Source organism: Peromyscus leucopus, chromosome 22, assembly GCF_004664715.2.
Source record: "Peromyscus leucopus breed LL Stock chromosome 22, UCI_PerLeu_2.1, whole genome shotgun sequence".
Taxonomy (NCBI): domain Eukaryota; kingdom Metazoa; phylum Chordata; class Mammalia; order Rodentia; family Cricetidae; genus Peromyscus; species Peromyscus leucopus.
This window is the reverse complement of record NC_051081.1, coordinates 24,640,007-24,712,095: the sequence shown is the minus strand read 5'-3', so window position 1 is coordinate 24,712,095 and position 72,089 is coordinate 24,640,007. Positions and strand designations below refer to the sequence as shown.

The following is a 72,089-nucleotide window of genomic DNA, read 5'->3' as shown; positions in this document are numbered from 1 at the left end:
AATCCATTTCAGGGCCACATACTCTCTCTTTTAGAAGAGCCCAAGCCAATTCACAATTAATGAATTAATTGTGTGTCTGTGTGTGTTTTGTGGTGTGGCAGCCAGGACGTGTTTTGGGGTTAATTGTCAAGTCCTGGGAGAGGTAGAAATCCCCATTGGTATCATTTGTTGTCCAGTCCCTGCATAATGGGAAAATGGAGGACTTGTCTCAAGTCCTTGCTGGAGTTGTCTGTGAATCTGGATCATCTCAGCTAACTATCTCGAAATTGTTCTGAGCACTTTGTAGTCCAAAGCCGATCTTTCCGTGGTGTTAATCAGCTTAATGACTTTACCATGGTCCATGCGGAATCATCTTTGTGGGGTCCCGTCATCCTTTTGAAGATTTCAAAGTTGCTGTTAGCCGTAGTCATTGGTTCTCTGTAGATTTTTTTCTTTTTCTTTTCTTTCTTTTTTTTTTATGCCTCCTCTGTGGTTTGGAGCAACCACAGTCTGATAAATGTCTGTCTCTCAGAACCACGAACGTTCTTCCCTAGAAGAGAAAATCTTCACAGCAATTTCACCCCACCATTTGTTTTGCCAAACTTTTCCAAACTGACCTTTGCAGATGCCTTCTTGTAACACGATGGCCCTGGCAATTCTCTGAACAAGCGGCAGTAAACCCTTTGTCCCAGGTAACAGCATCATGGTAGTCACCAACGTGATGAGAAGGAGCCAGCAACTCGGAGCAGCAGCCGCTGCCTCCATGGTCCCACCGCCACTGTTTGTGGCTCAGCCTAGCAAGTCTCCTTAGCAAGCCTCCTAGGCTGGCCTCAAACTTGGGATCCTCCTGACTCTGCCTCCTTCAGTAAATCCAACCAGTGTGCCACCACAACTGGCTGAGGGTAGCTCGGGTCTGAGCTGGGGCCCACAAGGCCACAGGCAAGGGGCTTTTTCGAGAATTCGTACCATGAATGTTGGGTGCCAGATGTAGCACAAATCTTAAAAGGTCTTATTAATAAAAACAAACCTGGAGCCAGGTACTGAGGTACAGCTCAACAACCAGGTCTGTTTCGGCTGCTCCAACAAATTACTAGTAACTTAACCACTTACCACAAGTTATCATATTATAGTTCTGAGATAAGAAGTCCAAAATTAGCTCCCTTGGGGTGGAAGGTAAAGGGGTTTTCAGGTGTGTACTTTCTGGAGACCTGGGGAAAATGGTTCCTATGTTTCTCTGTCTTCTGGAGGTTAGCCTGCGGTCTGTAGCGCATGCTAGCTTCTTCCTTCAAATCCAGTGACACTGTGATCCCTCTGTCCCTTTCTCAATCACCACACTTCTCCCTTTCCTAGACTATGGCAGGGAAAAATCTATGGCTTTGAGATTGCATAGGATTAGATCAAACCCATGTATATAATTCAGGATAACTGCTCATTTCAACAAAATCCCCAACTTTTAATTTTATTATTTAAATTATGTGCGCGTGCATGTGTGTGTGTGTGTGTGTGTGTGTGTGTGTGTGTGTGTGCGTGTGTGTGTGTGTGTGTGTGTGTGTGTGTGTGTGTGTGTGTGTGTGCATTTGTGTATTGCATGGTGGTGGTGGGGAAAAGGGGTGTACACCCAGAGGTCAACCTTAGCGGTTTCTCAGTCAGTACTCACCTTGTGTTTTAAGACAGGATCTCTCACAGTCTAGGCCTCATTGATGCAGCTAGGCTGGCTGGCTGGCCAGCCCTGGGGATCCCTCTGTCTCTACCGTCCCCAAACTGGGATTACGAACATGTGCTACCACAGCTAGGATTTATATGTGGTTCTGGGATCGAACTCTGATCCTTCTGCCTGTGCAGCAAGCATTTTACTGATCAAACTGTCACGCCTGCAAAAATCCCTTCTGCCATGTCAGGGAACACGCTCTCGGGTTGTGGAGGAGGGTGACAGTCACTGCACCCCACCACAGTCACAAAGCTGATATTCTCAATGAGACGCCAAGATTATCTCCTTAGGAGCTAATGACTCTCCATAGATATTTCTTTAAACTGTTTGATTGGATATTAAATCAGTTTGTAACAAAGTTTTATAAGCAAGCAATACTTATAATAATATATTATAATATAGTGTAATATGCAGTATTATAATACTAGGAATGGCCTGATTTTTATTTATTCAAATTACAAACTTAATTTGTCATACCATAAGTTTGGCGTCATTTTCTCTATGCCTCTCCTTCAAACAAGCCTGAGTTTCCTCTACCTCACAAGAACTTTAGGAGCTTGGGATTTAGCTCAGTGGTAGAATGCTTGTATACAAAGCCCAAGAGCCTGGGTTTAGTCCCAAATATAGAAGAAAACAAAGCAAGACAAAACAAACAAACAAGAAAACAACCACAACAACGGAAAAATCTACAAAATAGATTTTACTCTTCCTATCCTTTGTAGCTACACAATGGTTCATCTCCCTTCATAGCTGGAGTTCTCAATAAAGAAAAGAAATATATCAGCCTGTGCTACCTGAAGTTTTTTTTTCACATTTTCTTTACCACTCAGAAGCCAAAGGCTTAATTTCTTTTTTTTTCTTTTTTCTTCTGTGACGTCACAGCTCTTTTCTCCATTGATCAATATCTTGACGGTGTTTAAATCCCCTGCGGTCTGAATCAACGTTTGCAATTTCATCCAAGACTCTTCGTCAGAAGTCCCTGCATCCTGTCTGGACCAGGTACTTACTGACCCATGAGCGTATCTTGCTTATCACCGACACTGGATGTGTATGGGTTTTCCCCTTGCTGAAATGCTTCTTTCTCACCACCAAAGTGCTCCCATGCATCTACATCCCATCAGCCCTCTGATAGGCACCTCTATTTATGGCTTCCCATCCTCTAACCACGTTACCATCCCCTGAGAAACTCTGCTCAGCAAAGAACTTCCACCATGGCAAATTATCACAAGTTACTCATCTCCTTGCTCCTTCTGCTGGGTCCTCGGCAATGTTGATGGTTTCTATAGGTGACAGTGATGTCCACACCACACCCACAACAACCTCTCCATTCACCGACCAGATCCCTTCCCTTCTTGTCTGCACATGTGAGGTAAGAGTATAGGGAACTGCTTAGCAACCTGGGATCCATTTGGTTGGGGCTATGCACACACCCATATTCTAATAATGCCTTAAGCACCACTACTTGCACGTACTATACATACATACCTCTGAATATGGATGGTATGGGGGCAGATCTGGCTTGGGGTACAAGGGAAACTTGTCTTTAAGTAAACTCTCAAGGAAAGTCCTCTGTGAGCTATGAGTATGAGTAATAGGGTGTACATATTAAAACTAGGTGTCTTAAGGAAAGAGACAGTGACAGTGAGCAAATGTTGATGTAATACAAGCTGACAGTCAAAATAGAGACCCACTTGATTACACCCCTAGTACTCAAACTCCTCCTTTCTTGTGTACCCTATAAAACAAAGCCCCAAACAATAATGGGAGCCTGGCGTATCTTTATTCATGTGGTCCACTGTTGTCTTGCAGTGTATTCTGTTCCGTTGCTTTATTTATTTATTTTTTTTAATAAAATCTCCTCAATGCTATGTAACCTCTGTGGGCTTTTCTTTCAGGTCAGGAACCTGGAAACACCTAGTCCAGACCCTGACCAATACCAACACACCTACTTTGCCCAGAAAAACAAAACCCTAAAAGCTCCCTTTCTTTTCTGTATTATTTTTCTCATTAGACATTTCTGTTGGTGCAGACATACACGCCAAGCTTCAACAAAATACACTCTACCTTATTCCCACCTCACCCCCCCCCCACTTATTACCCCTATGTGTAAGAGCGCTCTTTGAAAGCACGGTCTAGATACACTCTTGTTTCTTGTCATATTCTTCCCTGGATCTACTCCAGTCAAGCTCACACCCCTACATTGTTGAAACTCTTGTAGTTAAGACCACCAGTGACCTCTGCATTGCTAAGCCCCACACTGATGTCTCAGCTCCCCGTCTTGCCGGACAAGTCACTGACTTTGACGTGCTGACAATTCCCTCCTGTCTGAAATACTTTCTCCTCTTGGTTCCCAGGACTCTGCACTCTATCTCTTTGGCCACTTTGTTTGGCTTTTACTGCTCTCCTAGACACCAATAGATAATGCTTTTCCATGTCACAGCCCTTGACCTTTTCTGTCAAGGCTTACTCTCTGGCTGACATCATCCAGTCTCATGGTTGAAGTCTCATCTATATTTGGATTCTCCTGCTTCCAAGTTTCTATATTTAGCCTGAACTACTTCCTTTAACTCTATACTTGCATAGCCCATGGCTTGCTTAACTTCGTAGCTAATAGAAATCTTAGTGCACCCCATCTGAGCTCTTAATGTTGCCCACATTTCAACTCCACTTCCCACGGCCTCCCCTTTGTCCATTGATGAGATTGCCATCCATTCTCTTTTGTTATTACGATGTAAATCCTTTTGATTTTGCTTTCAGTATCTCCTCAGAAACCACACACTTCTCATCATGATACCTTCATCATGGGCTAAAGCTGTCACCTGCCTAGGAAGTCAACGAATAATAGGTGTAAGTCACACCCTGAGGTCACACCATGCACGCTGGCATTGTGGCTCTGTCAGTAAAGAATGACCTGAGCAAGTTGCTCACCTCTGTGCTTCTCCAGGTTCCTTACTGGGAAGACTTAGATAATAACAACAATGCTGCTGTTGCTGATGCTGATACTGATGTTAGTAGCTGTGAAAAGATTAAAGAAAAAAAACACATATAAAATATTACCAGCTCCTGTCAAATAGCATATGACCAATACATGCTAAGTATTACCTATAAACCTGCAAATATTTCACTGCAATGGTGAAAGGTAGTCAGCCAGATCAGAGAAGTTATAGAAATTGCTATCCTCCTAAGCATAAACCAAGCAGAACTTTAGATAGCCAAACCTAAGCCAGGTGTAGTGGGAGGTGGGGTGTGTCAGTCATCTCAGTCCTTTGGAGGCAGAGGCAAGAGGATCAAGATTTCAAGGCCATCCTCAGATACACAGTGAGTGCAGGGCCAGCCTGAAACATGAGATGCTGTCTCAAAAATACAAAATAGATAGATAGATAGATAGATAGATAGATAGATAGATAGATAGATGGATGGATGGATACCCAAACCGACACTGAATCAAGCTGGAGAACGGTTGCATCAACTCCTCTGATCTGTGCCTGTGGCTTGGTCCATCCCGTCTTGGGGCAGCTTGTATCTAGCTTATAGATGAACAGACAGACAATCCATTGCTCACGTGCCTTGATCATCATGTACCATTTACTATTATCCTGCTGTTTTCCCTGCTTTGAGAACAATTACATCTCCAAATCTCCTCCCAGATCCCAGGAACCTCGGATGGCCCTAATCCCAACACTGGTTGTGTTCCAGGCCGACCTCTCACCACCCCAACACTTTTTAAGGATTCCATATCTGCTGTACTGTCATCTCTATCAATGATAACATTTAAAACTGAACCCTGTAAGCCGGGCGGTGGTGGCGCACGCCTTTAATCCCAGCACTCAGGAGGCAGAGCCAGGCGGATCTCTGTGAGTTCGAGGCCAGCCTGGGCTACCAAGTGAGTTCCAGGAAAGGCGCAAAGCTACACAGAGAAACCCTGTCTCGAAAAACCAAAAAAAAAAAAAAAAAAAAAAACTGAACCCTGTAAGTCCAGCCTGCACCGGTCTGCACCAGGTCCTCTGCCTACAGGTTGTGGCTTCCAGTTTAGCGTTTTTTATGGGGTTCCTCAGTGTGCAAATGAGTGGGTCTCTGATTCCTGTGCCTTCTCTTGGGCTCTTTTTTTTCTGTCGGTCTGTTTCATCCAACTTCTATGCTATAGCTTTTATTTCATCTTACTATATTTTATTTTGTTATACTAAAAAATAAATGAATGAATGAAAATCTAGCCAGTAGGGTAAAGGTTAACAACCGAACTGTCATTTATACCTGCTGGGAGAGGGAAAATTAGTTTTCCCCACTGGGTATATCAACCACTCCAGGACAAGCCTCATGTTCAGGAGTAGTTGATCAACATATAATTGGAGCCCTATGGTTTATGTTTTTGGTGTGTGTGTGTGTGTGTGTGTGTGTGTGTGTGATTTTATTTGGTTACAGTTTGGTTTTTCTTTTTTCTTTTGGGTATGGCTTTGTTTTGTTTTCTTGGTTTTGGGGGGTTTTATTATTTGTATTGGGTTTTTGTTTGTTTTTTGAGAGAGAACTTAAAGTTGGGTGGGCAAGGAGGGGGAGGGGGCCTGGAAGGACTTAGTGAGGGGAAAAATATGATCAAAATATATTTAAAATTTAAAATTGTTTTAAATAATAAAATATAATTAAAAGTACAGTAAAAACGAGTCCTATAAATCCAATTAATATTTCCATAAAGACCATTTTAAATTCTCATTTTATTGACAGGAGATTATAAAAAGGCCTAGGCTTCTTGGGAAAAGTGATGATACAGAAAATTGTAAGCCACCAAAGGAGACTAGAAAAACTAATAATTACAAATTTTAGGATGAGGCCAGCCAGGCATCTTTGGGAAAAAAAAAAAAAGAAATTGAGTAATTAAATAATTTCCCTGACCACCCAAAAGTAACCTTCCCTATTTGTGACTAAACTTCAGTCCTCGAAACTTTGGGAATTTCTTTTGGCTAAATGTGAGGATTGCTAGAGAGAAACACTCTCTGTCATGTCGGGATTTTCATGGGGTTTCCTAAGGCACCTGGTGACTTGGCTGGAAAGCACTAAGAGACATCGCCCCAACAGCCAGCTCTCTCTCGGACTTGCCACTCACATAATCTAAGGCTCTCCATCACATGCAGGTTGCCGACACCAAATAAATTAGGCAGATGAAGCTCATACATCAACGCCACCTACTTGGATTCCTTTTTGGCCACCGATGCATTCCCTCTCTCTCTTTTAGTGAGCCTCATAAATCTGACCCTGACAAGGTCCTGCCCATCTCCATCCCACAGTGGGAGGTGAGATGGTAATTTGTCCCCAAGCTTTCGTTTGAATCTCTCCTTGAGTGACCATCAATGCCATGTGGAGGCCATTCATTACAGGGGCTCAGGTGTGACCATAAGGATCATATGCCAAGGGCTGCCAAACTGGTGACTCCTTCCAGAAGGACAGCATGGTTCTCCAAGCACAGTGTGCATCAGATGCTTGCACTCCGCGGTGCCTGAGCAAATTCTGGCACACGGAGAGCTGTGAAGAACAGAGCACAACCTGAGATATTCTTCGAGTATCCAGTTGTTCACAGGGATTCACATCCAAGCTAATGAATACCTGGGCTCGCCCAGGTTTTCAAGAGATTTATCCAAATCAAGAATTGAAGGCAACAAAAGAGCTGTCCAGGGTTCGACCTTGCTCTCAGAGGTGGGGATGGATGCCTATGCACTCATGTTGATTTGGATTTGATTAAGTCTTTGTCTCCAGATCCTGGCCATGAGAATCAGGAAGGCCGACCCAGTTCTCACAGATGGAGCTCATAGTCCCCATCCCTTACCCAGCAAGCCCTTCTGCCTTCTAGGACCTGTATCTCTGAGTCGGGATGGTGCCTGAATCCTTGACCTTTTCTCACCGTCCCCCCTTAAAAGGGAGGATGTTTCTTTTTCTCTTCCTATTCAGGTGCTGTTCAAGGCTGACTTAATGGCCCCTTGTCCTATGAGAGCCCCTCTATTCCTTAGTCAAGACAGGAAACGTCCAGATACTCTTACTCACATAATATGATTTGTGCTTGTAAGATACAGTAGCTGTGGGCAGTTGTTTCATAGAGAGGCCTCTCTAACTCACCCACTCTAAAGACCTTGGAAGGTGTAGTGACCTTATCATGCCCTGGCAGCTTATTTCTGCTGTTCACAAAACAGCGTTAAACCCCCTTTATGGGCCCATAACAAAATAGCCTATTGAAAGAGCCTAATGGTTCCTCACAGTCTTGAATGCATATCACCTCACTGCTACTACAGGCCATGTATGTGTTTAGAGGTTTCATACCAAGCCCTCATGCTTTTCATTAGGGTCCAATCCTTGGAACAGTAATGGTCTGACCACAGGATCATGGCCTGCAAAAGAGAGTCTTCAAATATTATTGGTGGAGATGATAAATAATAACAATGACAACGGCCGTCAATCATGTTAGACACCTGCTGTGCATCCTGCCTTCGCATCCATTGTGTCTCTGTGTGTGCTGTGTTTTTACATTCTTCTAGCACCCTAAGAAGGATCCTACTCTTATCCCCGCTTCACAGAGCAGGAACCAGAGGTTTGAAATCTTCCCTTCTAATAAAGCTTTGTATTTTTCAGGATCTCAGAGCCTAGAGCTCAACCTCTCAGCTTTTTAAAGCTACCCTTCCCTTGAACAATCCGTCTAGTCCCATGAACTTGACTGTCACTATGAAATTAGTATCTCTATGTTGACATCACTGTTGTCAGTAATGGACCATTACTGTTCCAAGGATTGGACCCTAATGAAAAGCATGAGGGCTTGGTATGAAACCTCTAAACACATACACTGCCTGTAGTAGCAGTGAGGTGACATGCATTCAAGACTGGAAGGAACCATTTACACTCTTTCAATAGGCTATTTTGTTATGGGCCCATAAAGGGGGTTTAACACCGTTTGTGAACAGCAGAAATTTCTAGTCTGAACCCTCTCCACTCCCTCTGCTTGGGAACAAACCCAGGGCCTTGCACACACCGAGAAAACATTCTTCCATGAAGCAACACCCCCAACCAGGCTGCTTCTCTCAGTCTCAAATTCACACATCCAACTGCCTTTTCCACCGGGCTTGCTAAGTGCCATCTCAAAGTCAACATGTCCAAAACGTGTTTCTCCTTCTTCCAAGTACTTCTCTCCTCCAGCCTTCCCCTCTGAGCTCACAGCAAACTGTTTGGGAACTCACACGGGAGAAGCTGCATGACTCTTGATTTCTGGCCTTCATCACCTGCACTCACAGAGATTCTGTGAGTTTGACCTCCATCCATTCCTCTCCGTTTTAGCTGATGCTTCCTTGGCTCACATGCTAATGGTACCTACCTTGACTAGACAGCTGCCCCATGACTGGTTTCCCTGCCTGATACTTGTCATCCCTAGCCCCCAACCAACTTCACACAGCAGTCTGAGTGACATTTAAAAACACGAATCCATTCATGCCCTTTCCCTGCCTAAAGCTCCTTAAAGATTTTCTTTTGATTCAAGTCCAGGCTCCATGTATGGTTGAACTTGCCTGATACTGCAATGTCATCTCATACTTTAGCTCCTCTTCATTCATCCATCCCTCGTTAACTGTTCTCTAGCCACAGCTCTCTGCTTTCAGTTCCTTGGTGCCCTGGGCTCCCTCTCTTTACAAGACTCTCTCCCTGGCCTCTAGGAACTCTGTACATAGTATTCAGCAAATGAAGACAGTAGGTTGTCTTTTTATTTTAATGTAAATAACAACAGGAAAAGTGTGTCTCTAATCAGTTGCCTTGCCATTTGTATCTATGACATCTACATTAGATGCTCTTGCTATAGTAGACCCAGGGAAGAGAAGGGAGTGAGAAGGATATGATGATCATGTGAGGTAGACATTTATAGTCCAGTTGTTCAGAATTATGTATCTAGGAGGCTGCCTGCTTTGGGGTACACAGGTAGAGAATAGCGAGTTTCTCTTAAGCAGGCTGCCCCATGTACATTCTCCAGGTCCTGGTGTCTGTGCATAGATACAACCTCGAGAGAAGGTTTGTGTGTCCGAGAGAATGGGTAGACATTTGGAAAGCCTGGCTCTTTTGTCCATCCGGGCAGCATCACAGATGGCTGTGAATTGGAGGCAGTGGACATCTTAGCTATATCCAATTCTGTTTTGGTTGTCAAATATGGCCCAAGAGAACAGACTCGAACTCTCGTATCTGCACCCACAGATAAGGTGGTGAATGTACTTAGGTATGGCAATTAATGAGCCTCCATCTGCTAGCACATCACACTTTGAGTGGGACTTAACATGGTTATGGGTTTCTTCGAACATCTCCCCCCCCCCCCCACCATATGTGCTTAAAGGATCCAAAAAGGAAACAGCTTAATCCAGGAATGTGAAGAAGAATGGTGACATTCTGTGGTGTGTCAGCAAGATGAGAAACTATCAGCCACCATCTATTTCAGGGTTTTTGTGGTATTTTGTGGTTTCAGGCATCTAGTCCGTGACAAAATGGCACTGTCAGGATGACTTACCACACGTGTGGGATACAGAAGAGCACCGTAGTGTGGGTGCTGCTTCTAAAATAGACCTTTGGGTTTGCCCTGAACTTAGTTGACACAGAAGAAAATATGTCTTCTCTTCCAAGGGCCTGAGATGGTGTTGATACCACATGGCTTATCCACTTCAGAGTGGAAACTTCTGTCTCTGGACTAGATTTTCCTCTTGTACTTTGTATATCTGTGACATCACTTGTCCAAGCTGTCCCTCTTCATCACCTCTTACATTTCTGTTCTCCTTCTCCACCAACCTAAAGCTTCCTGAGGGTATGCATAGACCGTGTTTCCTTCATCCTGGCAGAATCCAGTGAGACCTAGCACCAAGACTTACTTTGGAAGTGCTTAATATATCTTGAGTTAAAATAAAATTGCTTCCAGAGAAAAACTTAGAGAAGATACCTCAAGTATTTTTAGAAACGACATATTGTAGATCAACAACATAATTGACTACATCCTTACATTAAGTATTGAAAAAAAATGTGTGATATTACCAGGAAAAAGAAAGCCTCCTTTTATTATTGGTTGAGTGAGGTGGGCTTAATCCAAGTGTTCAAAAATAAGAAAGGATGGTACTTGGAAATCTTGACACTATCACAAAAAGGTGAAAATCTCTTAGAATATTTATGGCCAATAATGTTAGCTGTGCGTTGATATATCAATAAATCATTGTTGTAGCTCTGGGATACATGGAGGTAGTTTGTGTGTGTGTGTGTGTGTGTGTGTGTGTGTGTGTGTGTGTGTGTGTGTGTGTGTACCTTTTTATAAGGAAATGTCTGTGTAAAGAACTTCTTACTCTAACAATAAATATGATCAATGTCATATGGCACCCAGATATTATGGCAAATGTGTTTTTGTTTTCTAAATATTTAAACACGGCCAACATATCAGTTGGAGCGTTTAACTGCTGTGGGAATACTTCACAGTAGCAAAGAAGGACTCTAGAGGCATAGAGGGGATTATTCTCTCTACCCTAAGGAGTGGGAAATGCAAGGTGAGAGAAAGAGACATTGAAGAAGAATCATCTGGCAACAGTGTCCGTGGTAACCACAGGAAAGGTGGATCCTGAAATCTTGGGGACAAGGAGGGCACTGTCACGCCAATCCAGAGGTAGTGCTAGAGGCATGGGCATTGCTAGTGGGACAGACACAGAAGGATGTATATAAATGACACTGCAAAGGAAAATGCTTCGCCACTTGGAAAATTCTGAAATGCCGCATTTAAGTGGCTTCCATGAATTGTCAGCAGGGGAGAAAGAGAGCTTGGGGGAGGCAGCTGCAGCATGGGGAAATACAAGCTTGAGGTTTGGACATGCTGAGCTCAAGACAGTGACATTCCCAGGTGGAATGCTTTCTAGATTCCTCCCTGTCACTTCAAGACCTGGCTCTGGGGTATTTGTGAGGGGTGCACTGGGGTATTTGATCTGGAGATAGCAGAGACAAATTTTAGACACGTGAACGAAGCCAAGTTTGAAAATGTCGAGGTTCTAGCTCAGCTGGTGCTGAGACATGCATGTGCTCTCTCTGGATGTGCAATCTCTCACGCTCTTGACCCTGGGCCAAGCTCAATGTCCTCATACCTTCAACATATTCTGGCTCAGACTCCTAGTTCCAGCCCTCTGCAAGCACCCAGAGTGTAAGCAGCCATTAGAGTAGTCTAACTAGATGACTTAAAGATGTGGAAAAGTACTTGTTTTACAATGTCCATAAACACTGAAATTTCCAGATGTACTAGATGGACATAAAATCGAAGAGTTATAACCTGAATGCAATGCTAATATCTCGGATACTATTTTCTTGGCAAAGTTCAATCCATCCTCGGAGAACTGACTCCAATGTCTCTCTGCGGCCCGCCTGACTCCCCCGTCCACGGGCAGCTAGCCTTTTTACAGGTCCACGTTCCTGCAATACTTTGTTTATATTTCTGCCCCAGTATTTACCTCTAGTTCTGGGCACGGGTCTTTTTCTTGCCACCAGACTGGAAACAGCGTGGAGATGGGAACCCTTTTCTCGTCTCTGTATCCCTCCCTTTCTAACGGCAGTGGTTGGGTGGGTGATAAATCATCACTGGAAATATCCAACGGAGGGATGTCGAAAACGAGGATGAAGCAAAGTACAGCTGCTATAGCAAAGCCAGTATACACATCACATGTCACTTTTCTCCGACGCCGCTAATGCAGCACCAGCAGAGGCAGCACACTCTCATTACACACTGCTGGCCCGTATTTGTAATGTGTGACATTTTTTTTATGAACTACTATCAAAGGCAATCCATCATGGAGTAACCTTTAGATTATATGCTGGGGCTTGATTTTAAACAGAGACGTAAATGAACCCCAAGGATGACGCTAGTTCCCAAGAAGGGTCTGATCAAAGAGTTCCATCCAGGGAAACCAGACAGAACACTATGTTCTTTTAAGTCACATTGCCGTGACTGAAAAGGGTTTCTGCTGTCTTTCTCCACGCGGGGACAGGGTTAGTGTGATGATGGTCACATGACTATGAAATGTGGCGGAGAATTTGTGTCTTGTAGTAAGTACATCAGGAGGTGAGGAGATGATAAAGACACACTAAAGGGCTGACAACGTTTGAGAGTCTCCAGATTTGTAGTAACTATCTTGAGAGACTTCTTTTCGATACAAAAAGACATGGGGTATCCTAAGTTAATTTCAGATACCAATTGGGCTCACAGCGAAAGGGACTCTGAATATCCGGAAAGATCTATGATCTTCTACATATTATAGAATATAAATAAAAAAAACCTTCTAAGTCCCACGATTTCTGTGTAAATCCTGGTAAGATGCCTCTGCCGGGTTTCCTGCTTCCTGTTAAAGGAAAGCTGATTGTGAGAAGAACACTAAAATTGTAATTCTTTGTCTTCCTTAATTAGACCCAGAGCTCACCACAGTTCTTGCTGAGGCTGTGAGAAAATCCAAGCAATAATTCACATTGGCAGGTCAGCAGAAACAGACACGGGGGTCTGATATGACCAAGATTTGCTTAAGGGATCTGTGAATTGAACAGCTCAGAAGAGGGAACAAGCTCTTCCACAGGAAAAAATATCCCCTGAAGACGTTGAGCACAAGCAGCAATGGAAATGAATCTCAGTGGCTTCTCATTCTACCTTTACAGATGCCATTCCATAGGAGGCAGATAAATCACCTTAATATCAATTGATGTGGGGGCACTAATTAATAAGTCCCATTAAATCACAGAGTGATGACATTTAGCATCTAATGAATGCCTCATAATCTCTTGAATCATTAATATTTCATAGCATCAGGACAGAAGGCTAGCTATCCTGGGCTGGTGCAGCATGGTTTTCTGTCTCTGACATAGCCCCAAGGGCGGAGGTGGGACAAGGGTATTGCACCTTGCCATGCAGACGATTACATGTGCATCGTTCACTCCTAGTACTTTCGTCGTGAGGATTCCTCTTTTAGAAAAATGAGAGCCTGCCTGCCGTTCTTGGAGTGAACATCTGTGACTCTAGAGAGCCCTGGAAAACACAAAGCCTCAGATGTTGACTGGTGTGGAGCCCTGGTTTGTTGTTGACCCTCGATGGCCACCAGAGAAACTTGCACAGGAGAAAATCATTACTTTGATTTATCACTGGGGGCTTGCTTTATTCAAAGGCAATAATCACTTGGCAGAGCAGGTGCCACAGCAAGGCCTTATTGATCCAGGAGGCCTTCAGTCACTCAGGCGTGGAGAGAGCCCACGAAAAAGAAGTCCATCTCAGAGCAGGCAGAAATGAAGTGGGCAGGCATTATCTCTGACCGTGGTTCTGTGGTTCCAGAGACACTGGGTGTCTCCTCGCAAAAGAACTGGAGCAGAGAGGACGCTTCCAGGCTGCCATGAGCTGGTGAGAGGGGGAAGCCCATCTACAGAGAGAGCTAGCAGCCAAGGTCTCTGAGGCTGGATCCTTCAAGGATCAAGAAACGAGGTTCGTGGCTCCAGATCAAGATTCTAAAGAGTCAAAAAACGCCCACGCTCAAGGAATTGGATGGGATTTGCTCCCGGGAGCAAAATGGAGACAGTGATCCAAATCAACTTGGACAAGAGGCAAGATCGAGCCTGATGTTGGTGGATGTCTTGTAAGGTCGTGGGAGGGACAGAGGACCGGAGGCGGTCTGCGCAGGGGTAGGTGAGGGGAGACTTGGAATCCAAGGCAGGTATATAAAGGCAGAAGGAGCCAGGGACGCAAAGGGGCAGCGGGAGTGAGGAAAGAGCGCCTGGAAGAGTTGAAGAAAAGTAAGGGGAAAAGTAGGGACCGGGGAATAAGAGGAGAAAGGACGGGAGAGAGCTAAGCGAGGACTGAGAGCAGAGGTGAAGGAAGGGAGAGGGGGGGGACAGACCGCGGGAGCTGGAAGCAGGGAGAGGGACGAGGGGCGGAAGCGGCGAGGGGGGGGACGGTGGAGTGCGGGGAGCCGGCTAAGGGGGAGGGCGCGGGGCCGGGCGGGAGGAGGCTCCCGCGGGGAGTGAGGCGGGCGGGCGGGCGGGCGGGCGGCCGTGGGAGGGGAGTGCGGGGCAGGTGGCGGGGAGGAGGGAGGGCGCGCGGCGGAGCGCCGAGGCCAAGTGCATTGTGTCTGGCGGCGGCGGCGAGCCCACCGGCGGCTGCGGCGAGCCGGGAAGCCATGGAGCCGCGGGCGCTCGTCACGGCGCTCAGCCTCGGCCTCAGCCTTTGCTCCCTGGGGCTGCTCGTCACGGCCATCTTCACCGATCACTGGTACGAGACCGACCCCCGGCGCCACAAGGAGAGCTGCGAGCGCAGCCGCGCGGGCGCCGACCCCCCGGATCAGAAGAACCGCCTGATGCCCCTGTCGCACCTGCCGCTGCGGGACTCGCCTCCCCTGGGACGACGATTGCTCCCCGGCGGCCCCGGGCGCGCAGACCCGGAGTCCTGGCGCTCGCTGCTGGGGCTCGGAGGGTTGGACGCCGAGTGTGGCCGGCCGCTGTTCGCCACCTACTCGGGCCTCTGGAGGAAGTGCTACTTCCTGGGCATCGACCGGGACATCGACACCCTCATCCTGAAAGGTGAGCGGCGGGGCGCACCCCGCGTCCCGGCGTCCGCGCCAGGAGCGCAGCCCGGGCTTCCCAGGGGCGCGCGGGTCCCCGCGGTCGCCTCTCCAGTCGCCGCGCTCCGCTGCCCCGCGCATTTTTCGCCCTTCCTGGCTGCCTTCCCTGCCTTCTTTCCCCAGCTACTCTCTCTCTCCTCTTCTCTCTCGCTGTCCTTCGCTCCTTCATCCTGCCCTTCTTTTACCCATTCCCTGGACTCTGCTTTACCCCTTACCTCTGTCTCTTTCTCTCCCCTCCGGTCCTTCTCCTCCTCCTGGGCACCTGGCTGACTTGGGATGTATGTGTGGATTTTCTTGCCGCTGTTCCCAGGGAGGGTGACAGCCACAAAGACTGATTTTTCTCAACTAGGTTCCTTTCCTCAAGTTGCGTTTTCCTTTGAGAAATGCCCTCTGGAAGAGACGAGGTGCAAACCCAGAATGGGGGGTTGAGGGGCCGGGAGGGCTTATTCATGGGCCGTGCTGGTGTTGGTTGGTACTGCAATAAATTGAGGTGGGCACCTCATCCTGGAGGGCTCATGGGGAGCGAAGCCGGTCTGGCCTCCGAACACCCCGAGTTCCGGGAGCTGTTTGGATTGGACTTTACATACCACAATTCACTGGTGAAGGCAGCTAAGACACCTGCTGTTTTCATTATTCAACCTCCCTCATGACCCCACCCTCCTCAGGGTCTGGGCAGTAGCTGAGGAGTGCCAAGGGCCAAGTCCTTGAAAGTAGTCTTGGGTACAGAGACTGCATGTCACACTCTTAAGACTGTGACACTTTGTAGGGCTGTCTGTATAGTTTCATGGTTACACATTGGGTTGTATAGCATCACTTTGCTCCTCTGGAATCTTTGCAACACCTAGCTTGTCTATATAATTAGATAGTTTAATGCTTTTTTTTTTTTTTGTAACCCCATGCATGTAAAATAAAAATCAATATGAGAATCCTCTTTTGTGGAGCTCTCTTTAATTTCTAGCTCCAACCTGAACAGAATTTTTATCTCCCGAAAGAAAAATTAATAAAACTTCTTTTCCTTGGACTCACTGCTCCCAAAAGGAAGTCAGAAGTCAGTCCATCTTTAAAATTTTAGAAGCAAATGAACAGATGTACATTGAATCACAGCGAGCCACGGAACTACGTGGAAAGGAGGGGGTTAATAATGTGCTGGCCCTCCCCCATCGTGTTGGTTGGCATAGGCTTCATTTCTCAAACATGTCAATTTCCTCCTTCCCATGGCTAGCCCAGCTGGGGACTGCCATCCAAATCTGTCTGCACATGGAAGGACTCCAGCAATTTTGGGGGGCGATTCGATACAGTAATCTTCCTTTGAGAAGTCAACCTTTCTCTTTTCTGTTCCAACTTGCATCCGAATCTGATTTCTCCTCATGAAGACACTGCATAATTAATCCTGATAGGAGCGTAGTACATGAACAAGCTGCCAAAGCTGCTTGTGAAGGCTGGGTTATGGGATGCTCATTTAGGCAAGGCAATTTTGAAAGTTAAGCTGCGGTAGTCTGTCTTTGGAAAACGGCAGCATTGCGTTTTCCATGTACTCTCTGTGCCTGGAGTATTTCATTGCATGCAATTTGGATGGAGTGTGGTGTCTGGAACAGCAGGGCCGAGACTAGCCCACAGCGGGAGAACTCCCACGGGGACGCTCCAGGATACTTGTGGAAATATGCTGGCTAGCTAAGGTATCCAGCTCCTAGCGTGTGCAAAATCAAATAAATGATCTTAGAAGTGGAAGAATGTTGTTAGAGGTCAGCGGATCCAATCTTCCAACCCACTGTTCTAACCCTTCTACAGTTTCTGACAGATGGCTGCCCAGTACAGTACCACCACAGCAGAACTCACATACTGATTAAATGAATTAGATTGTTCTGGCCATGAATGCATCTTCTAGATGAGAGGAAAAAAATGACCTCACATTCATGCTATTGATCGTTTGTTAGCTAAACCTTTGTGGTGAACACTGGGGCTATCTGGCCAGTCAGAAAATAAGGAGTCCCCACTGGGTCTGTCACTAAATCCCGGGGTATTTTCTCTCACAATTGTCCAAACTTATTTGGCCTTTGGTTTTGTTGTCTCTGTCTATGAGCTGACTGTTCTCTGGAGAATTTGCTGTATCTGAGTTGAATCATTGTTTTTATAATAACAATGTAAATTTAGGTTCCTGGGAAGCTAGTGAGCTGGTCGTGTAAGGGAATGAGGAGCTTGGAGCAAAGGGTGACACTACCATTGCGGGATCATAATTTGCTCTTGGGGCGGGGCGTGGCTGGAAGTGCCTCTGGTACTTTCAACAATATTTTGCTACTAACCCGCATTAGGCTGGCTGAGTAACTCTTGGGGGTGGGGGTGTCTCAGTTTCACCTCTGGGAAATGAAGGGACACACAAGTTTCATTAAAATTCGGATTCTGTGAATAATCCGAGGAAGGGAAACCAGATGTATTTACCTGTTTCGAGCAGATGGTTCGAGCATCCGTATTAGGTAAACACTGTTACTGTGTTTTGGCACCCGGCATCAAGTGGCTCTGGTGTGACTTTTCCTCAATGAGCACAAGACACTGGAACTTGTCTTGTCACATGGCGCTAAAACATTTCTCTAACCAGAGGCTCAAGGTCTGCTCCTGACTTTTCTCTCTGAGTGACCTGATGAGTCTTAGAATTGTTTGTGAAGTTTTAATTATTAATGAGTTGACTCAGATCGGAGACTAGGCCCAGGTCAGAATGGGGGGCGGGGTACGAACTTTCTGGTGTGCTCAGTGAACTTCTGGGACAAAAATAAGTTAGGCTTTTAACCTGGGGACACAGAGGACAGAGGTAGAATGTAGGTGAAGGGTCCAGAGAGAGCAACATAGAAAACGTTTTCTTTCCAGAAATATTAGTAAGCCCTATTCCTGGAGAGCCTATAAGTGTTTCTGAGGTATAAGAGTTAGAAACATACAATGAGAGATTAGTTTAGAGTCAGTATGTGTAGACTCTATAGTATTAATCTACCTAAGAGGAATTACGCAAACATAAAAGCATCCATCTCAATGATACAGAGCTTTGGGAGAATAATCAGATTCTGGGTTTTGTCCCCTTTTTATGATTCTAGGTCACATTTACCTAGCCTTTTCTTTAGAAGGTTTAGGTTGGACCTCCTAGCAGAACCTTCAATAAGAATGGTTGTTGTTGTTTTTTTTTTTTCCCCTTCCTTCCTTCTTTCTTTTCTTTTGGATATGAGGTCACCTATATCCCAGGCTGGCCACCGACTCACTAAGTTGCAGACGCTGACCTTGAACTTCTGCCTTGAATCTTTCTGCCTTCACCTCCCAGGTGCTGGCATTACAGATGTGCACCTGCTTTATGAAGTGCCTGGGATCAAGTCCAGGGCGTGCTAGGCAAATACTCTACTAAGGAAACTCCATTCCCAGCCTGAGATCAAGTTATTGATAAGCCTTTTAAGGACCAAGACTGTACCCCTGTGCTGATTTTCCAGGCCAAACTGTGAGCTATTCCCCAGCGGTTTAAACACTGTTTCTCAGACCTCACGTTCTCCCTGTCTGAACCAGTTTCTCTAGCACAACTGTCTTGCTCAGTTGGTAGGCTGGTCAGTCTTTTATTGCTGTGACAAAATTCCTGGTTAAGACAACTTACTGAATGGGGAATTTATTTCAACGTCTAATTTCTGACCACAGTTGGCTAGTTCTATTGTGCTTAGTGACGTGAGGAAGCAGAAACACCAGGGTGTAAAGCTATTCCCCTCACGGTGGCCAGGAAGCAGAGAGTTTACCTGGGGTAAGGGTACAGCTTTTCAAAGCACACAAGAGTATACCCCAGCTGACCTAATTCCTCTCACCTCCTGGTTTCCACTTCCTCAAAATCACACCATCAAGTCATGAATCCATCAATGACCCCATCAACTCCCCAGAAGTGCATCTCTGCACATTGCATTAAGTCCATGGATTTATTTTAAGGGGGATGGGATTCATGTTCAGATTGTAAGGCCAGGGTAACACGAAATCTTATCAAATGCCTTAAAAATAGTTTACCCTGTATTCCTTTAATTTACTTTCCAATTCAATTAAAAACACAACAAAAGCTTATTTTTGGAAGGTAATACTAGAAGATTTGGCGACCCATTGAGGGCTCTTTTGTGTCTCACTCTAAGCTATTTTTGCGTGTGTGTTTTTGTGGTTTCTGGCTTTTTGTTTTTCAAAGATCATGTTATGTATCTGGGTACTTTGTCTGTATACATGGTACACGCATTTGTCTGTGTGCCATGTGCATGCCAGTGGGAGCCAGAAGAGGCATTTAGACCCCTTGGAACTGGAGTTGCTGATGAACGTGAGCCATCATATGGGTGTTGGAACTGAACCCTGATCCTCTGGAAGAGCAACCAGTGCTCTTAAAACACTGAGCCACCTCTCAAGCTGGTCATTGCTTTTTTGGCTCCAAGAAAGCTTTCCTGGTCAAAGGACTAGCTCTGAGAATATGCAAATGAGTCACTTCGGCCTAATCAGAGGAGAAGTGTGGAACAGTTGAGCAAACCAAGTAGGCACTTGAACAGAATGGACTTAATGCTCTGGGCTTCGGGCCCCTCTGTGACACTGGAAATGTAGGAGGGTTGAAAGAGGATTTTCTGTATAAAAAAAAAATCAAAGCAAGGTTAGGCCAGTGGACTTGGCAGGGTTTATGCAAGGCCTCGGAAAACAGAAAGCGACCTAAAGACAGATTCTTCACTCATTTGGTTATCATCCGTTTATTTACTCAATAGATGGTGAAGTGTCAGGCATCGATCATGTGCACGTTGAAGACACACTGAGGGCTGAACAAAATGGACAAATCCCTGCCTTCTTAAGGAGGCATTTCAAGGAGCAGAGTTTGTATTTTCTAGTGGATTACACAGTAGCTACTCTTAGTAGGTTGTGGAAGATTGCCTGACGAGAGTGGAGAGCACTTTGGGAGAGCTGATCGCGCCAGTGAGGAAATGGCAGAAAATACAGGGCTGTGTCACAGAGCGTGGAGCCCTGTGGGGAACTCCCTGACATCCTGTCCAAGTGCCATAGTGAGCTAGAAAGGCAGATGGGAGGAGGGTCCCTCGGAAATGTGACATGAGCTTACTTTCTGTGCCTGGGAGCATTTACTTCAACAAATACATAGTGATGAGACCTGTGAATACGTTGTGTGGAACTTTGGAGAAATCAGTTTTGAACTGGAAATAGTCACTGGACTCTGTGGGAAGTTCTAGCTATCGTATTAGCTTTAGCTTAAATATTTTTTTTTCATTAAGAATTTTCACTAAGAACCATTAAAGTTACTTTTCAGATAGATGCACTTTTTACATGTAAATCAGATTTCAGTGTCACACTCTGCCCATGATAAACAAAAGGAAATTTAAAGTAGTATTTTGCTGTTACGAAATTAAAAATGACAGGATTTCAGAGATGGGGAGATTACAATTCTGTGTTTGTCACGTTAACTCGTGAAAAATCGATGGGGATTGAATCGAGACTTGAAGTAGAAATATGTCCTAATGGTCTTTGAAGTCGTCTAATGAGATAAACAGAGATATCAAAGTGGTACATAAATACGTTGTCATTTTGCTCTCTGTATGAAAAGGAGAGGGAGAGAAAGCTCTGGAAAGAATTTACTAGGCCTTCCCTGCTAACGATTTATCTGCTCCCCCTGTTGCTTATTCTCCACAAAATTAATAGTCTGTGCAGGACCCACCAAGTCCTACTTGACACAGAAATAGATGGATGATTTTCTTCAGCTCATTTGTAGACCAAAGTATCGTTTGTGTGGGAATAATTATCTGCCAAGGGCAGAGCTACCTAGGGAAGCCGAGTGGCCAACATTCTTTCCTCTTCTCGGCCCAGGAGAGGGCACAGATTGCTTGCAGATCTCGCCGTGGAGAATGCTGGGGAGGGTATTGCTCAGTTTTAGGGAATCTCTGGTTGTGATGAAGAGTGTTCAAGAACACCTGCTGCTCTTCCAGAGGATCCAAGTTCATTTCCCAGCACCCATGCGGAATTGCTTACAACTGTGTGTATCTCCAGCTCCAGGGGAGCCAGTGTCCTCTTTTGGCTTCAGCATGCAGCAACACACATGTGACACATGCGTGTGTGCGTGCATGTGTGCATGTGTGAGTGCATGTGTGCGTGCATGTGTGTGTGTATGTGTGTAAAACTCCAGTTTCAGGACATCCAACACCCTCTGGCCTCTGAAGGCAACTGTACTTATGCATATATTACACATAAACTCTTACACACACATCTTAAAAAGACTTCCTTTATATCTCTAGATGAGTGGTGCCTGAGATGTTTTTGAGCATGCACTCTGATGCTTATCTAAACATAATTTTTTTCTTATTCATTTAAAATCGTGTGCAGGGACTGCCTTAGTACATGCATCATAAAGCAAAGACAAAAGCAAATTCTGAGGGGGGAATCATATTAAAATGGTATAGATAGAAATTTTGCATGGGCACCCCAGTGCCTCCCCACAAACACACTTTAAAAATGGCTCCTCTTGGCGCTCATTAGTAACAGCGACTCCTCTCTTCTGGCCAGAGGGAGGAGAGGTTTGCTTATCATGGCTGAAATTTATGCGTGTTCTCCCAGGATTCTGTTACACCACACACATTTATCTTTGCGCCGAGGATGGAAGATGCATTTTATTTCCACATCAGTTCTGACGTTAGGCACAGTATTAAATGAGCCCTTTTGATTAAACAACTGCTACTTCATCCCGCACAACTCTTAATGACTAGATTTGTAGTTTCGTCTTGTCCCACGATGTGTGGAGGCTGAGCATGCCCGACTGTGATACTCTGTTTCAACACACATCTGTCACCAACACTCAGGAAGGTTATCTGGAACAAGAATTAAATTCTTGCTACCCTGTCAGCTAAAGAAGTGACTTGCTTTCATTCTTGCTTGTTCATACACAGGAAATATCTTTGAAAAGTCATTCCCATACATAAGAGTCAGGGGTGCTTTAAGTGGTTTGTGATCAAAATTTCCAGAACCATTGACATTTTCATTCACGATGTCCTGTGGATAAAATTTTGCAATGGCCTTGAGGGGGGAAAAAACGAAAGCTTCTTTTTTTGCTGTGTCATAGAAAGTTCACATCCAATTATACCCGACTTGTTGTGACTTTCTTTTTCCCCCTTAGCTACTGATTTTTCTTCTTCAGTGCTTGAAAAGAGCCCTCCAACTCCATCAGGCAGACGGCTCGTAATTGCCAGTGTTCTTGATTGCTGTACAACATAAGCTTTGGTTGGAGGAGCATCTGGAGTCACAAAGACTCCCTGTGTCACTGCTAATCATGAGGTCCCGAGGAGTGGGAATGCTGATGGGATGGAGGTAGGTCTCAGGGTTTCCCCAACAGGACCGAGAACAGGCTCTATTCCATCGCGGTGAACATGATGCCTGGACTCCCGCTTATCAGCCTGTAATGACTGAATGTCAGGTTCTCGTTGCAGATTGTTAATACTAGGACCTCTGCCAAGCAAGCTGTCACCTTGGATCGTCTGTGCCCTTGTTCCCTGAGCTCACCTGTCTTTTGTCTGTCTCATCTTCCGGAGAAAGTCCACTGTCTTTCTATTCGTCTAACGTGTGTGAACATCTTTGGTCTGTTTTCTTGGACGGTTTGCTGATTTCAAAGAATAAAAGTCATCAGATAGCATCGGATCATCTTCTCCATATCTCACCCGCTTCCAATAGCAACCTGTGGGATGGGAGGGGGAAACTGAAAAAACAAAACAAAACAAAAAACCAACTGAAAGATTGGCAGATAATACACACAGCAAATATGTCTCCTTTGAAGCAAAACATTAGCTCATTATTTTGATGACAAAGATAAGGTCCATTTTAACCATGTAGATCTGCCTCAGGCTTTAAGATAGTTGGTCTTATGCATGTGTGTGTGTGTGTGTGTGTGTGTGTGTGTGTGTGTGTGTGTAAGAGTTTATGTACACCATATGCATTAGTACAGGTACCTTTGGAGGCCAGAGGGTGTTGGAGCCCCTGAAATTGGAGTTACAGCAGTTTGTGAACCACTTAATGTGGTGTGCTGGGAACTGAGCCTGGGTCCTCTGCAAGAGCACTCAACGCCCTTAACCACTGAGCCATCCCTACCACCCCAGTTACTATCTTAAAAAAAAAAAAAACAAAAAAAACAAAAAAACCCAGGTATTGATACTATCTATGACTGTGCATAGCCTTTGGTAAAGAGTTTTAAAAAATCAAAATAAAGGCACTGTGACTAGAGAACAGATTTTATCTTCCAAACCTGGTAAAATTTATAACGTTTGCTTGTTGACTTGCTCACGGGGTTTCCCTGTGGTTAAAAGTGATTGCGGTAATTAATCTGCTTTATTGCAAGTTTTAACTAAAAGGATGTAACTGAACTTCTTGGAGCATGAGCCTCGGCTTTAGAGGTGGGGAGGCAGACAGCATTTGTTCGCAGCGGGGTACCAGAAAGCAACATGATGCCTTGATCTTTCCTTCAACTGAGCCAGAGGAGTTGACAGTAGACCTTGCAGTCACATCATGGGGGCGGGGCACCCATCAGGGAATGCACCAGCAGTGGAAAGGGAGAAGCATAGGATCTGTTTTTTTTTACCTTCTCCTTTCTTGAATTTCCAAGGACACAGTGAATTACTTACTGGGTGTTCCCCAGAGTTTGAATATTTTTTTTTAAAAAAATATTTTGTTCATAGGTTAAAAATAATATTAATCAACTCTCTTTCCCCTTCAGAATCTGAAGGATTTCTCTGTGCCCCTTGGTTCCTCCAAGATTTCTGACATAGATCATCTGGAAAAGAGATTCCAGAAATTCTTGAAGTGGGAAATTGTGAGATGATTCTAGAAGGCTTGATTGTCTCTGTAACAGGACACTCACCTGCAAATCAGCCATGATGCTTGCACCTGCCTGGTGTATTTAGGATATATCTGTAGCCATCTAGGGACAAGTTGGGTAGGAAACCGGGTTGAGGGGCGAGGTTGGGGGCTCTACTTGGCTGGAACCTAATTTCACTGTATTTTAAAGAATTTTATTCCAGTGTGGGAGATGTATTGGCCTCATTCAAGAGTCAATATGCATTACTGTTAGGAAAAAAAAAAAAACTATTTTAAAAAATAAGTGGTTTCTTAGTAAAAAAAAAAAAATGAATGCCAAATTCTGTAGGTCCCATGCTAACAGAGTTGCCGCCTTTATCATGTCCATAGCAGTGGAGAAAGGCCTGTGAGTTGTGGTTAATTTGTAGTATAAAACTGCTTGCTGGGTGGTGGTGGTGTACACCTTTAATCCCAGCACTCAGGAAGCAGAACCAGGCGAATCTCTGAGTTCGAGGCCAGCCTGGTCTACAGAGTGAGATCCAGGACAGGCACCAAAACTACACAGAGAAACCCTGTCTCGAAAAACTAAAAAAACAAAACAAAAACAACAACAACCAAACAAACAAAAAACCCAAAAAACTTGCTTACAGTAATACTTTAGATTATAGAGTTCTGAGCATTGTGGCAAATATTATTCATGAAGTTATTCTTGAGAAAAAAAAACCAAAATTAATCACTTATCATATGATTGAGAAGTTATGGAACAGGTCATCAGAGCAACAGTTTGACCCAAGATAAAATTCCAGGGTATGGGGACCAGGAATCTTGATGGTCTATTGGCGTAGTCCGTGCTACATGGAACATAGCATTTGAGCTGGGCAACTGGTAACTATGAACTGCCTATTGGAGCTCATCTGGTATGGAGCATCCGGCATTGTAGGGAAGGTTTGCTTGGCGTTGGGACAGTGGAAGTATTGGATGAAGAGAGCTCCAACTCTCGAGTGCTGGAAAAATAAAGAAGATGGGTGAACGAAAGGGAGGAAAAGCAGCAGCCATTGTTAACATGAAGGGTTCTAGAGAACACTGCGTTTCGGGTGCTGGAAGCAAAAGGCGCGAGGTTCCCACTCACCCCTGAGCAGTGGACAGGCGGAATCTAGCTAGATGTCTGCTGCAGGAGTCTGGAAGCTGGGCTCTATTGCCTTCTCAGGGGCTAGGGATCTCTCTATCTCTATGTCTGTCTGTCTGTCTGTCCTGTCTGTCTGTCTGTCTGTCTCTCTCTCTCTCTCTCTCTCTCTCTCTCTCTCTCTCTCTCTCTGTGTCTCTCTTCCTGCCTACTCGGTTTTCCTCACTCCCGGTCCCTCTCTTCCCTCCCCCTCTCCCTTCCGAAAGAAACTTGAATTGGGAGGAGGTAGATAGGAAATACAGGTAGACTCAAAGACCCGTCGAGTTGAAAGGAACGTCAAACCCTGACCACCCGATGTTGTACTGCAAACCTCTGTCACTCAGCTGCAGTACCTCTGACTCCCCGCCCCGTTCCTCTCCCCCAGCTTGTTAGCTGAGCGTCTGTCTGTGCACTGGGCCAAAAAAAAAAAAAAATTGTCATCAGCCTAATTCTGAATTGTTTTTAAGTTAGAAGCAGACAGCATCGTTTGGAAGGAGAAGGCCCTTTGATTTTTACGTAGAAAAGGTGGCCAAGGAGCTTAACCCACTCTCTTTTCTGGGGGTGGGGTGGGGTTCAGTCCTTGAAAGTCGTCCCTCGGTGGGTGCCAGCGCTGATTTGGAGAAGTGGCAGCTGTATAAATAACTCATCGCCTGTTGGTCCTCTGAACGGGTCCCCAGACACCTGATGTGGAGACGTTCAAAAGGAAATGACAGCAGGAACCACAGGTAGGGCACAACGGTGCGCGCCCTCCAAACGGGACTGTTGCCGGAGTGAATTTGTCTGATGGGCATCGAGCGGAGTCGTCCCTGGTCTCCTAGGCATGCGCACAGACGCGAGTGTCGTGGTCCTTCGGTTATGCTGTGGAGGAAAAAATGGGTACTTGGTACCAATAGGCCCCAGAGTTTCATCATGGAAGTTTGTGGCAGGGATGTGTTTTAAAGGATGAGTTTCTGTGTAAACTACCACGTGACTCTGCTGTGGACATCCTTCTAGTCTCATTTGCAAGTTAAATCGGCAGCCCCCCCCCCGCACCCTCCCCCAACCTCAATATTCTTCCATATATGTGTAGTGGGTGGTTGTCTGTGCCATGTCCTGAAGGACTGCCCCTAGCGAGGCAGCTGCTAGCTGCTAGGGACCTGCCCTGGGGCGTGGCCGCCAGGGACCCTTCAGACCAGGATGCCAGTGTGCACTCTCTCTACCTCCTGGATTTTGGATGCTGAGAGTGACCAGGGCAGAACTCCCCAGAGAACAACTTGGACCTTACCTCACCCCTTCCAGGATCCTGCTACAATCCCTTATTCCTGTCTTGTGGGTTAACCCCCAAATACATTTCTTTGATCATTAAGCTGATTCCGTGGATTGATAGCGATTAAATCGCATTATACATGTAGTTTTTTTCTGGTGGTGTTTTTATATCCAAAAGGGTCAGCTAGCTACAGCAGCATTTCTGATGAGGTATGACACATTATAATTTGGGTTGTGGGTGTAATTTTTTTTTAAAAAAAGGAAGTTAATACAGTACTTGATAAACATTTATGCACTCCTCCGGGTAGGTTTATTGCTTAGGAATCTTTTAGTGTCAAATAACAGAATATCCAAATAAAAATGGCTTAACCTGGAAGGGAAAAGCATTACCTTGCATATAGTCTGGAGGAATTCTGCATCCCAGATAGTTAATTACAGAGGTTAGGTGCTGGAAAGACTTTAGCAGCTCAACAATGGCAGCTTCGCCTCCAGCCTGGTTTAGCCTCCAGCCTGGTTTAGCCTCCAGCCTGGTTTAGCCTCCAGCCTGGTTTCTTCCTGGACACAGCAGTTCTGAGTCATTTCCTCACGTGGCGACAGTTTGGAAGGTAGACACTAGGAGAGGCCCTACCCACTTCTTGACCCACTTCTTATAAAACGTTCAGTAGACTTCCCATAAGTCTCACTGTGCAGAATTATGTCACGTGACCATTTCTAAGCCAACCCCTTGACAAGAGATGACTAATTCTCATAGACTAATCAAGCTCTACCTCCTGGGTTGAGAGGTTTGAATCTTCTCTGGAAGCTCGTGGTTACCTGGTTTGTTCAAAGTTAGCCAAGGACATGTATACATGAATGTGGAGAGTGTCACAGTGGGAGCATGCAAGTGGAAGAACTCAGATTATTTTAATCAACTCTTCTGACTTACCACTTCCTCCACACTCGGCCCCAGTGAAGGCCCTGCATTTTCTTTTCTGAAAATGACGTGTCTTTTTTTTCCCCTCCCTTAATCTAGAATGACCCACAGGTGGTATAGTTGTTTCTAACTGGTTTACTTAAAACTGTACTTTTAAAATGCGATACAAAATAGTCAAAGTTGTGCGATTTCGGAGTTGAAAGTGTCCTCTAAGATGAGTTGGTGCAGTTGTTAAAATCTGATATACATTAGATTGGTGTGGTCCATATTAAGACATTCCCCAAATATGTAGCCTTGGTCTCCCCTCCACCTTTCCCAGTAGGTGGAAGTCCGGCAGCCAGAGGAGCCTTGTGGAGATTGCTATTCAGAACATGCACACCTCCTTACAGGCCAGTTCCTCTGATAAACCTGTTCAAGCCGCACCATGGCTTATTTTAATTGCTTGATTTCAAGGAAAACAGCGTAATGATGATATATTTCACTCCCAGCTCCTGACTAGTTCCAAGTGACCATCGCGCCAACTTTCAAACAGTCCTCTAGTGATTTTGCAGAGGAAATCAACAAGGTCCTCTCTGTGAGTGCCGCTGCTTGTGTCCTTGCACGTCGATGGAGGCACAGACCCCAAATCCGAAGAACTAACCCATTCCAATTCAGAGATGCCATCTGCTTTTGGAATGACACACGGAGAAGGGCAGCTGAGGAAACCACTTCTCAGCAGTGTCTGCTGCTATGTTTGGAGAAGAGGGGATGGAGAGGAGGTGAGCCCCTGTCATCTCAGCTGGGATGTTCGAGTCACACCGCTGCCCTGAACTCTGTGTCTCCTGATGGAATTGCCATGCTCCTCTGCACCTCTCCTGGGGCACCGGGAGGCCTGTTCACTTGCGTCTGCTATCTGCTGAGAGCAGGAATGACAAAGCGAAAGTGAACTGTCACAGATGGGCTGAGCTAGCAGGGCTTTTTAGCGCCGAAGCCTGAGAAGATGCTGGAAAGCCTCGAGGTGTGTGGGTGGACACATATTTGGACCACCGGATGTCATGCCAACTTGTAGGTTCAAAACACACACACACACACACACACACACACACACACACACACACACAGACACTGAGACACAGAGAGAAATGGAGAGGGAGAGACAGACAGAGAGAAACAGAGAGAGAATATGGATATGCATGCATACAGGGGAAAAGAAAAGAAAGACTGTAGGGAGACCAGGGGAGCCGACAGGAGGACCAAATGTCTGCTGAGTCTCCAGGAAGCCATCTCTAAAGGACCTTACTTCCTGAACATTAAAATCAGCCAGCATTTTGAAATGCAACCTCGTCACGGCGATCCTTCCACCAAAAGACTCTGATGAGTTCTCCCTAAGTTTAAACAGGTTATTTCCCGAGAAACCAGCCACTCCACTCAGAGACTCATAAACAGTAACTTGTCTCTGTCCACAGCAGCGTTCTTCCTAACAGCCAAGGGTGGGAACAACCCAAATGCCCACCACCAGATACAGAAATGTGACGTGCCCATATAATGGACCATAATTCGGAGGCTGAAGGGAGGTGGGGGATGAAATGCTGGACATGCTGCAACATTACGGACTTTGTAAACTTTATGCTCCGTGAACAAAGCCAAGGATATGAGGCCATGCACTGTAGGGATCCTAATAACCAGAAGAGGCGAGCCTAGAGAGACAGAAAACAGGGAGGAGAAGTGATTGCTTAGTGGGTGTGGAGTTTCCTTCGGGGTTTATGAAAATGTTCCGGGAATAGTGGGAGGTGGCACAATGCACTGTCAGTAAACCGCACAATTTAAAATGGTGAACGGCAGCATCAAGGTCCTCCAAAATTGATGACTGCCCCCAGCTACATGTTTGAACTTCTTATGAGGTCATGCACAAGCTTTTGACCGTGAGGTTCCAGCTACCTTTCTCCGGGACCAGCACTTCGCCATAAAAATACCAGGGCCAGGCTACCCTAGAATTTGCTGTCCCCCTCTCACATGCTGTGGTAGTTTCAATGTAATTGGCCCCCATAAGCTCATTGGGAACGGCTCTATTGGGAGGTGTGGCTTGGTTGGTGTAGGTGTGGCCTTGTTGTTGGATCAAGATGTAGAATTCTCAGCTCCTTCTCTGGCATCATTCTGTCTGCGCACCATCCTACCCCCAGCTGCCATGTTCCCTGCCATGATGAGAAGGGACTAAACTTCTGGAACTGCAAGCTGCCACCTCAATTAAAATGTTTTCCTTTAGAAGAGTTGCCGTGGTCGTGGGGGTCTCTTCACATGAGTAGAAACCTTGACCAGGTTTCACCTTTTTATAGCCCATTCTGCCTGAAGTTCCATTCTCTCCTTTCCATATAGGACATGGCTGCCTTTTCCTTGAAATTCAAGTGCCCTTATATTTTCTCAACTCTATATTCAGCTCTACTTTCATTCTTTGCAGAGTAAACTTGAGCTTTTATTAATAAATTTAATTCTTTGGCAGCTTCATATCTGCATATGATGCTAGTTACTGCCCTTTAAACTTTCTCCCCATCCCTCCCAGTCCCTCTCCTTCCTTCCAAATTTCTTTTCCTTGTTCAGTACTCGTTCTTTTGCCTGGTGTCCCACAGAGTCTAACTGGGGCCATCTGTGTGACCATAGGCTTGAAACTATCTATTAGAGCCTGGTGGGCTCACACCGGATGCTATGCTCCTTGCTCTCCCAAAATCTGCAAGTTGCCAGGAGGTCAGTAATAACTGATGGGCCCCATGATCCCCTTCCCAGTCTGTAGCTGGCTGTTAGGAGGACTCGTGTGAGGCCAGTGACATCAACACAGCGACTGTGAGTTTATGATTACTGTGTCTGTGGTGGACATTCTCCCAGACCTCTCCCTATATTCTGGTTGGTTCTTAGGAGCCTTGGGAGGGTGCTTAAACGTCCTGTTTAGGGCAGAGCCCTCAGCCATCCTTCATGCTCCGCATCTTCTGAAGCCAGGGGTCTCTGCGTTCACTTCTGCTCACTACAGTGAGAGAGGCCTCTCGGATTAAAGGGTAGAAGAGCCTTTGTCTGTAGAAAGCAGATTGATGCTATGTAAGCCCAGCAGTATTGGGTTTCCCCTTCCCGGAGGCCTGATGGGTTTTCATCCAGGTTTGCAATACTAGATAAAGGTTCCCTTTTGGGAAGCAGGCATCAAATCCGGTCAAGGAACACTTGGTTACCTCCATGATGGTTGTGACACTGTTGCATCAACGAGCACATTTTACCTAGAAGGCTGGAATTGTAGTTCATAGGATTCACAGCCAGGTAAGACAGTTGACGCCTTTATCCGCCAGCATCCTGCAGAGCATCACTGGGCCCTCACCATTAGGGAGGAAGCATCCAGCTTAGTTCCAGCTTAGTTTTTTCCGTACCTTGAATCTAACCTGTCTAGTAGTGTCTTCAGCAATAGGGTCTTACCAACACGTTCTGGTGGGTAACCAAGAGGAGTGGTATGCGCCTGTATTGTTTTGGGGGCCTCTGAGTTCTTGTTGACAAGCAATTCCTACAGAGGCCCTGGCGGGGGCAGGGGTTGTTTGGTGATCCTTTACTTCTAGGACTAGCAGTGTCTAGCCTTGTAGCGTATCTACAGGTTATCATATAGTAGAGTGATTTATTATATACTCACTTCATTTTAATCACTGTTCCTCCTTCCCTCAATTCCCTGTCCCTACATCCCTCTCCTTGTTTGAACTAGTACACCAGGATGAATTGTTTTACAGTATTCTACTTTTACACCCAATTTTGCTATCCAAAGTTCAATTGTGGTCCAAAATTATTAAAATGGAAAGTTCTAGAAATAAATATTTCATAAGTTTAATTGAGCAGCATTCTGAGTGACATGATGAAACCTTGTACCCCTTGCTCTATAATGCCCATGAATTGAGAAGCCTCCCCTTGATCAATGTAACCACATAGTATATGCTACTGGCCTTCTGGTTAACTAGCAACCTCTGTATGATCAAGCCGGTCCTAATATCTCCGTACCCATGTTCAGGTGATCCTTATTTCATGTAATAATACCTCAAAGTCCAAAAATGGTGGTGCTGCCACTTTTATTATAGTATATAATATTTTATGATTATTTTAATTGTTATCATTAAACTTTAACTGTATTTAATACATAAATCAAACTTTATGATAGGTATGTCTGGAAAAACATTATGCCTATAGAAAGTTTGGTTCTAACCACAATTTCTGGTATCCACTAGAGGTTGGGGACATATTGTTCTTGAATGAAGAGGAACAACTGTTGACGAGGACCCTATGGTGTTATCTGTGCCTCAGGACAGTGATGTTTGGAGTGTACTGTAGTCTTTCTTTGTCCATTCTTTCTCTGTATCTTGGAACGAGGAACAGATACCAGCCAGCTTATTATTTGGACCTTACAGATCTTTTCATATAATGACTATTCCAAACAATCATGTTGGGCGGATTCAAATCAGTCATACCTGATCCATTTCTTCTCATCCACTCCCTGAGGCTTTATTTCAAGCACTAGAGGGGGAAATCATGTTTTCAGAGACCAAACACCAAGGATTAATAAGAATAAGACACTAAAAAATAGAAGAGAAAGCACTTGGCATTTAAAAAGTAATAATCGTCATAGAAATTGTAGAGACCACAAAAGCTAGCATCCATGGTACATTTTCCTTTCCAAGCCATTAAAAATATCAGTGTAACATTAACAGAGAGCTCCTTTATGGGTTTTTCTTACAAAATGCCCCCAGTCCTTAAGGGAAGGATTGTGAGACTATTCAGGTTTTCCTGTCTTGCTGTGTGTCCCCACAGGAAGTTCCTCCCTCCAGGAACTGGTCCTTTATCCTTTTACAAGGATCCTCAGGTGGTTTTCACATCACAAGAACACAATATGCTGCTATTATTTTGCCAAGTTCATGCACAATGTCCTCATACATTGGGCTTATTAAATGTTCCTTTTTCAATACAATTATTGCAAACCCAATTATGTGCTTCCCATAGGTAGAAGGCAGAACGGTGGGGTGGGAGGGAGTTGCTGAGGCCTCATGGCTGATGTCCTCCACTGGTCCTGACATGAACTATCTGCTGCCATGGTCATGAACTATCTGACTTGTCCCTACCTAGGGAGGCTCCTGGGGAGAATCCCATGAGTTGGGGGCTTCTCTTCTGCCTCTCCAAGAGATGAGGGGCTTTGCTGGTCTTTTTTCTGAAATGATTTTTCAGCCAGTTTATTCTGCAGTTTTTTGAAGTGCCGGGAGTCAGGGGAGTTGGGGCCTTACTTCACTGTGTTAACTGATCGTGTGACCTTGGGCAAGTCATCGAGCCTCTCCAGATCCGGATTAGTTCCTTTGTAGACAGAGAGCTTGGATGTTAGTAGAGCCTGTTGGCGTCTCTTTCAGCGTCTACTGCTGTGGTGAGAGCAATGTCTAGACAACATAGCTTAATTAACTTCGCCAAGTGTCGGGCCATGAAAAGGTCAGTTTTCTCGAGAAGCAGGTGTTAGGACAAGCCAGTTTAAAGGCCTTCCCCTCGTTTCCAGTTGTTCCCTCCACAATGCTTTGCTTTGCTCTTTTGAATGTGACACACTTTCTTTTCTCTAATTTTCTTTTTCGTTTCACGATGGAATTAAGGGAGAAATCAGGATTTTTTTTTTTCCTGTCCTGCTTCAGCATTTGCATTTTGTGGGCACGGTGTTTGCCACTGGGTTGGAAGTATTCAATCCTCTAATTTTCTTCTGCCTACATGCATTTTATAGGGGATAGTATCAATAAGATATGTGTGCTTTTAGGCAATAGAATTTGAGTGTCTATTTAATGGAGAATATACTTTAGAAAATTTCATAGTATGTACAATTTAAATTTTGCCTTACCAGTTCATTTCAAATGTCTTTGAAGAACTTTTGAAAAGATTTTGATGAAAGAAAGAAATCTACTGTCTTTTATTACTATAGGGAAAAATTCTAGGTTGATTTTCTTCCTTGCTGCCTGGGGGTATTTCATTTGCATAATCTACGTGAAATCAAAGAGAAGTCCACAATTATGCCTCATTTTGCTCAGAAGTTTTAGTGGCATGCTTTCTGAGTCTCATAGTTAATGTGTTAAATACCTGGAAGTTATATTTGATCAACTTTAATTCACATTATGGATCTTGATTATTCATTTCAATTTCTTCCATTCTCCTTTGAATGATATTTCTAGGTAGTTTACCGAATATTGTAATCAGCATAATAGTTAATTTCACTGAGAGTTCTACTTAGAGAAATTGAACATGCTATTCCTTTTTCTCAAGCCCTACTTTCTTTGTGCAGATGGAAGGCACACCCAGCATCAGTAACCTTCTTTAGTAAACACAGGCAACTGCTGATCTGCAATTCACGCTCTGATACTTGACAGGACAATTTTGTTGGCTTGTTCTTAAATCCTTCCATACCAAGCAGACACAAGATGGACAAACTGATGTCCTGAAGTGGCTGCATCAGGGTCTGGCTGGTTGTCTTTGGGAGAGGCGCTGGGAGACTTCCAATAGACATACTGTGTGAGTTCTATTCCCAGTAGCCATACTCTGTGCATGGTGAGCATACTGCCTCACCTTGGTCCTCTTACAAGTGTTGGGTTCCTTTGAAAGTCTCACTGCAAGGATTATGTAAGTCAAGACAGATGAGTCTGTCCAAAACAAGCTAACCAAACTGCATGTAAAGGTGATGGGGGAAGACAAGATAGAGGGGTATAAAAGGATGAAGGTGAGAGCCATGCATGTTGTTGAATGCATGATGAATGCATGTTGATCTTCACTTTGTTTCTTTGTTTCTGAATATGTTTCTTAGGGTTTTTTTTTTCATTCTGCTGGATTATTTGTTTCTTTGAGAGGAGGGAGCTCATAAAATCATGTAAAGATGATTAAGTCGGGAGCTGTAAGTCTGTAATGATCGTAGGATGAAGAATGCCTGGCTGGTGGAATGGAAACAGTTTCTTCATCCACGAGGCATCTTCTTTTCACATCATTCAAAGTGGTTGCTCCAAAGAGAGGAAGGAGACACGATCTGTGACTAAGCCTGTGGGTTAGGAAAGAATAATGGTGGAACTGTTGGCAGTTGCTGTGGGTATACTGTGGAGAGCCTGTCTCTAGTACAGTGAGGGAACCCTGGGAACCAGAAACTCGACCCTGGTCCTGGGACACAGACAAGTAATCTGAAGTGTTCTAGACCCCAGTTCCTCGTTCTTAGTGTAGGTTCAAGCATCACACTTTCTCAGCATTTTCAAATTCTTATACTCTATGACTTATTCCTGGCATCAGGAAGTCAAGAGTGAGTTTCCCAAATAGTGTCTTTATGTGCATCAAAGTTTGTTTGATCTAGCTGGAAGGATGGATTTACTCAGCACATTGCTCATGTTTCAGCCTTGCGAAACACAAAGCACCAAATCTGACTTTTGCGTAAGGACTCAAGGTCATCGTATGATACGACGATGCAGTACCAAAGTGCCCCCAAAGGACTGTGGGGCGATGTGAGAGTGGTGTGCCTTAAGACTTAATGGCACAGTCTGTGCTTTGAAAAATGGTTGTGTTTGTTCGGATTATTGTTTGTTTTATACTTACTGTTTTGATCAATATCATTTCCTTATTTCTATTGTCTGCTTCTGGCCATCCCTCTTCATACTCCACTCTGCTGCTTCTAATGGGCAAGAGACAGTGGCCATTGATGAAGCAAATTGACATTATGTCTGGCGTGAGCGCGTGTGGTCCCGGCTGACATTTCAGGAGCTACTTCTGCGAGTGAAGACTTCCAGAGTTCCTTGGCATTGCCTGAAGCTTTGGGGGACACCTTTTCTGTGTTGCAATAAGTACAGTATCGAGGTATATGTTACTTTATGTTTACAAATGATTTCTTCTAGACATGTAAAGAGGAGAGAGCAATAAGCCAAGTCCGAGGGACTGTGAGAGAGCTAAGGGATTCGAAGGGGCCTTGCAAACCCAGAGGGTCTGTCAGAGTGTCCAGATGATTGACAGGCATGGCCAGATCTCATTTGTGGGCCATCCTACACAATCACCCCGTGTCCAGCCTTGGCTTGCTCACCGCTGCCTTGGTAAGATAAAGTGGAAAAGGTGAATTAGTAGCTGCAAAGATTAAGTTAGAAACCTGTGGTGCAGCCCTTCCAGCTCCTGGTTCTCTAGCTCCTCAGGGCTCCTTGCAGTAAATTAAAAAAATTTAAATTGGTTATTCACTTTTTGGTATATTTACTAATAAAAGCCACACGATTAGCTTGCAAACTACAATATGTCCATTTTCACATGACTTTGGTTGCTGACTAATTTACAATTGTTTAATCTGCAGAGCTGGCAATTTTTGGAATCCTCCTACCTCCTCCGTCTTCTCTCCCTCATGGTCTCGTCATCTCACCCATCCAACAACAAAGCCAAGAGTGTTATTTTTAGGATATGGAAGCCATATTAAACAGATCGTTGGGTTTCTAAGCTTTTTTTCTGAAAGTTTTAAATGAAAAAAAAAAAAAACAGGGCTGGTCTGCAGAGTTCTCCTTTGGTTTTTGGGGTGCCCATACCTAAGAGGCAACACACCTTGCCTCTTAGATGTGGTGCTTGCTGGGAGGACCACACGCTTTCCCAGGACAAGGGAGCTCATCGGGAGTCGAGCGTTGGAGCTTGGAGCATCTAGTCACCTCTGTGGCTGTAGCTTCAGCCACCGTGTGTTTCCTGTAGCTCACGAGGGTGGTGGAGAAGTATTTGGGAGAGCTGTGAAGAGAGTAGCCATTTGGAAGCTAGAACCTCCCATGCTGCCTGTGCTGGTGGTAGCTAAGCGGTTAGAGCTGTGCGTCCTCTCGCTGAACACAATCAATGTGGATGATGATGAACACAGGGTACAGACAACTTCTAAAGCTGACTTCCTGCTCAAAGGAGGAATACTGCCTTTGGACTGAAGAAGAATGGTTCAGTGGGCGGAGGGCTTGCGTAGAGGGCGGAGGGCTTGCGTAGAGGGCAGAGGGCTTGCGTAGAGGGCGGAGGGCTTGCGTAGAGGGCGGAGGGCTTGCGTAGTGGGCGGAGGGTGCGTAGGGCGGAGGCTTGCGTAGAACGGGTAGCACGCGCCTGCAAATCCCAGTGTTGGAGCGGCAGAGGCAGGAGGGTGCCCAGAGCTTGCCGGTGCCAGGCTCAGTTAGAACCCTCTGCCCTAAAAAAGAAGAGAATCAGGCGATGGTGGTGCACGCCTTTAATCCAAGCACTCATGGAGGCAGAGGCAGGCGGATCTCTTGAGTTCAAGGCCAGCCTGGTCTACAGAGTGAGTTCCAGGAGAGCCAGGGCTACACAGAGAAACCCTGTCTCGAAAAACCAAACCAAACCAAAAAACAACAACAACCCCCCCCCAAAAAAAAAAACAAAACAAAAACCAAACCAAAACAACAGCAACAAAAACAAGTAGAGAGCAGTTGAGGAAAACACTTCACTTCAACCTCTGGCCTCCACACGCACACCCATGTGTTTGAAAACACATATATACACACAAAAAAGAAAAGGCAATGTAAATACCTTCTTAATGAAGCAGAAGACTCTGGAATTGTAGTCCACACAGCAGCGTAGCCTGCCTTGTTTATTCTAGGTCTCAGGATTGGCTGCTTCTCTATTGATTTCGGCTGATAATCATGCAGTCTATTGGGCTGTTGCTAATTATTTGGGCTATCTTAATCATTGGATTGTGCATGATCTGTTTTGTTCAGATAATTTCTCAGCAAAAAGAATTGAACCAGCCGAAGAGCGCAGGCATCTACCTAATTCCTGTCTGCCTTTGCCTCCAGCCCTTCCTGTCATGTTAAATGAATCATTTGGTTCCCCGCTCTCCATTTTTCTCTCTATGAGCAAAAAGAGGATAGTATTTATCTTGTAGCTTACAATTTAGGGTAATTAAATATCAGATGCTATCAAAACATAAATTGTTGGTATCAGTTCGATAGGATCGTCTGTGCTGACTTCATGTACTTTGGTTTTTTTTCATTGGAATTCATAAATATATACTCAGTATAGAAATTGCAAAAAAAAAAAAAAAAACATAAAGAAGGAAACAAAAATCATCTATAATCCCTAACTTAGTTATACAAATCTGTTAAAAGATTTGTTTTCACCCAGTCTTCATGCACGTATATACACACAAATACATATTTGAGATAATATGAAATATACCATCTCACAACTGGCAGTAGGTCACAAGGATTATACGGTTTTAATCATTTTTTTTTAATATCTGTGTAGTATTTCAGTGTGTAGGTGCATAGCTGTTCAGTTAACTCATCTTTCTGACTCCCTTATCTCTCCTGGTATCTTTTCCACCAACCGACAGAATCAGCTCTCTTAAATATATTGGATGTATCATTCTGAATCTAGAATCCTCTGTAGCTCCTGCTCACCCTGGGTGAGGTCTGGCCATGTTGGGGAGAAATCTTCAGTCTGGTGTCCGCTGACATTCTCTCCTAGCTTATTATTTCCCTTCACTGTCCCCCGCACACTCCAGAAATACTGAGCTGCACTGTCAGTTCTTATGAACACGCCCTGCCTCTGAACTTGACCATGGCTTTTCCTTTGTCTGGATGCTCCTTCCTTCTGCCACCTGCCTATCTCCAGAGGGCATCCAGGTCCCCACATCTTCAACACACACACACAACACATACACACGCACACGCGTGCACACACACACCTCTCCTGGCAGTTCTCTGGTGGCCTGCTGACCTTTCCCAATCCCTTCTGTGTGCTAGGCTAGAGTGAAATGGCTTTGGCTCGTTTGCTGAAAATATCAACTCTGATTATGTCTTCTAGTTCACAGTCTGGGGCCACGAAGTTTCAACCTGGACATCAGACTCTTCCAGTTCACTCCCTCTCCATCTTCTCCAATGCCCCTGCAAGGCTCCCTGCTCCAAGCCTGAGCTGCTCTCCCACTCAGAGCCCTTGATCGAGTGTGCTTTTGCTGTTTAGGATTAATCCTACCATCCCAGGAGCCTTCCCCAACTGCCTTCCCCTCCTGACGCAGGTACCCTGTTCTCTGATCCCTTAGCTCTGCATCCTTCTCCTTCATCTAGAGCCATTTTACATCTCTTTGTGCTATTATTTCAACAATGCCTATGTCCTTCATTGGACCCCAAGCTCTTCAAGGGGGAGCTTATGCTTGTTTACATTCAGTTTATATGTAGAATGGGGCTGAGGGTGCTGGAAGGGTGAAATCACAGGGTTCATAAGTCAGACAAGTCCTTCAACTACCAGGGAAGGCTACATAAGACTAGTTAAATTAGGCTAGACCAAATGGTTTGAGTACAAGAACCTTCCGTTAAAGATGGTCGCGAATATGAAGGGCCTGGAGTCTTGGAGACCTTTGAATGATCAGCCCTTTTATGATGAGGATTCAGAACTATTTTGATGGAGGTTCTAAGCGAGGATGTGAGGGGGCTACAGTCCATTGTTTACCGCCCTAGACACTCAGGATAGGGAGGCAAGGTGGAATGGAGCACACAGGTCCCAGCTCTGCTTTGAGAAATGACAGACTTCCTGGTATGCACTTTGTAGAGCCCAGGTTGGTTTGTCTGTCTGCAGCTCTGCAGCTTTGGCAGATGACCAGTTCACTGGGGGTTTGCTCCACTATCCCCCTTTTTTTTTTTTGAGTTGGGAATCTCTTATGGCTCAGGCTGGCCTTGAACTTGCTATGTAGACAAGGATGACCTTGAACTTCTGATCCTCCTACCTCGACCTCCCAAGTGCAAGGATTACAGATTTGTACTACCACACCCTGTATTTCTTATACAGTTTATGCAGTGCCGGGGATTGAACCCAGGGCCTTGTGCATGCTAGACAGGCACTCTACTGACTGAGCTACATCCCCAGTCCCACTATGGGAGGGTCTTAAACCAGCTAGCTAACCAGTGATGCAGCCGGAAGCTTGGAGCACCCCCAGACACTGATTCCACCTCTGCACACTTGCATCTTGGCAATGGGCTGTGCCCTCGGAGACCTATTGCATCAAATACAGTTCTGTGTACAGCAGGGTGAGGTGCAGGGATGTACAGCCACTGGCCAGAGTGCCTCAGAGCACCGCGCTGAACCTCAGCAGGAAGTCACCTGATGCTCAGACTTTGGAGAACTCAGGTACTTCTGAGCCCTGAGGGGGAAACAGAGGCAAGTACTTCACTCCCAGCCCTGGGCTCTTGAGCTGTCCCGCTAGGAGTTAGGAGGCCTGTGGGATGCCCTAGAACACTGGATATCTAGCCCCCGGCTTTGAAAAACAAACAGATTCAAATCAGAAATCATCTGGTAACAGAATAATCCATAAAGGATGTTGCCAGAGAGATTTGAAGGGGGGAAAAAAAGTCCTTAGAATTTTCTTAAATTAGGTTTTTCTTTTAATTACCTACTTATCCTTCAGAAACTTGGAGCGTTCCCATTCCTTATCAACATATTCCTTGTCAATTATGCACAGGCTCAGGCTTATGGTGCCGAGGGTGATGCTTAAGTACAAGGCAGCTGGAAATGTTTCCCCCTGGGTTGAGGGGAGTGAGAGGAATGCTGATGTGTTGAGCAGACTGGCTGCTGAGGGGAGCCAGCCGAGCAAGAAGCCTGGGGGCAGGGAGCTGATGGGGGGCCGAAGCCTGGGCTGGGGGTTGTTCGTGTGGGTGGTGGGAGAGGTGGGGGGCAGCGTTGTTGATGAAAGGGAGGATGGGGGGGCACTGGGTGTGAACCTATTGACATTTGTGATCCTGGTGAACTGTGCTTACTGGCTGGTTCTTAACATCCTCTCCTTCAAATAGCTCATGTAAGGATGCTAAGCAAAACTGCTTATTGGCACATTTTTTCCTCCCTTGCTTGATTGGCTACATCATGCTGCTTGATGGAAGATTAATGCTGGGAACATTGTGTGGGTATGCTCTGATGAGATGTAGGGGGAAAGGCAGTGGTGTGTGTGTGTGTGTGTGTGTGTGTGTGTGTGTGTGTGTGTGTGTGTGTGTGACAGACTGAGATGCAATGTGTAGGGTGAGGTACTCATCTGGACTCTTTCCAAGATATCGTGTCCTGTGTCCTCTCTTGGTCCTTGATTAGGCAATATGTATGTCACTGTCAGAACTAGATGTGATCAGGACAGGTGGTGAGCACAAAGAGAATCACAGTTCCCCTCCATCCTGGCCTTGGAACAGAACCAAAAGTCCATTTAGGCTCAAGTACTCGGCCATTTGGATTGTTTGAATTATGCGGTGAGAGACTGTGCAATGGGAAGGACGGGAATTCAGTTTGCGAGTGTCCAGCTGTGTGGTAGGTTTCCCAGCCTCATGCAAACAGAGATTCCCACATGGAAATGTCCGCCTCCCTTGGTCAGACTGGGAGGTTTCTCTTTGCCGGTTGTCACACTGGGGTTTGAATACCCGCCCCCTCTCCAGTCCTATCCCTGATGTGAGCTTGTGTGTCTGGTGCTCTGCAGTGACCTCCCTAGTGGTCCGTCCTCTCATCCACTTCCCACATCTCTTCCCTTCCTGGTCATTTCTGCATCTTTTGCATTGGTCTCTGCCTCAGTCCGGGGCCCAGGTCCTTGGAAACTTGCTCTGCCATCAGGGAGAGATATCTTTGCACAGCGGTTTCATTGAGTTCTTCTCTTATTGCTTCAGCATGGGAGAGAGGACAGCCTCCTCGAAGCAGCGTGCCAGCGGAAATGGGACCAGGGGTGCAGACAGATGTGATAGAAGCGAAGCGGCATGCCAGGTTGGTCCTGCCTGCTCTGCCCCTTGTCCATTTAGAAGAATTAGCTGGGCATGGTGAGATACAGTCACATTGATTCTTATCGGGTTGAGTCTGCTCGGATCGTCTCGGAGGCTGATGAAAGGTGTCAATTGTTATTGAGACCAAAAAGGCGAAGAGGCAACTTTAGTCGGTCACTGGGCAGGTTATTTAGTTTTTTCCAAGCCTCAGTCTGCTCCTTAGAGCAGAGAGAGTAATAGAGCTGGTCACAAAGAGATGGGAATAAAGCTCCTTGCACGGAGCCTGCCATGTAGGAAGGCCCCAGTAAATTCCTGCAGCCATGGTTAGGTTGTGCGGCCATGAGCAACCGTCTTTAGTGCCCCTTATTTGGGAGAGGGGGAGGCTGTCCGCCATATGTAAGTAACAGGGATGGTGAGAAAGCACTCTGAGCAGAGCATAACATGCTATGTGATGAATAAAAGCATGGTTGCTGTTTTCCTACATCCGGGCAGCCACCGTTCTGATGGCCCCAGAAGTGCGCTGCAGGTTGATATAGTGACTTGCAGATAGATGTGTGTGGAGTTTCATAGGAAACTGTGACAGAGGCAGCCAAAGCCAGAGGCCCATGTCTCTGCTTGTCACTTCCTGCTGCTGCCCCTGATGGTTTCAGGATTTGGCCTCTTCCTCACCATCAGGCTCTTGCCACTGGAAGGTAAGGAATGCAGCCTCATCTTGCTGAAGGACCCCTGGTAAGATGCTATTGTCCCTTTACTTCTTTTCCTCTGGTATCTGTCAGGCAATCTCTCTACCAGAGAGTGGGATGAAGAAGTAAAAAAGAAGTTCGGATATCAGCTTTACTTGACTATTGTTTAGAAAAAAAAATTGAAAATATTGCTTAAAATCAATTTATATGTAGTTTCTAAAAATTGATTTCAACAATCCATAAAAGCCCAAGAGTGCATTTCTGTCGATTATAAAACCAGCTATACAATACACTCTCTTTTAAAAATAGTTTAATGGACTGCTAATACATATTTATAGGGCACAGAGTGACATTTTAACACAGGCATGTATAGTGTGGAGTGATCAATTCGGGTAATCATGTCCTTGTGTTAGGGACATACCCCATCCTCTCCATTAGCTATTTTGAAATAATTAATTGTGGCTAACCATGGTTATCCTACTGTGTTCTAGACTGTTCGAAGGTATTCCTTCTATTCCCCACCGCTGAACCTATTAACCTGTTGTCTGCCTTTGTTCTACTTTATTCTCCTGTACACCCTTTAATAACCGTCTCTCTCTCTCTCTCTCTCTCTCTCTCTCTCTCTCTCTCTCTCTCTCTCTCTCTGTGTCTGTGTGTGTCTGTGTGTACTGCACATGTATAAGCAAGTATATGTATATGTGGAGATCAGATTTCAATGCCAGGTGTCTTGTTCTCCACCTTATTCTTTGAGATAGGGTCTTTCACTGAACCTGGACCTTCTGATTGGCTAGAGTGGCTAGCTCATCAGACACAGGGAGCCTCGTGTCTTGGGGTGACAGGTGTGCACAGCCAAGCCCGTTTTTTTCTTTCTCTGGGTTCTGGGGACTGACTTCATGCTTTCTTGACCAGTCCTTTACAGACTGAGCTATCTCCTACCCCTGTTTGGTAGACTTTCTTTAGATCTTAAAGGCCGGCTCTAAGTAGACTCCTAGTTTCCATGTATCTTAATGTGTGCCCGCAACACAAGCATCATAAATCGTGTAGTCCATCAGGGGGTGAAAGGGACGAGAGAACATTGTTTGACATACCAAATATTCATAAATTATTTTCATAATGTGCGTAGAGTGATCGCCCCTTGACTACATTTTCATAAATTAGCTATACTGAATGTTGTTTCCTAATCTCCATAAACAGTAGTAATTAGTCAGTTTGGCTTGATCCGGGGTTTATTTCATAAAGGAAGCAAACTTCAAAAAATATGTCTCAATTAGAAACATTCTATCAAGATCCATGGAAAAGAGCAGCAGCACACTGCTTCGGGATGCCTTTCTGTGGAACACTGCCTGCCTGGTCTAAAACATGAAGCCTTTTTCTATGCAGTTGCTCTTGTTTGCATATTTGGGAAATTACTGAAGCCATGGGGTTTACAGGTCACCCTAAGGTCAGAATTCTTGTTCCCTTCCTGCCTCTTCTCTCCCTCTCCATTTCCCAGTTCTGGTTTAGTTTCACTTCATTAACTTTTAGTCTTCGTGATACCAAATCCTAGAGTCAGGAGGTAAAGGGCACTTGCAAAATAAATCTTTGTTGAATTAATGAGTAAATGAATGAGTGACGAATAAGTGACGTAATGATCGACTTTTGAAGGGCCATGGTAATGATTGACATACAGACAGAAAGCAGGATGGTGATTTCCATGGGGATGTGGGAGGGGCAGGTGGGAAGGTTTCCTTTAATAGGTAGGATTTCAGTTTGTAAGCTGAACAGGGATGGTTGCATAGCTGTGTGAATGTTCTTAACTCTAGTGAGCAGTGGATGTCTTAAAGTCACCAAGGCAGAATGACATCATTCATGGTAATTCACTGCCAGAAAGAGCTTTGTTGTAAACCAGAAACTCAGCATCCCATTTGGAGGGAAAAAAAAGGCATTTCTCTGGGGAAAATAAATTGGAGTGTATTAGCAGTTGGCCTGATTTTATGAGATTTAAAAGTGGCCAACAATCCTAGGACTTTCCCTTTAAGAGGAAAATTAGTAGAGTAGAAAGAGCAGAGGATTCCACAGGAAGGTTGGAAGGATCTTGACGTCTGTCAGTGGTGAAGGTCGTTCTCTGAAGCCAATCGATAAAGGCTGCAAGAGGGGACGGCTCTAGAAACATGAATAAAATGTAAATGTAATACTGTAAAAGGAACAAAGTAAATATTCAGGGCCTAACCCCAGTGAGATGGAGATTGATGAATTACCTGACAAAGAATTCAAATAAGGATGGTAACAAAGTTCAGTTAAACAAAGAGAACAATACTGAACCAAACAACAGGCTTAACGGAGTCACACACCATAAAGAGAACCAAATTCTGGAGCAAAACAGTTATGACAGAACTGAAGGGTTGGAGAGACAGCCCTCACCGTAGTCAGATCATGCAGGAAAAGGAAAGGGGGGAAGCAGAGGACAGCACTGTGACATGTGAGGTTCCATCAAACAGAACGGTATCTACACCATGAAAATCACAGAAACAAAAACAAAACAAAACAGAGGAAGAGAAATCTTAGTCAAAGAGATAATGACGAGACTAGAGAGTAGGGTCGAAGTGGGCTAAGCACACTGGCTGCTCTTCTCAAGGACCCAGGTTCAATTCTCAGCCCCTGTATGGTGGTTCACAACTATTTGTAACTCAAGTTCTAGGGGAATCTAATGACCTCTACTGGCCATTCTGCAGGCACCAGGCACAAAAGTGATGCACAGGCATACTTGCAGCCATACACATAGACTAATATAATAATAACTATTATTATTATTATTATTATTATTATTATTAATTTTAAAAGAATTAATGACAGGAAATTCCCCAATCTGGGACTAGAGAGATTTCTCAGTGGGTAAGAGCACACACTACTCTTACAGAGGCCCAAGTTTGGTGCCCAGCATCCGAGTCAGGTGGCTTGCAGCTATCAGTAATTCCAGCTCCATGGAGATCTGTTGCCTCTAAGTTTTGAGGGCACCTACACTCCAATTCAAGTGCATATGCTATACTTATATCAGATAAAATAATCTGTAACGAAAAAAACATCATAAGAAATAAGAAGGTCACTGTCTGATGATAGAAGGATCAGTTCATCAAGAGGACCTAACAGTTGAAAATTCTCTGTCTCTCTGTGTCTCTGTGTCTCTGTCTCTGTGTCTGTGTCTGTGTCTCTGTCTGTCTGTCTGTCTGTCTGTCTGTCTGTCTGTCTCTCTCTCTCTCTCTCTCTCTCACACACACACACACACACACACACATATATATCTGATATTGGAGTGTCTGACTTTATAAAGCGAATATCAATAGCACTGAAGAAATAAATAGGTAGCCATTCAGTAATAGTTGGGGACTTGCATACACCACTTTCAACAGTGAGTAGATCATCCAGACAGAAAATCAATGAAGAAGCAGCAGATTTGAACAACACTATAGGCCAAATGGACCCTGCAGACAGATATGGAGCTTCTCATCCAATGGTAGCAGAATAGGCATTCTTCCTGAGCACCCAGGAGACATGCTTCCAGGACAGATAACATGATCAGCTGTGCAACAAATCTTAAGAAAATTGACATGATATCATCTTTTGTAACCACAATAGTAAAAAATGAGAAATCAAGAATAGCAAGAATAGGGGCAAAAGAGGAAATGTTGCCCCCAAAATGTTGTAGGGCAGAAAACACATGTATAAAAACCAATTGCATTTCTTTACGCTATAACTTCACCACCTATAACAGAAACGAAATCCATTTACACTTGCATTAAAAAGGATAAAACAATAAATTTAACCAAAGGGGTAAAATGTCCATACACTAAAAATTGTAAAACATCAACTTAATTGGAAAACAGAAATAAAATGAAAGCTTATCCCACATTCATGGATTAGAAGATTGATTTTGCCAAATTCTCCAAAAGTGACCTTTAGGCTTGATGCGGTTCCTGTCCAAGTTCCAATGTTTTCTGCAGAAGTAGAAAGAAGTTCCAGTAATTTGGAGCCACAAGAGACTCTGAAGAACAAAGACGGAAGGCATCACACTTCATGATTTCAAAGTATATTATAAAGCTATGGTAATCAGACTGTGTGGTTGGTCCTAGGATAAAACCAGGCTCATAGGTCAGGAGGACAGAATAAATAGCCCACATATGAATCTACATACAAGAATGTGAATGGGAAAAAGATGCTTTTTAAAACAAATAATGTAGAAAAAAATGGATACCTATATGTGAAAGAATAAAATAGAATGCCTTTATAGTATTAAAAAATCAACTCAAAATAGGTTAAAGAGTTAAGACCTCAAAACTGTGGGGCTTGAAAGTTGGTTCAGTGTTTAAGAGCACTGCTTCTCTTGCAGAGGACCTGGGTTTGATTCCAAGCAACCACATGCTAACTAGCAACCATCTACAACTCCAGTTCAATGAGATCTGTCACCTTCTCCAGACTTCCATGGGCACCGCGTGTATGTGGCGCACATATAAACGTGTAGTCAAACATTCATACAATTAAACAAAACAGAAAAGATCTCAAACTGCAAAATGCTGGAAGAAAAGAAAACTTCTTGGTAGTTGGTCCATGCAGTCACTTTTCAGATATGAAGCCAAAAACACGGGCAATGTGGGCAAAAATAAAAAGAGTCGGGGGAAACAAACACTTTCTATCAACCAAGAAAAACCGCCAGCGTAGAGCAGCCTATGGAAAGGGAGAAAATGCTTTCAAAGCATATGCCTGAAGATGGTAATATGCAAAATGTATAAGGAATCAGAAAACTCGGTAGCAAATGAAGATATATAAATGGCAAGCATATGTATGAAATGTCATTAACGTGGCTAATCAGCCATTGGGAAAGTGGCGTCAAAAACCACGAGATAACAGCATGCTATGCCTGTTAAGATGGCATTTAAAAATAAGCAACATATGTTAGAAAGGATGCAGAGGAAAGGGAACGTTGGTACACACTTTATGGGAAAGTAAGTTGGGGTCCAGCCACAAAGGGAAACAACAGAGAGCCCCCCAAAACTTAAAGCTACCCAGCTTTATTTTACCTAGAAGAACTCCAGATTTCCAAGTGATGTTTGCTTACTCGTGTTCTTTGCGGTGTTGCTCGGGATAGCTGAGATACAGGGACAGTGTGGATGTCCACCAATAGATGAGTGACTGTGTATTACTTTGCCATTTTCAAAAACGCGATGGATCCATGACACACGCTAAGTGAAAGAAGCCAGAGAGGACAAACGTGGTGGTGAATGATCTCACTTCTGGGTGGAACCCAAAGTAATCAAATTCATAGGAACAGAAAGTAGCACTTTCTGTGTTTCTTGGAGTTGGTAGCAGGCAAAAGGAGACAGATGTGAGGGGGCCTAACAGTAAGGTCTGAATAGAATAGGTGACATGTTCAGCCATACAATGAACAAAATGAAGATTTAGCTTTGAACACCCACAATACAGGTTGGGCAGAAATAAAAAAGAATGGGGCTAAGCAAACTAAACTCCTATCGACAAAGGAAAACAGTCAGCATAAGGCAACCCATATAAAGGGAGACAATGTGGGAATGAAACTTTATTATCTTTTGTAACCACAGTGACATGAAACTAGAAATCAATATCAGGAAGAAAATAGGAAAACTTGCCAAAAAACGTTTTAGGATAGAAAATCCACATGTAAAAATCAATTGCATTTCTCTATACTAACAACACTATCTAGAACAGGAAGCAATCCCGCTTACAGAAGCATCAGAAAGAAAGAGATACCATGAGCAATGAGTAGGTTTCTGTGGAGATGTGTACAGCCACATATATTGGGAACCAGTACCATATTGTATGCTTGTGAGAGGGTAGATCCTGAATGTTTTCAACACACACACACACACACACACACACACACACACACACACACAAACCATGGTGTCTTTCTCAGTCCAGAGCAGTGGCTCTCAACCTTCCTAATGCTGCAACCCTTTAATGTGACTTCCTCCATGTGACCCCTCAACCATAAAATTATTTTGTTGCTACTTCATAACTGTAATTTTGCTACGATTATGAATTGTAATGCAAATATCTGCTATGGGATGCTTGGGGGTTGAGACCCACAGGTTGAGAACCACCAGTCCAGGCGTTGATACGTTCAGGCAGACATCAGTATCACCACCGCTAAACCCGTGCACTATTCAGGTAGCATCTATTTTGACTTTACTGGCCTCTCTGAGGTCTGTCGGTTGTGACCAGAACCAGAGTGACCAGTGGTGACTGCTGGCCTGTCTTTAGCCTGGATGGTGTTCCCTGTGGAAAGGAAAAACACCCCAGCCTGTTTAGGCTGAGCATCATCTGAGCTGTTGCCTGTGTTCAGGGGAAGAAGCCAGAGGCTGGGTTGTGGTTCTGGTCTGCTGTCTTCTCTTTAAGGATGTCCCCAATCACACTCCTTACTTACTCTGAGCTGGGGAGAAAGGAGAGGACTCCTGTGTTTTGTGTTCTCCTGTCTCCTGTGAGAGAAGGGGGGAAGGGAGAAGCCAGGGCTGGATGGGGCAAACATGAGCTAGGTCTGACATCTCCCGTAAGCCACACAGAATCACACTCCTCAGTTTCAAATCCTCAGTGCCTGCCAAGCCCTTCCGTGTATGCTGTGATGGTTCTGAGAAGCTGGGAATTCCTGGTATTTCGTTGTTGCTGGTGGGTTTGTGTTGGTACTTGTTTGCTTTTGACAGGGTCGGCACTCTGAAGTCCTGGCTGGTCTAGAAACTGCTATGCAGACCAGACTGGCCTTCAACTCAGAGGTTAGCCACCACGCCCAGCTCTGTTTTGTTACTTTGACTGTAGACACAATGTAATAGCCACACTAAAGGCTTTGGACATGACCTGGCCTGGCAGTGACTACCTGCCACCCCAACCTAAAGGACGCCCTTCGCTTTTGCCCAGGATTATATTATTCTCGCTTGGGCACTTGTGATGAGTTAATTTCTGAACTGGTCACCATTCTGCTCCCCTCTCCTCTCCCTGCCGTGGTGACTGTCAGCCACAGGAGATGCTGAGCACATGAGATGAAACTCATCTAAAGGAGGTGTCTGTGCGTCTGAAGACTTACTGACCAAAAAAAAAAAAAAAAAAAAAAAAAGATGTCAGGATAGCATTGATAATTCTCAAGGAAAAAGTTTCAAGGCATTGATTATGTGCTTAAAATATTAAATAAGGCTGGGAATAGACTTCAGGTGGTAGATGTCTGCTTAGCATTCACAAAGCTCTGGGCTTGATTTCCAGCACCACGTAACACTGGGTGTGATCTGTCATCCTGGTCATCCCAGTACTTGGGAGATGGAAGCAGGAGGGTCAGAAGTTCGAGATCATCCTCAGCTACATAAGAAGTTCTGTCCAAGCTCGGCTACGCATACATGCATAGCCCGAGCATGTGTGTATATATATATATATATATATATATATATATATGCATAGCCCGAGTGTGTGTATATATATATACACACACACATATATATATGTATATATATGTGTGTGTGTATGTGCATAATATTTCTGTGTTTATATATAGTATTAAAATTAACCACCTCAGTTTACTTCTTACTACAACTATTAGGAAATTTGAAATTGCACGGGCCTTGCATTGTGTCGTCTCCCCCACCCCCGGCAATGCTACACAGACTTACCACCTCTGCTCATTCTTCTTCCAGTACACAGACTGGATGGGTTTGCCTTCCAGACTGTTTTTGGCTGGCTGAGGCTCTCAAAGTCAGGAGAAGCCCCCTGAACTTACTGTACTTGGTTTATTCATTCAATAAGTACCGCACCTGGTAAAGGAAGTGACGAGGGAAACGTTTCTTCCTTCTTAGCACTCACTTCCCACTGAGATGAAATCTCTCTGATAAGAACACAGCTGCTGCTCTGGCCTGGGACCCTGGGGTTGATCTCCCCCTTTAAATTGGGGTGTGTGCCAGCAGAGCCTGTGTGGGGGAAAAAAGAGTCTTTACTTCCGTTCATGGACGTCTTACGGAATTCCAAGTCGCCCTTAAATGTTTTAGGAACAGGGCACACTGTCATGACCTGTCAGCTAGAGAGTCTGAAGTATCAGAGGTACGGCTGTTGTTGTACCCTTTTCAGACTTTATCATTGGCATGTCACATTCTCACGAAGAAGCCACAGCCTCCGAGCATGAGGAACTTGAGTCGGGAACAGCGCAGTTGACTCTCTGACCTGTCAGGAAAGAACATGGAGGTGTCCTCAAGAGCCAAGGAGGGAGCCAGAGAAGACAGCTGGGATGTTTCACCGTTTCCCAGGCAGGGGCTAAGTAGGTTTGGGGAAGGACTTAAGGTTAGAGTTTTAGGAATAGTAGGGTCACGAAAATAGGCACAGCACTGCCATGGAATACAGAAGGACAGAGGTGACTGGGAGATCCAGGTCAAGGGGAAGCTGCTCATACGTTCTTGTGGTGTAATACATACACTAGACACTGAAACTCTGTCTTGAAAATACAACAACAATAACAACAACAACAAAACTTCAGAAGTCTTTAAGTTCCATTTGACTCATTTATTTTTTATTTTTTATGGGTGTTTTGCCTGTATGTGTATGTCTGTGTACTATGTGTGGTGCCCACAGAGGCCAGAAGAGGGCGCCAGATCTTCGGGAACTGGATTTACAGATGGTTGTGAGTCACCATGGGGGTGCTGGGTACCAAACTCAGGTCCTCTAGAAGAGCAGACAGACAGACAGACACCATAAATGATCACACAGCAGATTAATCCAGCAGTGGCACACATGTGACCTGAGGTCTGAGAGAAGAGCGACATGGAGGTTCTCAATCTCTTCAGGAGCCACAGTGCTGGAAATCTTGCCTAGATGACAAGAATGGATAGGAAAGTGGGAACCCATGGTTGGGTCATCGCCCAGGCAATGGTTACATGGTTCTGCTTATCTCTTTGTACATGTGGGTTAATCTGCGATGGCCACTTAGGGTATGGCAATGGTTCTGTCTAATGAATGTGAGCAAGTGCCAGGAGACGACTCATGGATCAGCGCTGAGGCTCATGGGGTACTTTCCCCACAATACCCCTATGAAATACACGCTGTCATGTCTCCACATTTACAGCGGAGCGAACTCAGGCACCGGTTAAATGATTCACGAAATACACATAGTTGTAATTCAAACCCATGTCCTGCCCATCTTCAAAGCCTGAATCACATCTCGCTGTTGATGAACTGATTTTTATAGCATCTCGTGCTTGTCATGGTTCTCCCTTATTTAACCTCCAGTGTGGGGCCCTGTGACTCAGCTTGGAACTAGTTCGCCCCTGTCAGCATTCGAAACAGCAACAATTCGCTGGACCAAAGGCTCCGCTCCTCACCCCGGTGGAACATATTTATTTATATATCTTATTCTATGGTTTTTAGCATCGTTAAAGTGGCTCTCCTTGGCCCTGTAAAGAAGCTAATTAATCACCAAATATAGACCACGACTTGTTCTTTTCAGCCCTCTGTGAGCTTCTTCCCCTCATTGTGCGATGCCATCTGGTGCTATGAGCTCATGCTTTTTGTGTCCCTTTGCAGAGCGCCAGATTCATCCTTTCTAAGCCCAGAAAGCGGGGTTGGTTTCCGAGTTTGCTTGTGTGGCTTCAAAAGCACTGGAATCTAACGCCTCCTTGTGGATTTTGCCAGTATCACTCCTGAACATTACCACAGGGAACTCCTGGCTTCATCCTCCTCCTCGTAGATTGTACATGAGTAGTTGCACAGATCTGCCTTCCTTTTTTTTTAATCTTAAGGCCTTAAGATTAAAAAGCTTTGGTAAAGCATTGAACACCATTAGGTCTTTTTCTGTACCATTTTTGTTAGCTTAATGCATGGGCTGTGGGAAGCCAAACATCATCATCATCATCATCATTATTATTATTATTTACTCCTGCAAATCTGTTTGAGTTTAACTGTGATGGTGGAACAAGTATTTAAGACCAGGACGTTAGAAGTCTTATGGCTGGTCTCTGACGTGGCTTCGGATCCATCCTTCACTCATACTTTCTCTTCTAATTCTGCGGAAGTCCAGAGTCTCTTTTTCCCTGGGGAGTGGAGCACTGGGAACGTAGGACATTTTCTTGTGCTCTGAGTTTAGGATGTCAGGGTTTTACCACCAGACCCCTAATCATTGAGATCTTCGAGTGTGGCTTGTAGATCTGGTCCCTTCTCTTGCCACCTTCTGATGCTTCTGATGCCCGAGGGGAGGGAACTGTATCTGGTAATGTATGTGCCACTTACCTCATTTCTGGTACCAGCAGGGCACCCAGCTGCTTGCCTTCTTGCTGTACTCCCGCCTCCTGGGGGTCCTGTCTGTTACTGCCAAGGGGCAGAGGAGGGGATTGGTTCTGGGTAGATTTGCAGTGGTTTAAGAAAGCACATGGTTTCCTAAGTGCAGAAGTTGTTGTAAGGCCAATCTCTGTGAGGCTGAGAAAACTGTTTTTTTGTTTTTTTCCAATTCTGCACCTCATCTCCAGCACGAAGCAGCTTCTAAGAGACGCAGGTGGGGAAAGCCAGGGCGCCAGCCAGTGTAATCTCCAAATAACATGTATAGACAGGTGCAGAAAATACACAGACGGAATCCTCCACCACGAAGCAGCTTTGCTTCCAAAAGTGCTCATGTCCGTACTAAGTTGGAAAAGTCAATTTTTCATATTGAATTGGCCATATATTTTAGAATAGTAACAACAAGTAGAAATCTGTATGACTCACATGAGTTTCTAAAAGTTAAAGAATTCATTCTGTCTAACAGCATACACATTGAGACTTGCTTACTTCCTTGTACCTTGGCCTCAGGCTAATTATCTAGCTGCCAAACTTCAGACTTTTTCTGTTGGGTGGAAATAATTATACCTGGGGTCGTTGGTGAGTATTGGTTGGATTCTTTTTACACGTGCATGTGTGTGGTGTGTGGCATGTATGTGTCTCGTGTTGTGTGGGTGCAAGAGTGTGTGCATGTGTGTAGAAGTCAAAGGATAATGTTGGGCATCTTCCTAAATTACTCTCCACTTTAGATACTGAGGCAGAGGACCTTATTTGAACCCAGAGCTTGCCTGTTCCAGGAGTCAGCATGTACAATAGTTCAGCCAGTCAGCGTGCACTGGGGCTCTTCTCCCGTTTCCCAAGTGGGTTGCAGGTGGGCTGCCGCCCCCCGCCCCCAGTATTTACGTAGGTGTTGGGGAGCTGCCCCAGTCCTCAGGCTTATGGGGCGAGCCCTTGACCTGCTGAGCCATCTCCCCGACCCCTCAAGGGGGTTTTTGACAGAGCGTTTTTCTGTGTGCCTGGAACGATCAGATCATTTCTGTCTCTATTTCCATCTATGGTGTGCTGCATAAATTGAGTTCTGTACAGTGAACCAGTTTGTATTCCTGAGAAATATCTCACCGGGTCAGGATGCATGGCTTTCTAAAACGGTGCCGAGCTCAGACTGCAAGTATTGTGAAGGAATTTCACATAAAATATATTAAAGAATGTAGCGTATTTTCCTGGGACTGGGGAGGTGACTCGCATGGTGAGTATTGGTAAGTGTATGAGGACCCAGTCTTGATCTGCTGAACCCATGTTTTTTTTTTAAGAGCTGGGTGTGATGGTGAAGGTCATGGTGATGGTGAAGGTCGTGGTCCCAGCACTTGGAAAGAGGAGACAGGTTGATCCCTGGAGACTTGCTGCCTGGCAGTCTAGCCAGTCCACCTAGTGAGTTCCAGGCCAGTGGGAGGTCCTGTCTCAAAGAAAGAAAGAGAGTGGGGGAGGGGAGGGAGGACAGAAGGACAGGAGGACAGAAGGGCAGATAGTATCGAGGAGTGACGCCCAAGGCTGTTTTCTGGTCACACATGCATGTGCACACCTATGCACTCACACATGCACCCACATGTAGACACACACATAGCTTCCTTTCTTGTGATGTCTCGGTTTCAGATCCAGGTAGGAGGCATTTTCTCCACTTCTGTTTGGTTTTTGTTGTTGTTGTTGTTTTGTTTGTTTGTTTTTTGAAGAGTCTGAGGATTGCTGATTCTTCTTCAAGCATTTGGTAAAACTCACCGGCCAAGTCTTGGGTCTTTCCTTACAGGACCTGTTTTACCAAGTTAATTACAAACTCCCTCCCCCTCCTCATTATGGATAGAGTCAGATTAGATTACCTGTTGCCTCGAGTCAGTCTTTGAGATTGTGTCTTCCTGGGAATGTCTTCTGTCCAATCTAATATTAGTGTTGGCAGGTTTCCCCCGTATTTATTTCTGTAAGATTAACTTTCTTTCACTGTCTGATTTTTTTTTTATTTCACTTTGCTTTTTGACTTCCTGGAAGTCTACTCACTGGAGATTAATTTGTATCTGTGAGGATTCTCTAGTTAACAGCTGCTGGAGGTCAAAGGGCTATCATACACTCATGCTGTTTATACAGTTAGTTCATGAGATGCATTTATTTGAACAACCGGCCATGACGACTGACCCTGAGCGAAGTATGTTTTGTTTGTGATTGAGTTTTAAGAGAGGAACGATGCTGTTCATAGGATTCAGAAGGCTTTAGAAGAACAGACACATAAAGTCATTCAATGAACGCCCTGAACAGGAGGATGAGGAAGAGGGCTGGAGATAACCCAATGGCTAGATGAGGCCGTATCAAAATTTGGGACTGGCCAGGCCGCCAGATGAGGGGAAGAAAAGAATTCCTTTTCCACCAAGACTAAAGTCTCAAGATTCACAGTTCAAGTCAGCAACATTAAGGAGTGACCCCAGCTGCTGGAGTACTTAAATAGACTTTTGTTTGGCAATTATAGCTACACCCTAAACCACCATGTGACTATGGAAAAAAAAATACCTTCTAGTTTCCAAATAACACATATACTAATGAATTTTTGGGGTGAAACTTAATTGAGAGTTTGAGACTAGACCGAATTTAGGGAAGGCATTAAAGTGTTGATTTAAAATTCTAGGCTGGTTTTCTTCAACCATTTGTACATTTTAGCACATTTTCCCCCTGAATAGCTTTGTGTTTAAGTTGTACAAACTCATCCAGTATTGAAAGGCATATATATGTATATGTATAGATATAAAAATTTAAATCTATGTATATATATACCGTTACAAAATGCATTTAAAATGGAATGTGGTTTTAAAATCTATTTTAAGGTTTTGCATTTTGCTGCCATGAGTTGCCTCTGTGAATGACAGTCATCAGGATTCCTTACCCCTTTCCCATTCATTCCCCGGTTTAGGATAGATTATTTTGCCTTGGGCTCCAGATGAAAAAGCTAGCAAATCGCATTTCTTATTTCTTTCAAGGTATCGCACAGCGATGCACAGCTATCAAGTACCACTTTTCTCAGCCAATCCGCTTAAGAAACATTCCTTTCAATTTAACCAAGACAATCCAGCAAGATGAATGGCACCTGCTTCGTAAGTATTTCTGGGAAAGGATTAGACAAGAGGAAGAAAAAAAATCCCCACCTCCCTCTTAAGTTTGGATCGAAAGCTGTTTATCCTATGTGCCCTCGAGGCCCTGCTGAACTTGGTCAAACACTCCGAGCATCAGTTTGCTATGTTGTGAACACGCTGTGTTCACAAATTCAAGTGTGAGAAACATCCGGTGTCAAGCTCCACAAGACAGGGCTGTGTGCCTGTCAGCCCGAGTGGCATTGCTAATTAACTTGGGGTAGCTGAACATTTTTTCTTTTTTAAAGTTTTATTTTTAATGATGTGTATTGTGAGGGGGGGGGTTGCATGAGAGTTCAGGTGCCCGCAGAGGCCAGAGGCACCACTAGATCGCCCTAAAGTTGGAGTTATGGGTGGTTGTGAGCCACTCAATATATGAGTGCTGGGAACCAAGCTCAGATCATCTTCAAGAACAATATGTGCTATTTAACCACCACCCATCTTCCTAGCCCATCTCAGTTTTTTTGTTGTTGTTGTTGTTGTTGTTTGCTGTTTGTTTTTTTAAACCAAGTTAGTGGGTATAAGGACTTGCCCTGAATGTTATACCTTCATTGCTCTCATTTTTTTCTTTATATAATATTTATTTTAGCTACTGTGTTCAGCTCAGATTATTGTATTTCTGCTGAAATACCTTTATGAATCCATATCATAATTTTCTCAGAGGGTGTCTCTTATCTCTACATCTCAGTGGAAAGAACTGCTCTCTTTCACTGTCAAGGAGATGTGGAAGTCTAGATAAGATCACGAAATGTGAAACTCAAAAGGGTGGATATTTACCTGAAAATTGTTGATTCAAGCTGCTTAGGGGCGGGCGGCATGTGAAAGCAAAATAAGACACTGAGTCCTTCCCTGTGCACCCCAGAGTCAGAAGGCAGTGCTGTGGTCTTTTCCAATGAACAAGCAGTGAGGAGTACTGTGGTCATGTTGTTTGGTGGAGAAAGCCACTGTAGATATGATCTCATTCTTCTAGTAAATTGTCCTGTAGAGCAAAAGGCTCTGTCCCGATTCTCACTACAACATGTGGGCTCGTACATCGCCACCACAGTGGTCTAATATAAATATTGATGACAACTTTAAGACTGAGAAAAATCACTGGGTAAAAGCCACACAGTGGTGGCGCACGCCCTTGATCCCAGCACTCAGGAGGCAGAGGCAGGCAGATCTCCGAGGTTGAGACCAACCAGAGTGAGTTCTAGGATAGCCAAGTCTGTAGAGAAACCCTGTCAAACAAAAGTCATTGGATAAAACCTGGTTCATTTTCTGAGAGCATGATCGATTTCTTGAAAGTTCTTTCTTGCTGGCAAATCTGAGCAAGCACTTCTCAGTAGACCCGTTCAGTCTTATCTGAGTGGTCTTTCTTTCTTCTTAACACCTTATGAGCACATTTGACGGTCTTTGTCTTAAGTGTCTGTGAAGACCAGTCTCATTATTACTGACTTTGGCCAGATAGAAAAATACTGCAAAGGACCTCATCTCTTTAACTCTCCAGGTTTGGGACTCTTTACCCAATAAGGCAATCATTTGAGCATCTAAGAGAACGATGCTTTCAGTGCCCGAGTACCTGGCTGTTTCTAAGAGAGCCATGCTTGGTGATCTGTACCACATTTCCCAGTAAGAACACCACCGTATCTGGAACTGGTGCCAGGCCCCTGTAGGTTATGTCTGATCTTTGTGATTTTGTAGTAGTCACAGAGGACAGATCTTTCACACCTCAGGCCTTTGGGATGTTATAGCAAATGACTGAGCTATTATCAGTCCCTCTCCATGTATGTGGCCATCTCCAAATTCTTTGTTATGTGGCCATCTCCAAATTCTTTGTATCCTTGTACCCATAACACTGAATTCAGCATATTTAAATTGTTACACTCTCCATGACCCCTTATTTTGTGATGTATAGTTTCTCTTCTGAGGGGATAAAAAGCCTTATTTTAATTCAGATTAAAAGATTTAAAAGCTCTGAGATAAAAATAAGGACTCCCTTTGAAGAAATAGAGAAATCCAGCTGGGCAGTGGTGGTGCACACTTTTAATCCCAGCACTCAGAAGGCAGAGACAAGTGGATCTCTGTGAGTTCAAGGCCAGCCTGGTCTGAGTGAGTTCCAGGACAGCCAAGTTCACAGGGAAACCCTGTCTTGAAAAACCAATTAACCAACCAGAAAAAAAAAAAATAAGAAAACCCTTAACGCGTGGCTAAGATGCTATGGCCAAGATTGGAAGCTACTGTAGCCAATCTTCCCTCCACACAGTGCCCTTAAGATCATCCCACAGCAGCAGAGAAACCCAGCTGTTTGTTGAGATCTGCCTGCATATGTATTTTGTTCAGACTTGTTGCCTGGCCTTCGGGGCAGCAGGTGTGTGTTTGGGAAACTCTTGTTTTAAGAAGCATCGTAGACTCCAAGCATCTAGGTCAGAGCTCTTTTCAGTTTGCTTTCTTCCGAACAAAGAGAGGAACAGAAGCAGGAAGGACAGAAGGAAACAATGGAAAAGTCAACTAACCAGAAGGCGGGCAACCTGAGTGTTGCCAGTGGGAGGCATATTTCTGTATAGATCAGTGGTTCTCAACCGTCCTAATCCTGTGGCCCTTTAATACAGTTCCTCATGGTGTGATGATCCTCCCCAATCATAAAATCATTTTCATTGCTACTTCATAGCTATAATTTTGCTGCTGTTATGAGCCGTAATGTAAATATCTGATATGCAGGTTGTCTGATAAGTGATCCTCAAATGGGTCGTGACCAACAGGTTGAGAATAGCTTATATAGATGTTGCCAGTTAGGCATACGGTGGAGACTTGTCCCGTGGGCATAGTCTCTTTAGCCTGAGTAAACAGGTGAGTTGGTACTCTGCTTGTAAGACTTGTCCCATGGGTATACTCCCCTTTTAGCCTGGGTAAATAGGCACTCAGCTTGTGAGTCTTACATTTAGTGGTGGTGGGGTGTTTATGAGCAGCTACCTGTCTCAGTCACACAGTGTAGGCTCCTGCTTCCTTCTCCAAGGTGGCTCCACTTTCTCCCATTTTTCTTAAATACCCGTTGAAAGTAGACAGGAGTAGCTAGGAATGAAAAATACAAAACTAACTGGCATCCAGGATGCTCAGACAAAACCCTTTTGCAGTACAAGCTTGCCTTCTAGGCTCTTTCTTCCACAGAGGGAGAAGCCGGGTTAATAACAGCCACTGTGGTGCGCTGACCTTCATCTGGGTTGCTCTTTGAAGGCTGAGAATGTGTCTCTTGAATCCTCCTCACCCCCTTTACTATGTACCTTGTTTGTTACTCACGTTTACCCTGGGGTTGTCCCCTCTGAACTGACTTCACGGATACAGACGAGGTACACTGACGTTGGTTACTCATCCCAGAGTGAGAATCCCCCCAATCCCCCACCCTGCGCCCTGCCTGATTTCTTCTCACAAGGCATATGGAAGTCTTCGTTCTGCCTTTTCAGTCGCTTCCCTGCCCGCCCCCCCCCCCCGCCCCGCCTCTGATTTTGATTGTCTGTTTCTGTCTTGAGATTAGATCTAAGAAGAATTACAGCTGGCTTCCTGGGCATGGCGGTGGCTGTCCTGCTGTGTGGCTGCATCGTGGCCACTGTTAGCTTCTTCTGGGAGGAGAGCCTGACCCAGCACGTGGCTGGACTCCTGTTCCTCATGACAGGTATACTGCACACCATCGGCTTCCTCTCGGCGGCCCGGCGTTCAGCGTGGTTGTAGCACGATTCGTTTTGTTTTCCATGGGTGGGAAGAGAGCAAGCAGAAGAAACTCACCCAGCTCTCCTAGGAAATACAGAATTCAAAGGGAACAGTGTCCAAAGGGCATTGCCTATTTTCCCACGGTAGCATTAGTGGGTCAGAAGGAAGTGTCCATTAGAGCCAGTGCTGGTGCCTGGCCGGGCGGTGGTGGCACATGCCTTTAATCCCAGCACTCGGGAGGCAGAGCCAGGAGGATCTCTGTGAGTTCGAGGCCAGCCTGGTCTACAGAGTGAGATTCAGGACAGGCACCAAAACTACACAGAGAAATCCTGTCTCGAAACAACAACAACCAAAGAGCCATCCAGTGGTGATATTTTCTGTCTCATTGTTTAATTCTGTGTCTTGAATTCTGGCTTGGACTCTTGACAAAGATGGGCCACTTTTTCTCAGGGTTGTTCAAAGAGAGGAAGTTCAATAGCATTAAGTCCCCTTGTGGTATATGTACCTTGGCGTCGCTATTGGAGGAGTTACTGTGTTAGCGGCTATTCCCGGTCTTAGACACCACACAGCTTCTCTAGCATGCGATGTCGCCGCCCATTTTTTATCGTAGAGAGACATAAGAAATGATCTATGATAGCCATAAAAGCTGTGAAGAAGATGAGCAGTGTGCAGTCGGGCTGGGTGATGCTGACGCAACCATTTCTGAGTTAAACCATGAGAAGTGGGCGGCCGGAAGTTGGCAGAGAACTGTGGACTGAGGAAGCCACCGGCCCCAGACTCTGGGCAAGAGTGAGGTGAGCGTGTTCCGAGCAATAGAAGGAAGAGCAATAGGAAAGAAACCACACATGGTTTTTGGGGACCACCATGGTCAGGGACCAAATCCTTAGAGATCTCTTAGTGAAGAGAAGAGCATGAATTTGAAGGGAAGGTGATGGAAACTGCTACAAGTTTTCATCGAAGGATGACTTTACTTAAAGCCTAAGGGGCGTGGAGACATGGCTAGGGTTTTTTTTGGTTAACAAGTTTGAAGGATATTTCTGTCTGAAAGGGAGGTGGGAGTTAGGGTCAATGACTAGCTGAAGGTGGCCACAGAGAAGAAATGATTTTCTTTTCAGCCTTCGCCAGGAAGTAAAGGTGTGAATAGTAAGAGAATGCCAAATCAAGTCTCACAATGTTGTCCCAGCTTAAAAACCAACACTACCCTAGGTGGCCATTTCCACTTCCCCGAGGTTTTGGTGCTCAAGTGACCATGACAAGATTTTTCCCCCCAATACTTCCCTCTGTTATGGGGGATTTATCAAGCCGGTGTCTTGGCAGCAACATGCCTCCAGGGCTGACCCCACCTGGTTTTTTTTTTCTCTATTAGCATATACTAAGTGCACGAAAGAATGGGTTTCTGTGTGGTATTCTCGTCCACGTCCACGCCATCTTCTCTACATTTCTCTCAGAGTCAATGAATGATAAGCGGTGCTTCATTTCTAGGGTCTCACCTCGTAGCCTTAACATGAGAAACAGCCCCCCTTCCTCTTTACTCCACTCAGCTCCTTCTCCATGCAGGGCTGGGGCCTTGTCTCTGGACTGTCATAAACACCCCTGACAAAACATTCAGACAGACCATGGACTCCGCATCGTTCAGAGCAGAAAGCCAAGTTAGTTCTTCCTGGGTTTAGAGGGAGAGCCAGGGACGTAGTTCAGGAAGGCTTGAAGCTGATTCCCAAGGTTTGGAAGAGGGATTTGAACCCATAAAGCCAGACTCTGGGTTCATGTCAATGAACAGCCCAAAGTAATCAAATTGTTCAAAGATTCTTCTAAACCTGGCTGGGGCTTCGTAGTCAGTAAAAATCTCTCCTTTTCTCTCCCCTTTGTGAGTTGCACCCCAAGTTTTGGGTTTCCAGCCCAAAATACATTGAAGAGTTGTAGTTTGCTTTCCTATAGCACTGTTTTTTGTTGTTTATTTGTTTATCAGATAGAGTCTCGCTATGTAGCCCTGGATAGCCTGGAACTTATGATGTAGTCCAGTCTGGCTTTGAACTTGTGACTGTCCTGCCTCTGTCCCCTGAGTCTTGGGATTGTAGCTATACATTGCCTGACCACTTCCCCCAAATTCTCGAAGGCCCCACACCAAAAGTCACTGAAGGACTATTTTATTTTAAAGGTCATTTAAAAAAAAAAAAAAAACTAGAGGTGATGCATGAGTAACTAAGGATGTTCAGAATATGAAACAGCCATTAGTATTGAAATAAATCACAAGGCCACACAAGCCAGGCCTTACAGTTCTGGGAAAGCCAAGGAGATGGTATTTACAGAAAGGAAAGTGAAAATCCAGCATCTTGTCATCACACAGAAGAGCTGACAGTTTTCAGGGTCCTGTGTTCTTCTGTCACTTGATGTGGGTTGTAGGGAGGTTCCTTTTGCTTTTGTTGCGACAAACAATGTCTCCAAATTCCTCCCGGGACACCAAGATGGTGGTTAATCCAACAGATGAGATAGTTTGGCTGGAGCGCCTTCCCAGGCAGTGTCGGGCCATGGAAACACTGAAGGGTTAAAAGAATTGATTTTAATTAAGCAGGCTGCCTTCATCAGCTCGAGACAGCAGCCCTCCCACAGATTTTTGATGCTAAACTTAGCCCCTTCTAATACGCTGGCGTCTTCATTCTCTGCCTGAACTGATTAGCTAGCCCTTCAATGGGAACCCCAGTGATGTGACAGCTGAGCTGCTAAGATGAGAGGCACAGAACAGCATTCCTCCTTCAGCCACGTGGCCCACGGACCAGCCTTGAAGACTTGCAGGTGGAACGATTCCTTCCGGACATCAGTCTGCATCTGAGGGCTGGACTGCAACTCCATGTGCCCGACCCCTACTCTCCTGCCTTGCCAGGGTTCCTGGAGAAGGACCTGGGGCATCATATTACACCTGTGATTATCACATGCTCTGAGGTTTCGCACTCAAACCCAGTGGCATTCACAGAGCGCTGAGTCAGCGAGACCCTCCTTTTCCGGCTTTAGGCCCCTGCCTGTTGCTAGGATGTACTATCTTCAGTGCGGTGTGAATGAGTACTCTATCCACATTGAGTGAATGAAGCATCTGGGTTGGGGAGATCACTGACTCAGCAAAGACACACACACACACACACACACACACACACACACACACACACACACAGACACACCCCGCAAAGCATGAGGGCCTCCATTCAATCCTCAGAACCCACATGAAAATAGAATTCTGAATGTGGTGGTGTGTGCTTGTCATCTCAGCGGTGGGGAGGCAAAGGCTGAAGAGTCGCCAGGGATCGCTGACCAGCCAGCCACGCCTACTTAGTGAGCTCCCAGCCAATGAGAGCCCCTGTCTCAAGGAAGGTAGAGAAAGTTCCTCAGGGTTGTCCTGAGATCTCCATAAACATGTGCACACTCACACACTCGAGCACATACATGTAGACATATGTTAAAAAAAAAAATGAGTAAACGAAGCATTCTGTTAGATAACAATAGTAATTTAGTTGTAATTGTTGCCATTAAAGGGTTAATTTGTTCAATATTTTCAATTTTTGTATATTTTTTATCTGTTATGGAATTTTACTCTGTCTTTCATTAAATTTTTAAGGTGTGTGTGTGTGTGTGTGCGCGCGCGCGCGCGTGCATGCGTGTGTGTGTGTGTGTGTGTGTGTGTGTGTGTGTGTGTGTTTGTGTTTGTGTGTGTGTGGTGTGGTGTGTGGTATGTGGAGGTCAGAGAACAGCTTGCAGGATTCAGTTCTCTCCTTCACCATGTGACTTCCCAGGATGGAACTCAGGGCTGGACAAGCAGCTTCATCTGCTGAAACCTCTCCCTGGCCCTTAGCTATTTTTTTTTTTTTTTTTTAAATACACCGGAAGTCTTCCTATTTGAAGAAAGCTTGCATTCCGGTTTCCTCCCTGGGTGCCGGTCTCACTCCCAACTGTACTTATGGTCCTTCAAAGGCTGAAGCCTTCTGGAAGAGCACACGTGGCATGGCATGTGACACCCCCATGCCAACAGCAGAGTGCAGGCAGCCCCTCAAAGCATCAGGAGCAGCCAGCACTCACCCTGGCCTGGCCCTTCCTTTGCTTCTGTTCATCTAAGTAAAAGGGGTCTCTGCTGCTGTAGCAGGTCTTATCCTAGAATGATCTAGGCTGTCCATCAACTACAACCCTAAGCCACAGACACTTGATACATTATCTGAAACCCTGGGGACTCAGTGTGTTTTGGAATTCAAGACCTAAATATTTTATGTTCGTAAGAGCATATGGCGGGCACATGTGGCCTGTGTTATCTAACATGTCGGCAAGGTCTGGGGCATTGTTGCAAAATCAAATACATTAACATGTCTGCAACAAAAATGTATGAAATAGTCACACTAAGCAGGGCCAGTGAGGACCTCAGGGCAGGGCAGACTTTGCCTCTAAAGGAATGGATGCCATATTGCAGAAAAAGACTAGTTTTTTTTTTTTTTTTAAGGAATTGAAGATCATGGATCTTTTCATTGTGTTTGTTTACTTATTTTTATAAGTTTTGTCTGTCTCTGCTAGGCCTGCCACATCATTTAGTTAAGATGACGGAGGTGAGGCTTTTTGAGTTCATCTGTGTGAAAAGGAATAAGTCTTTTTTTTGCTGAAAGGGCGAAAAGACCGGAATGATGGGCAGGCTATCTTTTGAAGGCATAGGGAAAAGAAAATCGATGTTTATGCCTCTGGGTGTTGTAGTCAGTTGTTTATCAAGCAGGCTGAGCCAAGGGAAGCGGCTTCTACTCTTGGGCCTTTTAAGCACTTCAAAGGAAGGAGGTCAAAAACAACGGGCCTCGGTTAGCCTTATTACATCTTCCAAGCCGGCCATGGGCACCTCCGAGGTTTTAGGGCAGGAAATCGGGCTGATGATCTGGGACGGTGGCACCAATTCATTTGCTGTCCTGATCTAAAAATATCCCCTCCAGTCCTGCCCTTCTATGATGTCATGGTGCGTTCTAATTAAGAATATCGGCAGAAAACCCTTTAATATTTTATAAGAGAAGTAGCCACATACAGGGGTTGTCAGGAAACCGGTAATTATTCACTCTTTGAAGATACTCCAGCTATAGCCAGGAGCAAGCTCAGGACAGGGAAACCTCTCTCTCTCCTGGGGTCTCCGGTTGGGCTGGAAGTTTGAGCTTATTGGAGGAGAAGAGGGAGGGAAGGGAGAGCGGGATTGAAGAATGGAAAACTAACCTTTCTTCCTATGGATCCTCAAGATAGGCCTTGGCTTTTTTGAACTTTTGAATGCATACATACCTGCATACCCCTCTCTATCCCTTGTATGAACTAGATTGCTACTGGTAAGAATGCAGTATGACCTGAAATAACTTCATGAGTAGGTCATTCCCTCATGGGGCAATTTGGTATGAACTACTTTTTTTTTAAGTTTTAAAAAAAGATTTATTTTTATTATGTGTCTGAGTGGTTTTGCCTGCTTTCGTATTTGTATAGTATGTATGTGCATGGAGTACCCAAGGAGACCAGAAGAGGGCGTTGGATCCCTGGAACTGGAGTTAACAGATGTTGTGAGCCAACATGTGAGAGCTGGGAATCAAACCTTAACCCTCCAAGACCAACAGTCGCTTCTAGCCACTGCGCCATTTTACCAGCCCCCCATGAATTACTTCTTAAGAGGGTATTAATCAGTTAATTGTAGAGTTCAGTTTTGTTTACCAGGCTTTCTTGACTCTATGAGCGTATGCCTGGTAGCCACTGTGTAGAAATTGCAGGTAATCCAAGAGGCACGTACTATCTTTGCTTGCAATGCATGTTGGGAAATGGTAGAACACTTTGGGTTCCAGATCTAAGGGAATCACATAAAACCACCCCTCATCTAACGAGAACTAGGAAGACCTGTAAAAGAAATAGAAGTATACTCTATTCAGTTAGCAGACCCAAACACACACAATGCTAAGGGTTAAGTTGAATTTCCCCAAATTTATAATGTTGAATTCCCAGCCCCTAGGACCTCAACGTGTGACTTAACTTGGAAACAGGGACTTTAAAGAGAAACTCACATCAAATTAGGGCAACATGTTGGGTCGTAAGCCGGGTAGATGGTGTTGGTCTTGGAGAAGGGGGAGATTTGAGTGGTTACACAGGAAGTGATGAGGGAAAGGCAGCCATGTCCAAGGTCAGGTGGTTTCAGAAGCAAACCCTTATACTGATGCCTCGAGCTTAGATTCACAGTCTCTGGAATTCTGAGAATATAGCTTTCTTTCTTTAATCCTCTCTGTCTGTAGTTCATTGCTACAGTAGCTTTATCAAGCTCATACACATGAACACTGTAAGATGTGTGAGGGATTTAAAATGAAGCTTATATCAAAACTGGCCTAAACTATAAATCTGGCTGCAGTCAGTAGGCATGCCTTTGTTATTTAAAACAAGTCCCCCCCCCATTGTGATCAAATTTAGGATTTAGGGTTACTTGTTTGCTTTGAGACAAGGTCTCACTATGTAGCTCTGGGTGTTTTGGAACTCACTATGTAGACCAGACTGGCCTCAAACTCACAGAGACCGACCTACATCTGCCTCCCAAGTACTGGAATGAAAGGGGTGATACACCCAGCTGGATTTTATTTTTTTAAATCTTGAATGGGACAAACTTCTCTTTCCAAGATCTTGTAAAAGTTTGTCTTCTCTCACTACATTTCCTTGTATGACCATGAATAAGCCTTTCCATTGTACTAAGAACAGTGGTAGCCATTAGGTGTCTTCAGATTTCCTCAGGGACTCCAGGGTCTGGATGGAATAGCTCCTCCTGTTCATCTCTCCTTGGGTTTCGTCTCATCTAGAACAACTCCAAGAGCTTCTAAAAGAAGAAAAGACACCACTGGAGGCAGAGGGGACATTGTGAGAAGAGGGTAGGGCAGATAGGGGACACCTGAGTGGGCCAGTAGACCTGGCTCTCCCTCATGCCATGGCCCGTGAGGCAAGGAGATAACATTTCATCAGTTTGATGAGTACCTCTTGCCAAAAGGACCTGAGTGGCTGGGAGACGCATGTGGTATTTCATGGTAAAATAAATATAGGCAAGGAAGAAAAAAAAAGTAAGAGAAAGGGACAATCAGATTTGTAAGATGTGTTAGCATTCCGTAGCAGTGACAAAAATGCCTGTGTAAATCAATTGAAAAGGAAGAAAGGTTTTGTTTGTTTTTTTGGGTCCACGGTTTCAGAGTTTTCAGTCCATGGTCTCTTAGACCCATTGCTTTGGGCCCGTAGACAGAATAAGCCCATAGAGTTCCAATAGCCGCTTCAAGGGGGCTGTGACCCCGTGACCTAATTTTCTTCTGCCATTCCCCATCTGCCAAAGATTCCATTGTCTCCCAGTCATGCCCACTGTTAAATATAATAAGAGAGTGGTCGCTCCAGAAAGGGATTGACACATAATCACCTGTCTTTCCCAACTGGCCACTCCATTTATTATTATATTTAACATTCGGTGCTGTGACCTGGGAAAAGAGGCTAACACTAATTCCCCTCCCCTACTACTGTCTCCTCTTTCCTCCGGACTTTTTTGGCTCATGGGGTGATTGTGTGTCAGCTTCCTTTCTCAGGCCCGTCACTGACATACAATTATTATTATTATATTTAACACTCACAAGCTGATAAACAACAGTTCAACACGTGGCCGTTGATGGACATTTAAACTCCAAACCATAACACAATGCAAGCTAGATCCGAGACTGAGGGTAGAAGCCAAAAAGCTTGCCAAAATAGTCTCTATTTGGCTCATGGGAGGTGGAGGGGCACAGATTTAGCTTTAGGGAGCTTCAGCCCTGGCCTCTTGAACAAAAACAAAAACAAAACAAAACAAAAAATCAGTTAGATACACTCCACACAGAGTCCATGAGGTCTGCACTCACCAAGTGCCCAGGAAAACACAGACTCATTCAGGACACGAGGCCGAGAGAACCCTTTGGCCTGGTCATTTCTTCAGATTAGATGGCTTCTTAGCATCCTTTCTATTCAGCATGAACCAAGGGTGTAATAATAAAACATATCACACCAAAAGCAGTTCCATGGAGTTCTTGGAGGGAGGGGTGCTCATAAAAATCAACATTTGAGATAAAATTCAAGGGAGTTTATTCAGAAAGCTATGTAAGTAAGCTGTTGCATTTTTTTTTTAAAGCTAAGTTTCCTAATAGTGCTATAGACACGAAGACATCTTGGGGAATAGACTTATTCTGTGTCTTATTTGGGATTAGCAAGAATAGGAGGGTTGACACTGTAAGGGACTTGTGTGGGCATGCCCCAGTTCTACACGAAGGCCCCAGGGAAGGCGAGGGAGGCAATATCAGGGTCACGAAGAGCTGAGACTACAATGAATATTTCTTGCAGCCCAGCCCAGTGCATTTTACATCAAAGGATGCTTGGAAAATCCAAGCTTGAACTCAAGCTTTCAGAGGTCATTAACATCATGCTGCTTGTAAAAATGCGTGCTTTTAGGCAGTCAGCTGTGTGCAGACATCTGAGTGCAGGATGAAGCTGTTTTCCCTGAGAAGAGGTCATTGTTGCACCATTACGGTTTACCTGTTGATGTTCCAGAGATCAATCTCCCCCCCCCCAACAGCCCTATTGTTCTACTACCAGCATCCCTTCAGGGTCTTATTGTTCACAAACATGGTTCTTATTGTCAGTGCAGTCATGTGGACAGATGTAAGGACATTTGTTCTTCATGGGGTTTGAGAAAAGCTGGGAAGTACTCTTAAATGGTTTATTCCTTGATCAAAGAATAATTTCCATTCTTGTTTCCCTATTGGACAGCTCGAATGATATGTCTGTTGCTAAACAACAACAACAACAAACAAACAAAAAACAAAACAAAAACTGTGCAGAGCTGGGTGGTGACGCACACCTTTAGTCCCAGCACTCTGGAGGCAGAGATAGGCAGATCTCTGAGTTTGAGCCAGCCTGGTCTACAGAGTGAGTTCCAGGACAGCCAGAGCTACACAGAGAAACCATGTTTCTAAAAAAAAAAAAAAAAAAAAAAGTCAAGCGATATTACTTTATCCTTTTCAGAAAAACAAAATCATTTATTTTTGAGCTTAGAAACAAAGCCAGACAAAGAGTAGGGACTACCAAATTATCTCAGACAGAGTACTTTTGTTTTAGAATGTTTATTTTCCGAGTGTACATTTGGAAAAAGATTTGGGTAATGTGCTTTTGCATGATCCAAATGGAGGCGGCGGCGGCGGTCGAGAGGTTGTAAAATGGCATTAGGGTGTAGGGTGATCTTCCTTCCCTGCAAACTGCTGCTTGCTTGCTCCGAGTTTGTTTCTCTGCTAGTGGCTTTGATCTCCAAAGCTGCAGATTAAGACGGGGTAGAGTTCTTGCTTCTTTTTGCCTCTGTCTTTTCAGTTTTAAAATCTGTGCCTTGTGTATCCCCAAGGATGTGAAAGCCATTTCCCAGCCAACAGATGACACTTCCTCTGTCCACAGTGACAATCCAGGGAGGGCAGGATGAGAAACCATGCGGGGTTTGGACATTCTGACACTTGACTGAAAGGCCAGTTTCTGTTTTCATTTGTTCATTTTATTTCATGAACTCGGCAAGCACCCCATTCTCATCCTATATCCACTCCTATAAAACATTCCTGAGGGTCCATTAGGGAGCAGGAAGCATCTACATCCTTGGACCATCACTTGGGCACTAAGAAACATGTTTGTAAGTGGTGTGTGTGTGTGTGTGTGTGTGTGTGTGTGTGTTGTGCTGGCCCAATGAGCTAGGCTGGCTGGCTAGTAAACCCTAAGAATTTATCTGCCTGTCTCTTCCCTCTTAATACTGTGATTGTAAGTATGTGCCAGTACAATTGGCTTTTTATGTGGCTATCAAATCAAGACCTTCATGCTTGCAAGGCAAGAACTTTACCAAATGAGCCCTTGTTTTGTCTGCCCAGCCCTGATTTTAGTGTTCTTGAAGGACAATTGTACATACACATAATGATATGATAAGGTAAAATATTGTTTTTTATATATAATATATCATATATATCATATGCACATATACACACATATATGGCACATATATGTACCACTCAAATTAATTACAAATTGCACAATTAAAGTGCACAATACCTTTACTAAGATTTTTACATCAATTCCAAATTCCTAGATGTAATTTATATTACTTGGAAGTATTCATTATTTTTTTAAAAAAAATCGATGAAGGTCTAGTGTGTGTTAGATTCTGTATCTTACCAAAAAAAAAAAAATAGCTACTTCTAATAATTCATTTAGTCTTACAGGTAGCATGATGAATATAATAATCAAGAAATGCTCATTTTAAATGTTGACGTATCCAAGTTGCTTTGCTACAATAAAACCAATGTGTACAGAAAAGAAAAAGAAAGAAAAGAAAGATGACTTTGTACAATGATGGCAGCTCTATGAAAATGTAGATCTGGCAGAGCAGAGGAAATGACAGCTGTTTAGTGTTAGATCTGAAAGATTGTTAGAGTTTTTTTTCCCTAAAAACAATTTTTAAGGGCTGGGAGTGTCACTCGGTTGGTAGAGTGCGTGCCTTGTATACAGGACTCAGTCTTCAGCATTCCCTAAAAATCAGGTGTGGTGATGCATGCTGGTGATCCCAGCGCTCCAGAGGTGGCAATGGGAGGCTCCAAAGTGCAAGGGTCGTCCTCAGTGACTTCCAGGAAGAACCTGGGCTAAATGAAACTCCGTCTCAGAAAAACAAACAACAACAACAGCACCCAAAAACATGGCCTGGGGGGGGGTGATAGTTCCGTTGGTAAAGTGCCAGCTTCCATGAGAACTGGGATTTGATCTCCAGGACTAGGGAGACAGAGAGAGATGATGTCTGAGGCTCACGGCCCAACCAACCTGATCTGCTTGGTTGGGCTCCAGGCTTGGGAGAGAAGAGAGACTCTGTCTCAAAAAAAAAAAAAAAAAAAAATTAGTGGAGAGCACCTCAAGAATGACACCTGAGATTATCCTGTGGCTTCCATGCATACCTGCACATGGACATGCACCAGCACATAGATACTCATACATGTACACACACACACACACACACAACTGCATACACACACAAAACCAAAGACCAGTTTTTATTTGTTTGTTTGTTTGTTTGGTTGGTTTGGGGGTTTTCTGAGACAGAATTTCTCTGTGTAACAGGCCTGGCTATCCTGGAACTTTGTAGACCAAGCTGGCCTCGAACTCACAGAGATCCACCTGCCTCTGCCTCCTGAGTGCTGGGATTAGAGGTGGTGCGCTGCCGCCGCCGCCGCCACCACCACCACCACCGAAAGAGCAGATTTTTTAATTAATTGTGAAAGACATAAGAACACAACTGAACTGAAACATGCAACATTATTTACACCAGGCAGAACAAACCTAAGTGACTCAAATGACCTGAATTGTCCCTGCAATCCGTTCAAGTAACGGAATTCCGCCTTTGGAGCGGTCTGATTTTCACGGAGGCTCGTCCGGCGTCTTGCCTGGACACAAGCAAACGCTCGCGACTGATCGTTCTGTTCTCTTTGTGTCACTCACAGGCATATTTTGCACCATCTCTCTCTGCACGTACGCCGCCAGCGTCTCCTATGATTTGAACCGGGTCCCGAAGCTCCTCTACAGCCTGCCTCACGATGTGGAACACGGCTACAGCTGGTCCATCTTTTGTGCCTGGTGCAGTCTGGGTTTTATCGTGGCAGCTGGAGGACTCTGCATCGCCTACCCGTTTATTAGCCGGACCAAGATTGCACATCTCAAGTCTGGCAGGGACTCCACGGTATGACTGTCCGCACTGTGCGTCATCGTCGTCGTCGAAGGCCCAGCTACAGAGTGGGGTCCCTCCAAAAGGGGAGCGGAACTGAGTTCACCCCAGGGTTCCAAGCACAAAGAGGTCTTTTACATTCCAACCTGTTGCCTGCAGCCCTTTCCAGATGACTGATGGGAAAATCCACACAGAACCTCCCAACCTTCCTAAGGACGAGACTACTGTGGGTTCAAGTGCTTTAATGACTATTTATGCGTTGGCTGTGCGAAATGAGGAACAGTGTGCCACGGGACATTTATAGGCATCAGAAACGAGGAACAGCGATGGGAAAAATTTGTACGATCTCCATTTGTTTCAGAAAGTTTGTATATAACGATCGCCGGAGAGTTGTTTCTATCTGCGAAAGGATTCATAACAAAACGAGTATAATTTTCTTGTCACTGTATCAGGCTTGTTCAATTTTTTAATGCAGCATCTTCAGAACTGGTCCTTAACGGTGTCTTGTGTCAGCACCTGCTACTCGTGCGTTATTGGTGGCTGTTCCTTGTCACCAGAGGATTATTCTTCTGTTGCCTTACTGTTACTTTTCATGAATTGAAGTCAACTCTCTGTCTTTGTACTGGATTCAAACGCATAAGAACAACAGACCAACTGTGTAAGAGCCGATCCGTAACACTATGCAGTATCGTCTGAAGTCTGACCTATTGTTTGGCTTTGTGTCTCTTTATGTTAACTGGGTTTCTGCATTAAATGACTGCCCCCTTGTTAATTTAGATGTGCTTTTGTTTTCTGGCTTTTAACTGGGTCAACAAGTCTTCCCTAGACATAGGGCAGCCGGGGAACTCAGTTTTGTTTTCAATTATTTTTTTTTTGTTTATTTGATTTGCGTTTTTTTGTTTGTTTTTGTTTTGTTTTGGTTTTTGTTTTTTGTTAAGGCCAAGTCTTACTATGTAGTCTGGCCTCTGGTGGCTCACTGTGTATCCCAGGCTGGCCTTGAACTTGCGGGGACCCTTCTGCCTGGGTCTTCTGAGTGCTGAGCCCAAGTTATACTAAGCCTAATTGCTTTACTTCGATTAAGCTGGTCATTGTTATTTATCTTTTCCTAGCAATTATATATTTGCTAATAACATAGGATGGCATTTTCAAAACTTTCAAACTTCAAGTTGGAAACTTCGCTATGATATTGAAGTCCCCATCCCTTTACCACCTGGCCGGCTTTCATTCAGTGATAGGTGTGGTCCTTGCCTTATGAGTTTTTCCGGTTCACCTAGCTGCACATCAGAAACACCTGGAAAGTTCTTCAGCAGGACAGTTAACTCACGGTCCACAGATGAGCATAAGCTTGGATTTTAAGAAAAGTGGGAAATAAA

The 72,089-nt window shown here is 44.7% G+C and overlaps 1 protein-coding gene across 1 annotated transcript; it reads left to right on the top strand.

The window, feature by feature from the left end:
- The first annotated feature begins 14,767 nt into the window (after positions 1 to 14,767).
- Positions 14,768 to 71,492, top strand: Tmem178a (transmembrane protein 178A). The gene is made up of 4 exons (XM_028855224.2): positions 14,768 to 15,256; positions 55,125 to 55,238; positions 58,786 to 58,923; positions 70,496 to 71,492. The coding sequence occupies exons 1-4, from the start codon at positions 14,857 to 14,859 to the stop codon at positions 70,735 to 70,737; spliced, it is 894 nt and encodes a 297-aa protein (XP_028711057.1). The 5' UTR covers positions 14,768 to 14,856; the 3' UTR covers positions 70,738 to 71,492.
- Positions 71,493 to 72,089: the final 597 nt, after the last annotated feature.

Excerpts from the sequence above, each read along its gene's own strand:
- Tmem178a (XM_028855224.2), top strand. The coding sequence starts at position 14,857 with ATGGAGCCGCGGGCGCTCGTCACGGCGCTCAGCCTCGGCCTCAGCCTT. Across the intron at positions 15,257-55,124 it reads CGACACCCTCATCCTGAAAG|GTATCGCACAGCGATGCACA; the intron begins GTGAGCGGCGGG and ends ATTTCTTTCAAG. Across the intron at positions 55,239-58,785 it reads AGATGAATGGCACCTGCTTC|ATCTAAGAAGAATTACAGCT; the intron begins GTAAGTATTTCT and ends TCTTGAGATTAG.